The sequence below is a fragment of the Pinus tabuliformis genome, chromosome 4_2 (genome assembly GCF_031772625.1).
Source record: "Pinus tabuliformis cultivar Carrire ecotype Pingquan chromosome 4_2, CPIR1, whole genome shotgun sequence".
Classification (NCBI taxonomy): Eukaryota; Viridiplantae; Streptophyta; class Pinopsida; order Pinales; family Pinaceae; genus Pinus; species Pinus tabuliformis.
Window position 1 is genome coordinate 671,012,056 of NC_142304.1, and position 72,089 is coordinate 671,084,144.

General features: G+C 37.1%; 1 long non-coding RNA gene and 1 pseudogene across 2 annotated transcripts; one reads left to right on the top strand and one right to left on the bottom strand.

Moving 5' to 3' along the window:
- Positions 1-24,693: 24,693 nt before the first annotated feature.
- On the bottom strand, positions 24,694-28,643 carry LOC149171210 (uncharacterized). Of its 2 annotated transcripts, none has more exons than XR_016259550.1 (5): positions 28,157-28,643; positions 27,614-28,018; positions 26,726-27,128; positions 24,982-25,382; positions 24,694-24,843 (listed from the first exon to the last, which is right to left on the bottom strand). It is a non-coding gene; the product is annotated as an uncharacterized LOC149171210 (long non-coding RNA). The 2 variants fall into 2 exon arrangements; XR_016259549.1 differs by having other exon boundaries at positions 26,654-27,128.
- A 7,013-nt stretch (positions 28,644-35,656) lies between these two features.
- Positions 35,657-37,426, top strand: LOC149171211 (mitogen-activated protein kinase kinase kinase 18 pseudogene; annotated as a pseudogene).
- Positions 37,427-72,089: the final 34,663 nt, after the last annotated feature.

The following is a 72,089-nucleotide window of genomic DNA, read 5'->3' on the forward strand; positions in this document are numbered from 1 at the left end:
CATTACGGTTACTCTGTTACAACCGTAATTCCTCTGTTTTCCCCGTGAGCATTCTCCTCAAGCGTCCATATACCACTGTCAGAGCTTCAAGAAAAACTGAGAGCCGAAAATGGGGAAATTGTTAAGAGCAGAACCAGAGGGTTCGAAATTTTTAGAGGGTTACCCACAGATAAAGGAAACACTGCAGAAAGCCAAATGGTTGAAGTTCATCCAGAAATTTAAAGGGTACAATAAAGAGGTGACAAAGGAATTTGCCCGGTCATTTAATGGAAATACCAATACCATGGAGGTAGGAGACCTGCAGTTCACCATAACAGAGAGCACCTTGGCCACAGCAACCGATTTGCCTCAAAAAGGAGAACGCTGGTTCAAAAACAAAACAGTTGAAGATCAAGAGTGGAAAAATATGCTCAAGAATCCAGGTATGGATACCTCCATTTTCACTAAGGGAATCCCTGTACGTGTCATTAAGGAAGAGTGGACTTCATTACTGTTGCTTGTTCAAAAAATTTTAACATGTGAAGGCCGCTTCGGTGTCATGTATGTATACCATGCAAGAATCATGATGCACTTTATGGATGACCATGCTATTAACCTACCTTATTTCTTGTTAGCTAGTCTAAAGAAGATGAGTGCCACTGTTCAGAAACACGTGGGAAACATTGAACCCCACTTGTCTCATCATGGACTCATTAGAATTTTAATTGAGGAGCAGTTGAAAATTAAAAATGATACGTGGGAGAAGTTTCTATTTAGAAACCATTTTCAAGAGGTAGCTGAAGCCTCCAGCAGCTCTCCTAGGATACCAAAGAGAAGTAGGAGAAGAGGGAAATAAATGACTGCCCAAGAGACTGCTGAAGAAACTGCCCAAGAAATTGCTCAAGAAGAAAGGAAAAAGGGAGGCAGAACTAAAAGACAAAAGAGGGATAAAGGGAAAGCCATTGTGCAAGAGTCATACCCTTCACCTGAGCCCTCAATTGAAGAAGACTCCCAAACACTAGCTGATAGACTTGCTCAACTCCATGCTACTGCCCTCTCAAAGAAGAAACAAAAGCAAAAACAGAGTACCTTGCAAAAGCAAAAGAGCACTAGTGCCGTGAGAAGGAGCAGCAGACTAAAAAGGAAAATGAGGGTCACTGAGGACAAACAACCACATTTTATTGACTTGGGAGGAAGTACACCTGAAAAGGTTGCTACCCAGCTTGATTTTGAATCACATTCCCCACGTGTTGAGGTCACTCCTCCACGAGAAGAAAGCCCATTTCAGCAAGACCCTCAAACAGAGTTTGAATATGAACCAAGTCCAAGAAGATCACCTGACATTGACCCTGACCAGCAGAAGGTGTACAATTATTTGGAAACCTTAGAACAATCAGCTGCCGGTCCTAGCACCATCTTGCCTCTTGATCAACAGGTTCAATCTCTAAAACAAGAAGTGTTCGAGCTAGAAGTCCTGAATCGCCATATTAAACAGGAAAATGAAGCATTGAGAGAACAGAGCAAGGTGGAAAAAATTGTCCACGAAAACACAATGCTTCACTTGGGTCTTTGGCAGAAAAAGAATAGGAAATTGAAGAGGAAATGCAAGAAATTGAGCAGGGCCTTGATTAACTTGAAATTTAGGTGTTTGGTTAGAAAACCAAGAACAAATTTGGCAGCAAGAAGAAAAAGGAGAAGGTTGGATGTCTTGGTAGAGGCATCTGAGCATATGGACTGAAAAATCATGACAAAGTTTTGGTTGCATGAGGACATGCAACACCTTCACAGTGGGGGTATGTTGAGCCTCAAACCTGCACTCATTTACCCATCCTCCCAATAGCCTTTTCATACTCATTTCCTTCTTTTGTCATCATTTCCTTCATCAAACTTGTTCAATTCATTGCATTATAGGACTTTTTAACATGATTTGCTAATCATGCTAATGATTGACTGTTGGTTTAGATTTTTGGTTTAAGTGTTGCAATTCCGCAGCTTATACAGGGTTTCCGCAACCGATCTCTGATTCCGCAGCCGATCCCAGATTCCGCAGCCATTTTCTTGTTTGCTATGCTCCAGGTGTCCTCCAGAGGAAAGAGCCACATGGGCAAGTTTGTATGACTGTGTACATGGTGCGTGTGCTGTCAGCTCAGCCAAACTGGCCGTCTACACCCCTGGTCAACGCAGAAGTAACTCTGGTCAAACGACAAGGTTGCAAACGGTGGCACGGCTCTGCGTGTTCAGGTGGAGCACGGAACTCACAGCTGGCCTCTTCTTTAGCCACGAAGACTGCAGGGGACAAGAATCCAACAGCGGATTTATCAACCATGATGACCGTTTCCTAAATCCGTGCACGGTGCTGCTGAACGTGTCTTTTGCACAGCTCTTAGTTAGCTTAGTTTACGCATAGAACAGTTTGTGTTCCTGTTATAAATAAAGCGTTTGCACACGCTGATTAGTTAGCTTTTGGAAGTTAGTCTTTTGCTGTTGTTAAACTCTGTTTCAAGACTCTTTTACATAGCGTTTACGCTCCCCACTGTATTTTATTATGTGCTGATTTAATACCAAGAAGACAGTTCTGTTCTTACCTGCGTAGCTAATCTTTTTAATTGGTTGAAGTGGATGGAGGGCCCCTGTCTGCTACAACCACTGTACAGTAGCTTTTAAATTTATTTTCCTGCATTCCTTTTTTCTAATTTACCGTGTATATTAATGTACAGTTTGATTTCTGCAATTTTGATTTCTTTTAACATGTATATTAATGTACAGTTTGAATTATGCTGCTTTACGTTTCTGTACTTTTCATGACTGATCAGTGTGTGTTTTTGCAGCTTTGTTAGGAGCCCGGGATAGTGTGCTTTTCCTTCTTTTTATCACTAGTGGCATTTGAAGTTGTCTTATCTAAACTGCTGACTTTTGCTTTGATTTTCATTAGTTTCCTTGCTTAGTTAGTTTCCTTGCCTAGTTTACTTTATCAGGTTTTGTCAAGTTGCTAATCTCTTGATGGTTCTTTTTATTATAATTCACTAACTTTTATGGGACCAAAACATCATTCAATTTCAGCTTGGTTTATTTAGTTTTAGACTCATATTGCTAATTCACTCCTAACTCTTTTTCACATGATCAATTTAGCTAAAAGCAGAATGTTAAGGGAGAATTAAGTAGTGTGATTTGTCACTTAATTTTTGCATTGCTTTAGATTCAATAGAGGAGTTAAAATACTGTTCTTGATTTCAATTGAGTTAAGTAGATGTCATTTTCATTCTTATCAGCAGTAGAGGTATTGGACTAGTGCCATTGGTCTTTTCGTTTGATGCTTTACTTTCATTTGAAGCTCTAATTTCATTCCAAGTTATTGTTCAAGTTTTCTCTTTAAATTTCAAGAAGCATTTAGAAATCGCCACATACACACACATTCACTCACTTGTTTATAACTTCATCACATCACATTAGGAAGATAAGTCAAACATGAACTAAAAATGACAAAAAGAACTAGGAAAGGCTGCTTAAGTATATATTGTACACTTCACTTCATCAGCTTACGAGCCCCGGGTTGACAATTTATGATAGCAATTTAGACAACACTAAATTGACCAAACAGCATGGACCACGGCCAGGAATTCTTTCTCAGTTACAGTGTAATTCAGTTCAGCTTTGGATAAGTTTTTGCTAACAAAGTAAATGGCATATGGAAGTTTTTGTTCAACTTGTCCTAAAGCTGCCCCTATGGCTTTGTTCGAGGCATCAGTGTGGATGTGGAAAGGTAGGGCCCAGTTTGGACCTCTCAAGATTGGGGCAGACACCAACTTGTCCTTTAATTCATTTAGAGCCCTCTAACAATCGTCAGTCCATTTAAACTCCACATCTTTTGCCAACAGGCCAAACAATGGCGAGGCTAGCTTGCTGAAGTCTTTAATGAATCTCCTGTAATACCCTGCTAATCCTAAGAAACTCCGAACATCCCTTACCTTTTGAGGAGGTGGAACCTTCTTGATGAGAGCAATTTTGTTAGGATCCACCTGTAACCCTTGGCAAGAAATGGTATGGCCTAGCACGGTCCCTTCAGTCATCAGGAATTCACATTTTTCAGGACTAAGGGACAGGTTCTTCTCAATGCATTTGGTTAGGACTTTTCCCAGGTTGGACAATGCTTCCTGGAAGTTGGACCCATAAGGAGTGAAGTCATCCACATAGATTTCCACTGCCTCATGGACCAGCTTCGAGAAGATGCTCAAGACATCTCTCTGGAAGGTAGCAGGAGCATTGCATAGCCCAAAGGGAAGAACTCGGTAGGCAAAGGTACCCCAAGGACAAGTGAAGGTGGTCTTATCTTGGTCTTCCGGGCTGATTTGGATTTGGTTGTACCCGCTAAACCCATCTAGGAAAGAGAAGAACTTCTTTCCTGCCAGTCCATCCAACACTTGATCTATGAAAGGTAGAGGAAAATGGTCTTTCTTGGTAGCTTTGTTCAGTTCACGGTAGTCCACACAGATTCTCCACTTCCCATTTTTCTTGGGAACCAACACCAGAGGGGACACCCATTCGCTATCCGAGATGGGGTAGATGAATCCGGCATCCAACAGTTTTTGCAGTTCTTCCTTGACAATGTCCTTAAGGGCTGGATTCATTCTCCTCTGGGGTTGCCTAACTGGTTTACAGTCCTCTTTGATGTAGATGTGATGGGTACAGACCGAAGGATGGACTCCTTTCATCTCCTTATAGCTCCAAGCAAAAGCATCTAGATGACTGGCCAACAGGCTACACAGCTCCTTTTCCTGGGAAGGAGATAGGGAGGAGCTGATCTTTAACATTCTCTCAGGGCCGAACTCCACATTTTTTACTCTGGGAGTGACAAGGTTGGTCGCACAAAGATCCACTAAGGCGCTAGCTTGGGCATCCTCCACCAATTTCTCTAAGGATAGTGCATTGGGAGGTGGATTCTGGATCAAGGTCTCAATCAAGCCATCCTCGGTTGGGGGGTCTCTTCTAGTGGTGTCTAGGGTGCACAAAGGTGTTGAGTACACCTCATCTTCTTCTCCTTCCTCCAACCAAAGTGGTAAGTCATGCTCTAATGAGGGTTGGGCAGGAGGGTATAGGACTAGCTGCTTGGACATAGGACCATTTTTGATGGTCATGTTTCCTGCACGACAACTTATGTAAGCATCTGCAGTGGCTAACCAAGGCCTTCCCAAAATAAGAGGATATCCAGTGAGCTTTGCCTTTGGTTGCAGCACCAAGAAATCTGCAGGGTATTTCCAAGAGTCAACAGAGACCAAGACATCCTCCACAATCCCTTCGGGAGTCACGGTGGAGCGATCTGCTAGTTGCAGGACTGTCGAGGTCTTCGTCAAGGAACCCTGAAGGTTGAGCTTGAGCATGGTATCCCTGGTCATCACATTAATGGCAGCCCCCAGATCAATCAATGTGTGAGGTATGATGGTGCCATTGATGTGGACATCTACTACAGGACTCCCAGGATCTAGGTACTTTGGGCAGATGACTTGTCCCAACATAAGGTCAGACAGCTGTCCTAAGACATTGATGGTTGAAGCATCTCTCTTTCGCCTACCTGGGTGTCTGAAACACTTTTCCTTAACCAGTTTGTTGTATATCGGCACATCCTTGATGGCTTGGAGAAGTGGTATTTTCACACACAACTGCTTGAGCTCTCCCAGAAGCTCATCCTCCTCTGGGTTGGGTTGTGTGGTGGCTGTTAGTCTCTCAGGAAAGGGTGGAATAGCCTTTGGTTCACTTTCCTGTTTGTCTTCCTCGTCCTCTGGGGGAGGAGGTTGGCGATCCGGAAGAGTCTTTCCAGATCGCAGATTGATCTCCTGGATCTCCACAGCATAGGTAGGGCATGATGTTTCCCCAGTCTATACCTGCTGGGCCTGTCTATTGTTAGGGTTCGGGTTCGGTTGAGCAGGCATTTGAGGTTGCCTTGGAGGAGCAGGAGGTAATGGTTGAGGTTGAACTGGTGGTGGAGGCAAAATGGCGGGAGGAGTGTTGTACTGGGGCCTCCACCCCGATTGAGGTGCGTTCCACTGAGGCTGTGGCTGGGCCTGTGAGTGATACGAATGAGTAGTGGGTTGAGTATGGTACTGAGGGGGATAAGACCATGGAGGAGGCACAGACCAGGAAGGATGAGCAGGGGGACCCCAGGAAGGCATAGGAGTAGATTTGTTGGGGCTGTAATAAGCTTGGGGTGCCCCTTGCATCCCCTGCTGGTAAGGTCTAGATCCTTGTGGCCTCCTTTGGTTGAGGAAATAGAGAGGTTCAGTGGGGGCTTCTGTCCCTTGATACATGGCTTTAAGCCCAGGTAAGGTTGGACATTGATTTGTGGGATGGTCCTCCTCACAAACGAAACATACCTCAACCGAATGTAATGGACATTCGTTCTTAGGGTGTCTCCTTGTACATCTAGGGAATAAGATAGCCAAGGTCCTCTCAGCTTCTTCCTTCTTCTGCTGGATCCTGAATGTGTCAAGTTGCATGGAAATGGTCTGTCTCACCTCACTCTTGAGATCTTCTAGTTGATTTGCAAACTCATGTTTGGAGAAAGGAATACCAGCTGAGAGGAGGTTTCCTCTACCGCGCTTCCGGGCTGCCCTAGAGTGGTTTCTAAACACGGTCTTTATGTCCTCATAAGGCAGTTGGTAAATATCTCCTCCAGCTAACATGTGAAGGGTATCTAAGAGGTCTTCAGGGACTCCTCGGAGCAGGACCAACTTGAGGGATTTAGGGTCAAGTGTGCACCTAGCCCGTTTATAGCTAAGTTGGAACCTTTCCTCATAATCCTCTAAGGACTCATCATTTCCCATGGTCATCCGAAAGATTTCTCCCTTGGTTTCCTTGGACCTACAATAGTCCCGGTATTTAGTGTTGAAAGCTTGCTGCATCTGAGCCCAAGTGGTGATACTGTTCCCAGGTAAGCCCACGAACCAGCGTAATGTTGCATCCTTAAGGGTTGAAGGGAAGAGTTTCAGCTTCTGCTCATCTTCAGTATAGTCATAGGTTCGACAAAGGACAACAAACTCAAACAGGAAGGTATCAGGACCTTCAGTAGTCAGTCCATGGAAGTGAGGTAAAGCAGAGGGGCTAATGTTCTTCATTTTCATGTCTCCATTGGTCTCTCGGATGGGGAAGGCACCTTCTATTCTCTCATCTTCTCCTCTATTGTCAGCCATAGCTTCAGATGGAATGGTCTCTAATTCTTCTTCTGCTATAGGATCTTCGTATATCTCAGGAGGTTCACCTATAGGTTCTTCTGGATCACTGTCACCGAAGAAGAGAGAAGGGTGACTCAGTGATGTGGTGGGGGTGTTGGGTAAGAATTTGCCTGTTTTATCTCGATTCCTACGAGGCATGAAATGGAAAGACTTTTGATTGCTTTTGTTTTTTCTCTGGTACTTGCAAAAACTGAAACAGATTGATCTACAACTAACTATCTTGCTGAAATGAAAATGCAGAATTGAAATGAAAGCAGGGAAGAACTAATCTACTTTGCTCAAATGAAATTGCAGGAATGGAAATGCTAGTCTACGCTTGCAGAATTGAAATGCTAATCTATGTTTGCAAAAATGAAATTGCGGAATTGAAATGTTAATCTATGAAAGTAGGAAATGTCTATGCTACTTTTGCAGAATGGAAATGAAATAAACTACTTGGCAAAAGGCGAGAGTAGGAAAATAGAAGAAAAGCAACAATTACTAATACTCTAACGCTTCCCCGGCAACGGCGCCAAAAAGATGGTGGGCTCCAGTATTGTAGCAATAATGCTACAACTCCTGGAGCTTCCTTCTCTAATTTTATCAACCCGGTAGTTCGTAACAAACTTGGAAGCGACGGTGCTGTATGCACAAGTACTAGCTCTTGTCGCAGTTGTCACTTGGTCAGCTGGCACAAGTCCGCTAGGGCTCAAGCCAACTTCTATATGTTCTCAGAAGAAGCTTTTTAAGTGATGACCGAAAGCTATCTCAAAGGAAATTAACCTACTTTGCAAGAATGAACTGAAAGCCAACAAAACATGGAAACCCTAGTAAACCCTAATTCTACCAGCTTAATCCTTATGATGCAATGGTGGGAATGCAACTTCTAAAAGTGATGCCATTACTTCTATTGAGATGAGATGCATGTGTCTAAACCACTTTCATCTGAAGAGAACAAGTTTTTGTATTTTTGCTCAAGTGGTTGGAGTTATTATAACTGTGCTTCTTACTGGGTCTTGACTGTGCAGGGGTAGATCAAGGGGAGGAAGGCTTGGAAGAGGTCAGGAGGACTCTGAGAGGGTCCAAGGGATCCCTAACATCATTCCACAGAAGTTCACAAAGTTCAGATGCCTGGCAACCGTGTTTGCAAGCTTCTATAGGATGTCTGCAGGGGGTTCTACAGGAAGTTCAGGATTTCTACAGGAAGTTCAGGATTTCTACAGGAAGTCTCGTAATTTCTACAGGATGTTCTGCAATCGGAGTTTTGGGTGATGGATGAGTGAATGAGCTGTATGGGTGGATAGGGAGGTAGGAGGGGAGCTTGTGATGGCTTATGGACATAGAGGTGAGATGGAGAGGGGTGTGTAAAGCTGGTTGGTCTAGAGGAGGGTAGAGGCAATGAAAGGCGGAAAAGATAAAGCAACGTGGATGATAGAAGAGTTGAGAGGAAAATGATCTAACTGGGAGATAAGTAGATGACCTAGGCATGGCTTAGAAGGATAAGGAAACGATGGAGTGGTGCTGCGCAGTGTAAATGAAACAAATCACCCCTGTCTTGCGTATAATCGAAATGTCATCAACCTACTCTAACTGTTTTATTAGAAACCAAAGAACAACAATGTCGTTTTTAAGGGAAAATCGTGCATGGTGCTGAAACAAAGAGTTATTGCTCAAGATCTAAATGCATGGACACTTCTACAAAGCGGAAATATTACGTTAAAGCTTGCATGAACATGTAAAACTGTGTTTTTGGTAGTTGGCACGGTCTGCACTCCCAATCTCTAAACAGAGGTGGAAGTGAGTGTGCAATCAACCCTTTTTGGAGCTCTGATTAACTCTAATCTCCTTACTCTAATCTAAACTACTGAAAGCAACTTTATCCATAAAACTAACCTACTTAATCACATCAAGAAATTCAACTCAGCAAACTGTGTTTCCAAATGCATGTAAAGGGAAAGAAATACAATGCTGAAAGAAAAGTAACAATACAAAGAAAGGAGGCCTATTGCTCTCAGGTTGGGCCCAATCCTAAGAGCTATAGCTCCTCTAAGAACTCAGAGCTGAACTCGAATCTGCCTGCCTTTTATTAAAAGATCATAGTCATAAGTCTAACAACATGCCAAAAATGGCTTACAAAAAGCAAAACAGAGCTATCAGCTCGTAGTCCAGAATAAACAACAAAGTTTCAAAAGTTCCCATCGAAGGCTACAACCTCAATATTTATACATTATGAGGGCCAAGCTGGCCTCCTAAATTAGTGGGGCTTGGCTGACCAACTAAAAGTAAACTGTTGTTCCCTTAGAATCCGTTGGCTGCCTTCTAGCTCGGTGGTGATAGCTGTTGGAGCTCGGAGTTGTGGGTGGAGATCACGAGGAAGGCCATTCAATGCCATGGACAACCTTCCTACAAAACCTCAATGCCACCTTGGTTGTCTCCTTGCCTTCATCTGCGTGGTTTTGCTCCATTTAATGTCAAAAAACCTGAAATAAACATGTGTTAGCCACCTAGGAATAGTGACTGCCCTCCTTCGTACAAATAACATGAATATACCAAAAAATGATGCATAAGTGATGAAAAATGAAGGGTTGAGCAAGGGTAAGTAGGCCAAATGAGCCCAAAATGTTACCAAATTTGGGGCTCATCACCAGGGTTTGGGATAAGGTCCTGAGCCCCAATTCCTTTGTGCCCATGGACATATAGTGAGTCAGGTGACCGGGGGCTGGGGTTGACCGCCTAGCCCCTCCTCCAAAAAGGTTCTCTACTTAAACTTTAAATAGAGTCGAAGCCCTTATGGGGTAAGAACCACCCCTGTGGCGTAGTGGCAAGGTGCTTGATTGTTGGATGAGAGGTCACAAGTTCAAGTATGATTGAGGTTGTCTAATCCTTAACCTATTTTGGCCAACCATGGGTTCCATGTGGCGGCCTTTGGTTGGGCCACGTGGAATACCCTCATTGTTCCACCAATTCAACTAATAAAAATGAACCAATTCACACCTGTACGAGGCTGCCACTTGGAAGATCCTCATTGTTTCGTACTTGAACATTCACCCTAATGATGTCATCAGCATGGCTTCCCAGTCAGTAGCCCAGTCAACAAACCTGTTAATTTTTTAGGTGTTGATCGAAAACTTCAGAATATCATAACTTTGTCATACAACATGGGATTGAGATGAAACAAGTGTTGTTGGATTCATAACCACAAACAATTCAACTTGATGTTGGGTTTGAAATATTTTGGGAACTTTCGTTTTTGAGCTAAATTTTGATCACCGGATCATTTCATGCTTTTTGGGATACTCACTTGGAGCTCTAAATCAATCTTAAAATCGCAAAACATATCTAAGGAGCAAAGCTTAATGAGCAACAATTTTCTGGCACACAGACTAGAAACCCATTGAACTCATACGCAATGATCATTTGGGTTGTCAAGATGATTTTTGAAAATTTTTGATCATACACAAATCTTGAAAACCCAAGTAGATCTTTGTTTCTGCCATTATTTTTTATGTGAAAGAAATTGCCACACTATTTTATCCCCAAGTGCCAAATTCATAAGGTGAGGGTCTTTTATTGCCAATCCTCCATAAGCCTTAGGAAGTTGAATAATATTCTTGTTCATCAAATGGAATTTATTCTCATTCCTTTCTCCCCCTGCCAAAGAAATTTCCGGATTAGACATCAAATTTATGTAACTACACCCTTGGGAGTAATAAGGCTCGAACACAAATAAATCGGTAAGGAAGAGAGGATCGATTTTATTAGCATTCTTTGCCCTGCTGCATTTAACCATTGGAATTCCCAAGCTTGAATTTTCCTCCTCAATTTTTACAGAATGTCGTCCCAATCTTTTATGTTTGTGGCTCTGATGGAGATTAAAATTCTGAAGTATCTGGAAAACTTCCAACCTATCTCTATAGGGAATTCTAAGATCACAAAAATTTCCCTGAGAGTGTCCTTTGAACAATTCCACCTAAAGAGCTAAATTTTCTTGTATTCACCATCCCTCCCGACAAATCTAAATAAGATTCAAGTATATGTTTAAATCTCACGGTTATAATGTGAGATGCCCCTCCTAACCAAACAGTGGAATTTGTAAACTATGAATGACTTAATTCCTTCATATTCCTTGTTATACTTAAACCCATTATGTGACCTTCCACTCTTTCCAATTCCAAGTTTCTGCTCAAACTTTCAGCTGCTACTATGCAAAAGAAAGAGAAGAGCAAGAAACCTTATTGTAGCCCTTTGGATGCGGTAAATAAGGATGGTAGTCTTCCATTTACCATGGGTGTTATCTAAGGAGCACCTACACATGCTTTTACCCAACTAATGAATTCCTCATTAAATCCCATTTTTGCATGAATTAAATATAAAAAGGAGTTCCTAACTAGGTGAAACACATTAGCCATATCCAACTTTACTACCAAGTTCAGTTCCCCCTTTTCTTTACTAGAATGCAAAGCTTCTTGGATGAGAATAATTTTGTCTTAAATATGGTGATTTTGCATAAATCCTCCTTGATTATAAAAAATTATTGCTGGTAGAATTTTTTTGATCTGATTTGTTATTATCTTAGCGAGGATTTTAAAAGCCATATTGCAAAGAAAAATAGGCTTGAATCACGTAAAATTCACTAGTTGGAACTCTTTTGGAATCAATGCATGGAAGGAGGAGTTTTTACCCCCTCCAAGCTTATTCTTCTTTCAAGTCCAATTTAACATATTCATCAAATCCCTTTTAATGAGAGACCAAAACACATGAAAGAAACCAATGGTTAAACTGTTGGGGCTAGGGGTTTGTCTAGATCTAACAACAAAATTACTTCCATTACCTCAACCTCACTTATTTCTCTTTCCAGTTGAAGATTCTATTGTTATGTGATAATGAAAGGGATGCAAGAGAGGAAGTCCTCTATTTATTCAAATCTAAGAATTTTTCCTCAGTATATAAAGCTTTGAAATGTTGAAAAGCTTCTTGTTTAATTTCAGAAAAGGTGGAGATTTTGGTCTCACCAATTTTCGTTATCTGTTCTAATCTATTCCTCAACTCTCATTCCTGAGCTTGTTTATGAAAAAACATTGTATTCTAATCTCCTGCCTTTAACTAGATGCTCCTTGACTTGAGTCCCCAATATTCCTCCTCTTGTCTACTAGTAGAAAAAATATGATGACTCAATTCCTTTTCTTTTTCAATATGCCACTCTTGAACTATGTTGTTTTATACCTTAGAATAATGTTGTTTTAATGGGATCATTACTTCTCGCCGCTTCAACCCTGGAGACTTAAATTTTTATTTTACCTAGCTTCTCAAATCTTGTTTAACTGCACAAATATTGGACTCCAAAATTGAGGAGGAATATCTAGTGATCGGGGTGTTCCAAGCTTGCTAAATTAGGTCCACCACTCCTTCATTCAACCATAGAGGATTATATCAAAAGGGTATGGGGTCTAGATTTTCTAGAGGATTAATTTCCATCAAAATCGGTCTATGATATGATTTCCCTCGGGCTAAAATGGAAGAGATACAATCCACCCCTTTAATAACCAATTAATGTGGAGGACAAATTAGTCTAGCCGTGCAACTATATGATTCACTCCAGTCCTTCAGTTTGTCCAAGTGCACCTTCCTTTCTTTGGTACCACATCAAATAGGTCCCATTCATTTATTAAGTCATCCATTCATTATTGGAATGGATCGAAAACAATACTACCTCCTTTCTTTACAGAGGAGAAAAGGGTTGTATTGGAGTCCCCACCAATTATACAATCCATATGTAGTTGTGTATCTTTTAAAGATACTAATGATTCAAAAACTCTTCTTTTTCACCATAAACAACTAGTGCATACACATTTATAACTGATATTCACTCTTTCGTATCCTTCCTTTCTAGGACTACATCTATCTAATATTTTGACTTGCAACTTTATATTATGGAAAAAGGTGAATCCTGCCACAGTGTTCCTATGCCTTCCAAGGCCCCTCGTGAGATTTTAGCCTCTCCTTTGCTTCCTTTCTAGAAATTTCGTACTAACTTAAAAAATTCTTCCTCTTCTAGCTTTGTCTCCTCGACAAGGACAATCAATGGTCTTTCCTGCTTTATTAGGTCTGTTACAGTTAGAGATTTTGCAGGGCTCCCTAAACCCATAATATTCCAAGAAACAATCTTCATTCATTATGAGGAGGGTTATTAGCCTTACCTTCTTCTTCTTTTCTTCATCTTTGTTCATTCCTTGTTTCCTTGAAGGAATCTGTAATTTGTGACTACATACCTAAATTATTGCTTTGCTCTATATCAACCTCTCTTGTTTCCTTCTTTGTGGGTCTACCCTGGACATTTTTGTTGCTCTTTGTTTCTTAACTGCTTAACTCATCATTCTGACTAGTTTTTTGGGTTTTGTTTCTTATCGTTGCACCTCCAGATGTTGCCATGTGAGGGTCAAAGCCTCGGGAAGCATTGGGTGATCCTTCTTCCTCATTTCTTCATTCCAACAGTACATTTTCTTCATTTTCAGTGTTTGGCTACATTTCTCATTTCTTCCCCTGTTCCCATACCTCTATCGCTCTTTCTTGAACACAAATATCCCCATGTTAAACCTCTTCGACCAATACTTCCTCTCCACCTACTTATTTTCCATCCTCCTTTCTAGGGATTTCCCCTTTATTTTCATTTTCATCTACCAGCTATAGTACTACAAAGACATTATCCAAGGATGAAGCCACATTCTTCCCTTTTGCAGGTGGATTCTTGATTGCACCTTATTTCCTTTCGTCCCCATATTTCTTTTAGGGTTGTCAATGTTATTCCTGTGCTTTATATCCCACAATTTCTTTCGTTGGAGGTGTCTTGTTGCAGTCCCCAGTGAAGTTCACATAATCATTGTAGATTTTGCGCTTAAATGATAATTGCTCGTAGTCTAGGATTTAAGAGTGACTCCATCCTCTCTCTGTGAGAATGATTTTAGATGTCAAACTATTCTCTTGATATACCTTGACATAAATTTTAGCGCAAGTGAATTGAATCCCTTTCGGTTCGTCCCTATCAAGATAATGACCCACCCGATTTCCAATTTCTATGAGATAATCATCACTTCTGTAGAATGAGGGTAGATGGGGAAGCTTAACCCAAATCAATACTACATTTGGATCAAAATCCATAGTCCATTTATTTAGGTACGTTCTATGGGCTCCAAAAAAATGGACCATTGCAAAAAATCATGTCCTTGTCTTCTTTCAATTCAAATAGAAAGGCAAAATACCCATTACCACAAGTATACAGTCCTATGTCACCTTTCATCAGGGGCCTACTTCCATGGATTTTGGTTAGGGCCACATGCCTGTGAATTTCCCTATCAAAGCTCAATACAAAAAAGCTGAGGTTGTTTGTCGAAAACTAGAAGGAAAAACCACTTTTAGGATAGTCTCCAACTTCTTGACAAAGCAGGAATGATTTGTCTTGGATTATTGCTTCTTGGAGAAGGAAGCTATCAGAGCCTGAAAGGTTATTGCTTCCTCTAGAGGAAGGAGAGAAGCCCCTCCAAGCCAAATGCCATTGTGGTCAAATCAATCAACTAGAATTATTCTTATTTAATAACTTTAATAACTAAGTAAATTATATATAAATAGTTATAATAAATTATGATTATAAGTAATATTTTTTCAATATATTCATACTGCAAATTTTATTATAATTATTAATATTGTTAATAAATTATTACTTTTAATTTTAATCATTTTTATTTTATATTTATAATAAAAAATATTATTAATTAATTTTTATTATATTTAATTTTTTTTGGTTAATAAACTGATTTTTTATTTATATAATATATTATTAAATTATTTTTTATAACACTAAATTATTATTCAATTAATTTTGAAATCTTATTATTAGAATATTTATAAAATTTCAAGTTTAATGATGTAATATGATACAAATTCTTTCATTAGTAACATAATCATTGAGTGTGCATTGTTCCACAACTTAAGAATAATGCAAAATTCTACGTATAGAGATGTAAAAATGACAGAAATAAGTAAAATATGTTTTTAAGTGGTGTGTTTATGTTTTACTACAATATATGAGACAATATAGACACACGAAGGTGTGAGAATAATAGAAATAAGTAAATAATATGCTTTAAAATAGTTTGTTATTTAAATTTAAATAAGTTTCAATTTTTAAATTTAGGCTTTTGTGATCCATAATGAATTAAGAAAAGTATTTTAGTAAAAATTATATAGGAGAATTTTTGCGGACGCGTTTCGAACATCCAGTATGATTCATCATTGAGACTAGATGAAAAGGTAGACCAAGGCTTAGGTTTAAACAAAAAACAATATAAAAATAAAATTTATATACAAATGAAAAAAAAAAAATTCAAAACATACCATAAACTAATAATTAAACTTGAAATCATTATAATAATATTTTTATTAAAAACTGAACTTATTATTTGAGATATTATTTAAAAATTTAATTTAATTAAAATAATAATAATTATTTTTCCAAAATTTAAATTTAATTTAATCAACACATTTCAATTCCGAAGAAGAAACAAAATCATTCTCAGTTCAATTTCAATTTTAAACGATGCAATATATGTTATAACTATTATGTTATAACTATTAGTCTTTCTTATGTGTACAGGTTTATAAACATTAAAACGAAGGTTTTATTATTTAAATTTACATGACATTCTATGGGGTTAATATCTAAATGTCAAATATTTAAAGCTACATTTAAATGTAAATTTTTGAATTTTGCAAAAGTATTATCAGATTTATTTCACTAGTTTCAATTTTATTTCTTCACTTTTGTGAACATTATCTGATGCAATGAGTGCTAAGTAGACTATTAAAAAATCATGAGAAATTAATTAGTGACGACTACCTCTCATGGAAATGATCATAAATAAATGACTTACTTAATGTAGTTGAATCCCAAAAAATAATATTTAATATAATACACTACGAAAATCTCCAATACTTAATTAAAAAAATATATATATTTACAATTAAAACTTACTAAAGAAATGTGCAAATTACACTTCTTTCCCCTTTCTCATCACCACGAAGACAAAGATTAAGAACAACAAAAGCATAAATACGACAAGGAGCATGATGAAGAGATGGAACTGTGAAAAACAAAAAAAATTAAAACATGTCACATGAATATAAACACATGGTATCGGGATTTTTATATAAAAAAGAACATGGGTCACATAGACATGAACACATGGTATACGGATTGTTATATAAATTAAAACATGTGCCACATGGATATGAACACGTGGTATAGGGATTGTTATATGGTTTGAGATAGCTTCAAAGATATGAACACGTGGTATAGGGATTGTTATATAGTTTGAGATAGCTTCAAAACCAGGTCTAGTTGCACAATTTTTTAACTAGCATTTGCACCATATGTTTTAAAGGAAACGTCGTAAAGCAATGATATAGATTTGTAGATAGAAGTGTTTGGGGCCAAGGGAGCCATCATTTTTTTATTGACTAAGAGAAGAATCCTACAATTTGATTTCATAGAATTCAAAGTCTCGCTATTATTGTTTTATGACGAAGTGTATCTTGGAAGCATAAGTCATGCTTATGCAAAATTGCAATGTAAGGCAGGAAAGCCTTAATGAGACATTTCAGTGGACATAGGATTTTTCCCATATCAATGTGACGAATTGACAAAGGTTTGTTTCACAATTTATGATGAACACTGAGAATTCGAGGTGCAATCATGTTCATCTGCAGTTGACCTATGCATACTGCGATGGAGGGCTATCTGACCATAAATTTAGATATTGAAAACTGACCCAAACATAAATAAGCACCCATGTCAACATGGAAATCTTGTTAAGCCTATCTATATGTAAGTTACAAGGAAGCATATACTTAATTGTTTGAAAAATGAGGATCTGATTACAGCGAAATGATGTATATAAACAATAGTTGAAAATCCCCATGAACTACAAACATATAAAATTCAGATTTTTGAATTTTACTTTGAAAGAAAACTCTTCATGAAACTTAGTCCTTAAATTTTGACTATTTAAATAGTCCAAATAATCAATTTAAAAAATATATATATTAAAATAAACTAGATTTAAAAACAGGATTCACCAAAAATAGCACAATCTGAATGCCAAGATAGAAAGAAAATGTATTTCAAGTCATGAGACATGTACAAGGTCTCTCTGTATTCCAATAGCCTTTAATAGACACTGTGCTTGATTGGCAGCTTCTACTTCCTCGGAGTCATCCAATATCAAGTATTTTCTGAATTTAGGCTTCTGTGATCCATAATAAATTAAGAAAATTCTATGATCTATAAGGAATTAAGAAATTTTTTTTCTTAATATCAAATATTTTTTAAATTTCAGAAAAAAAAAATAATGAAATTGTAAATATTGATTGTTAAAATTATATAATTTAAATATAACATGAGTGTGTATATATATGTGAATTGTAGGTATCACTAAATATTACACAAATTTGCCGTGTGTTTTTTTCCTTGATAATTTTCAAAATTTATTCAAAAATTCAAATAAATTATCAATTGAGATTACACAATTTTATTAAATTACGCAATATAAATAGAATGAAAATATGTTAAATTAAACCAATTACATTAAAAGATCAAAAATTAAAACTTGACCAAACAATCATATAAATCAATTCACCTAAAAAAAATCCAATCAAACCAAATTCTTCTAAATGAATCCTCTAAGATCAATTTCTTTGAATTATTTGATAATCCGGGGCCATAGCTTACGTTAGCTCAAAGAAGAAAATGTGAACGAATCCTCCAAGATCAATTGCTATGAATTATTTGATAAGCTGGGGCCGGGGCCACAGCTTATGTTAGCACGGTGAAGAAAATGTGAAACTGCCAGTTTCAAGTCAATTGAGTAATTTGGCAATCAGGGGTCGTGGCTTACGTTAAGCAAGATCAAGAAAGGGGGGAGATTCCACTTTCATGCCAATGGATGGAATTTATATAGCACTACTGCTCTGCAAATTATATGAAAGGCCATCGGTTACGTTCAAGATCATTTTATGTTATTAATGAATAATTAGTAATCTTTATATCACACTAATTGCTCTATAAAACCATAAAACCTGTGATTTTATTATTAAATGACAGTCAACTAAACATTTTTCATCTCTATTATTTTTTTTCACCTGCTTGTCAGGGACCACGGGTTACATTACCAGGAAATTGCGAAGATTGCAGTTTCATGTCAATTGATGAATAATGAATTTTGTGTTAATTAATATCACACAACTGGGTCTACAACATCATAATATTTGGGATCTTCAAGAAGCTAGATCGTCATGGTTTTATGTGGAAATGATCATCAATTATACTATTGTTTTGAATGATAATTGAATATACAATTTTTTCTTTCTAAGATGGGGAAGAGCAGAAATGTTGTGAATGATAATTGACTATACATTTTTTTTCTTTTCTTTTAAGACGGGGAGAAGCAAGAATTCTGCATAGTTAAACTGAGAAATTGTGGGAGAGCACTTTCCCAAGCTACTCAGGAACATAGCTCCCAACTTATAGTTTCCCTTTTTTTTCCCTTTTCCTTCTGTGTCATCATATTTTCATTTGCAATGGCATGTACATCCGATTCCTCTTCCAATTCATATTTTCATTTGCAATGGCATGTACATCTGATTCCTCTTCAGATCTTAGGTGTACGAAGGGTGAAAACGGAGTGTATGTTCAAGCCTCGCGCACACTGGAAGAGAAGAAAACATTGGACCCTCAAACACATCGGTGTGAAGCCTTCAGATCTTAGGTGGACGAAGGGTGAAAACGGAGTGTATGCTCAAGCCCTGTGCACACTGGAAGAGAAGAAAACATTGGACCCTCAAACACATCAAGAAAAGCAACGATATGACTACAACACTGTTGAAAAATGGAGGAAGGCACTTTTTGATGTTGCAGAAATAAGTGGTTTCGAGCTGGAGGCATATGATGGGTGAGTGAGGACCTCAAATTTCTGTCTACAGAATTGACAGTAATTGATATGTTTGCTCGATTCCATTAGACTGTTGACTCAATTGAGAGAGTTGCAAATAATGGAGTGAAATGTACAACACTTACCACATTAACAAAAATAAGTAACAAAATGTCCATTAAAGGAACTTCCATTCAAGAAAGTTGAAGGGGAAATTGAAACATTAACAGATTTGAGAGGGCAAAGAGTGTTGCATAAAACAGACACTTCCATTGAAAAGTGTGTGTTTTCCCTCAAACACCTTGAACTGTTCCAGACAAGGATATCAGAGGTTTCCTTTCATGAAGGTATTTGCCCCAACCTTCAACGTCTCAGCCTGAAATTTTGGCCTGAACTTTTGTCATGATTCGCTGGACGTTGGGGCATTGCCAACAACACTAATAAAGTCAGAGTTGATCAATTGCACTGCGTTGAGGAAAATAGGAGGGTTTTGTGGTCTTTCAGAACTTAAAGATCTGAATATCAGCGGGTGTTATCAAGTAGAGGAGATGTCAGGTCTTGAAACATTGATATATTTGGAGGAGTTGAGGGCATCTCAATGTTTGAAGCTGAAGAGCATAGAAGGGTTGGTGAAGTTGACAAAACTTCAAGTTTTAAGGGTGGCTTACTATGATGAGTTAGAAGAACTTCCAGGTATTGAACATTTTACATCTTTGAGGAAGCTCGACACCAAATTTTGTTCGAAACTACAGTGGGGCAGGGGAATAGTGGAGCAGCTGAGTCAAGAATTGAAAGAAGACCTCAGCATATGAACATCAATTTTTGCAATCATAGCACTTCATACTTAAAGTCTTGGCCACAATACTTCCTGCATGCACACTGCAAACAGAGTTCTCTCAACCAGTATACATATGTCTTAACTCCAGATACATTAAACTTATAGGGATCTTCCCCCACCTCCACCATAGAGTACCCCACTTCTTTCTATACGAACCAGAAAAATTATGACATGATATTTTTTCATAGATGTATTGAATGCTCTAAATCTGTTCAATTTATTTTATAAACAGCTTTAACAAGGAAAACAGTGTCAGACATTAGTTACAATATCTCAAATAGAAGTTGATGATATCTAAATATTTGATTTTATGGTGCACATCTTATCATCAAAATCGCTATATGCAATTCATTCCTTTTTTTCCTGCCTATACTACCAACTTCTGAAATTTATAGTACCATAATGGCATCATAAAAACTTTAAGCCTTCCTTTAGAGTTCCATATTGTTAGAAATGACACACTTGCTGCGAGCCCTGCTAATATCCTTCTTTCTATACATTTGTCTTAATATAAAGGATAGGTAGTATTATTTTCTTGATCTCTTTTCTTGTGATACTGCAACTTGTTGGATGAATCTATGTCCCATTATAAGTAGATATCCGTCTGAGTTGCTTTGTTATATGTCCTTGACGTCCATCCTCTGGTTGGTCATGGAGACTGCATGACTTTCCCTTGACAAAATTTGATACCCAAAATTTCATTGACATTTGTGGTTAGCACATGCATATGAGCTATTTGGTGATGAGGGCTTTGCCTCCGTGTAACATGTGATGTCCTCACTGAGCAAAACTGAATTCTTGAATCTCCAGATCCTAGTGGGGGAATGTGATTGGACTTGCAAACAAAATGCTCTTCTACCTCTTCCCTTTGCTGCGAAGGTGCTTCTAGGCTTACCCTGCCCTGCTCCACAGTCAACAACAACAGGCGTAGGAGCAATACACCGTGGCCATGAACATCACGTGGTCCCAATTCAAAGAGAATAAGCCCAGGAATCAAATAAGGAATTTTGAACGTCAGTGAGCCCACATGAATAAGGAGGAAGGGTTTGGTATAACTTTGTCTTCCGGTTGATTCATGCACGAATAACCTTCAACAACTGTTACTATTCATATTTGAGGGGATTTCTCATAGGATGGAGTTGGATTCTCTGCAAGACTGCATGTGTTTTGTACCTCTTCCAAAGCACTTCTTTAACATTTTCTGTTTCTGAATGAGATAAAATATGATGCTATCAGTCTCTGTTCCCTTACGGGCTTGTGAAGATTGGCCAATCCCATAGTTCCAAGGTTGGAACTGATATAGGAAACCTGCATTGTGTAGCATACAAAGAATAAGATCATATTTATTTGAAATAATAGCCATAGTAATCTGCTGATTCTTTAACTGTATAATCTCCTGATAAATCAACTCAAATCGAACCCTATCAAACTTTCATCTTTACATACTTTAAGACACTTAATAGAACTGGCTGGGTTGGGGTTATATGTAGTGCCCATCAGAATCCCGTTGCGTAGCGATAAACAGAGGTTGCTTGCCTGTTGGGGGCCAGATCAGGAAAGGCGGGCCACATCAAAAAAGGCTTCAGGGCTGGGAGAAAGGCTGCTAGAACCCAGCGGCTTGCTTGATGGCAGGGATTTGAACCCGGGCATCACCACTATACACATCAATGAAATACCAAGCACAACATCACATACGGAGCTCGCAGACGGCGTATTTCTGTTCTCCTTCCGATGATGGCTTGATGGCAGGGATTTGAACCCGGGCATCACCACTATACACATCGATGAAATACCAAGCACAAAATCACATACGGAGCTCGCAGACGGCATCTTTCTGTTCTCCTTCCGATGATGATGATTTCAGCAGATTCACCATCGATTTGGATTTGGTTGGCTCTGGTTGTTTCTTGGCGGCATTTAAAACATTGGACCCTCAAACACGTCAAGAAAAGTAGCGATATGACTACAACACTGTTGAAAAATGGAGGAAGGCACTTTTTGATGTTGCAGAAATAAGTGGTTTCGAGCTGGAGGCATATGATGGGTGAGTGAGGACCTCAAACTCTTCCTGATCTTCTTAGTTTTTAATTTCATGTTGGATAGATTAGATATATGACACTTTTGTAGGGTTTTCTTACATGTTATGCTATATTATTCAGGAGTGAGGGGCAGCTGGTTGATTAGGTCGTGCAACGAGTGTTGAAAAAGGTTAGAAAAACACCACTAATTGTGGACAGATACCTAACTGGTCTAAATGAAAAATTAAAAGATTTTGAAAATACAATGTTATTGCAGCAGCAAAGCAGTGATGCTAGAGTTGTGGGAATTGTGGGTCTTGGTGGAGTTGGCAAGACGACCCTTGCAAAAGAATTCTTCAACCGTAACAGATCATATTACAATTGATCTTGCTTCTTGTCTGATGTCAGAGAAAGTGCTGCTAGGAATTCTTTAAATTCCTTGCAGAGTATACTTACGACGATTTGACCCAATTGAACATGCAAATATACAGCACTGATGAAGGTAAAGAGAAGCTCGGAAGGCATCTCTTATCCGTTCACGCTCTCATAATTTTAGAAATGCATTTGTTAGGTATAGACATAAAAGAATTGCCAAGTGCCATTGGAAATCTATTCAATTTGGGTGTTCTGAAATTAGGAACCCCTTCGCTAGAAAGGCTACCACCTTCCATCGGCTACCTAAGGAGTTTAGAGAATTTCTGTCTACAAAATTGACAGAAATTGATATGTTTTCCCGATTCCATTAGACTGTTGACTCAATTGAGAGAGTTCAAAATAATGGAGTGAAATGTACAACACTTACCACATTAACGAAAATAAGTAACGAAATGTCCATTAAAGGAACTTCCATTCAAGAAATTTGAAGGGGAAATTGAAACATTAACAGATTTGAGAGGGCAAAGAGTGTTGCATAAAACAAACACTTCCATTGAAAAGTGTGTGTTTTCCCTCAAACACCTTGAACTGTTCCAGACAAGGATATCGGAGGTTTCCTTTCATGAAGGTATTTGCCCCAACCTTCAACGTCTCAGCCTAAAATTTTGGCTTGGACTTTTGTCATGATTCAGTGGACGTTGGGGCATTTCCAACAACACTAATAAAGTCAGAGTTGATCAATTACAGTGCATTGAGGAAAATAGGAGGGCTTTGTGGTCTTTCAAAACTTAAAGATCTGAATATCAGCGGGTGTTATCAAGTAGAGGAGCTGTCAGGTCTTGAAACAATGATATATTTGGAGGAGTTGAGGGCATCTCAACGTTTGAAGCTGAAGAGCATAGAAGGGTTGGTGAAGTTGACAAAACTTCAAGTTTTAAAGGTGGCTTACTCTGATAATTTAGAAGAACTAGGTATTGAACGTTTTACATCTTTGAGGAAGCTTAACACCAAATTTTGTTCGAAACTACAGTGGGGTAGGGGAACAGTGGAGCAGCTGAGTCAAGAATTGAAAGAAGACCTCAGCATATGAACATCAATTTTTGCAATCATATCACTTCATACTTAAAGTCCTGGCCACAATACTTCCTGCATGCACACTGCAAACAAGGTTCTCTCTACCAGTATACATATGTCTTAACTCCAGATACATTAAACTTATAGGGATCTTCCCCCACCTCCACCATAGAGTACCCCACTTCTTTCTATACAGTAAGAACCAAAAAAATTATGACATGATATTTTTTCATAGATGTATTGAATGCTCTAAATCTGTTCAATTTGTTTTATAAACAACTTTAACAAGGAAAACAATGTCAGACATTAGTTACAATATCTCAGATAGAAGTTGATGATATCTAAATATTTGATTTTATGGTGCACATCTTATCATCAAAATCGCTATATGCAATTCATTCCTTTTTTCCCTGCCTATACTACCAACTTCTGAAATTTATAGTACCATAATGGCATCATAAAAAATTTAAGCCTTCCTTTAGAGTTCCATATTGTCAGAAATGACACAGTTGCTGCAAGCCCTGCTAATATCCTACTTTCTATACATTTGTCTTAATATAAAGGATAGGTAGTATTATTTTCTTCATCTCTTTTCTTATGATACTACAACTTGTTGGATGAATCTATGTCCCATTATAAGTAGATATCAGTCTGAGTTGCTTTGTTATATGTCCTTGTCGTTGCTTTGTTATATGTCCTTGACGTCCATCCTCTGGTTGGTCATGGAGACTGCATGACTTTCCCCTAACAAAATTTGATACCCAAAATTTCGTTGACATTTGTGGTTAGCACATGCATATGAGGTATTTGGTGATGAGGGCTTTGCCTCCATGTAACATGTGATGTACTCACTGAGCAAAACTAAATTCTTGAATCTCCAGATCCTAGTGGGGGAACGTGATTGGACTTGCAAACAAAATGCTCTTCTACCTCTTCCCTTTGTTGCGAAGGTGCTTCTAGGCTTACCCTGCCCTGCTCCACAGTCCACAACAACAGGCGTAGGAGCAATACACCGTGGCCATGAACATCACGCGGTCCCAATTCAAAGAGAATAAGCCCAGGAATCAAATAAGGAATTTTGAACATCAATGAGCCCACATGAATAAGGAGGAAGGGTTTGGTATAACTTTGTTTTTCGGTTGATTCATGCATGAATAACCTTCAACAACTGTTACTGGTCATATTTGAGGGGATTTCTCATAGGATGGAGTTGGATTCTCTGCAAGACTGCATCTGTTTTGTACCTCTTCCAAAGCACTTCTTTAACATTTTATGTTTCTGAATGAGATAAAATATGATGCTATCAGTCTCTGTTCCCTTACGGGCTTGTGAAGATTGGCCAATCCCATAGTTCCAAGGTTGGAATTGATATAGGAAACCTGCATTGTGCAACATACAAAGAATAAGATCATATTTATTTGAAATAATAGCCATAGTAATCTGCTGATTCTTTAACCGTATAATCTCCTGATAAATCAACTCAAATGGAACCCTATCAAACTTTCATCTTTACATACCTTAAGACACTTAATAGATGAATTCGGTATCCATTGATGGGTTCGAAACTGGCTGGGTTGGGGTTATATGTAGTGCCCATCAGAATCCCGTAGCGTAGCGATAAACAGAGGTTGCTTGCTTGTTGGAGGCCAGATCAGGAAAGGCGGGCCAGATCAAGAAAGGCTTCAGGGCTGGGAGAAAGGCTGCTAGAACCCAGCGGCTTGCTTGATAGCAGGGATTTGAACCCGGGCATCACCACTGTACACATCGATGAAATACCAAGCACAACATCACATACAGAGCTCGCAGACGACATCTTTCTGTTCTCCTTCCGATGATGATGATTTCAGCAGATTCACCATCGATTTGGATTTGGTTGGCTCTGGTTGTTTCTTGGCGGCATTTAAAAGAGTCTTGTCATCTGCAAGGGCATCAAGGATCAGGAAAGCATGAAGATGACTCTTATAGAAAGAACAATAAGCATGCTAAACAATGTCAATTTGCATCAAGAGTTGTGGACATAAAGTAGTCACTACTACTTTTTATCTTGCAAATTCATCACCATCAGTCACAATAAATTGTAAAATCCATGAAGAGATCTTGGAAATTCATCCCAATGATTATTTAAATTTAAATATTTTTGGTTGTGAAGTGTGCACTCTTACTCCTAAGAATCAACATTCTAACTTAGGCCATAGATCAAAGAATGCTATATTTGTTGTGAATCATGATGTTGCTAAGGGATATATATATTTTTGGGCTCCTACTACCAACAACATTATCATCAACAATCTACTCTCATTAAGTCAGAAAGTGTAGAAGATGCTTTGAAATAAGAATATGTGCAAAAACATGGGTCATTAAATCAAGAAATTCAGTTGGAAACCCAACTATCTATAGACACAAGTAAGAAAAAAGAAACTTTTAATGATAAAAAAGTAATAAATGCTAAAGACATTAAGGGAAACTTTGAAATCCCACAACCAAAACTTTGAAGATCTACAAGGGAGAGAAACCCTCCTACCTGGTATATCAATTTTACTTCATATGCTATTTTGGTTACCAATGACTCAGGACCTTCTTGTTATTAGGAAGTAATATATGTTATCAATGGTTCCAAATGGAAGGTGGTAATGAAAGAAAAAATATATGTCTTAGAGAAGAATAAAACTTGACACATGGAAAATGTTTCTAAAGTTAGAAAGGTTGTTGTATGTAATGGGTCTACACATTGAAAAAAGGAGTTGATAACTTGAGACATGTTAGAAGTTTCTAAAATTAGAAAAGTTGTTGTATGTAATGGGTCTACACATTGAGGAAAGCACTTGATAGTAATGTTGAGAGGTATAAAGTTAGAAAAGTCACAAAAAATTACACTCATATGGAATACACAAATTTCTATGAATTTTTTTTTGCAACTATTAAACTTGTATTTATTTGTATTGTGTTAATACTAATTTTTCTATTTAATTAAAATTTAAAGTAATTATATTTGAAAAAAATGCTTTTAGATGGATATTTGCATCAGAAAAAATTGTGGAACATCACAATAAAATATTTATTAATTATAAATTCAAAAAATCATTATATGAACTAAAACAATGATCTAAACAATAATAAATTTCGGTACAATACCATACAATATAAACTGGTCAATTTAAATAAATAAATTTAAATTTCTTGAAACTTCACACTTAAATGGCTTGTATACAGGTCTGCGGAGATGCGGAAAGAGCTGTACGCTGAGATGGATGAACTACTTACGACCTGGCATTAAACAGAGCCCGATTTCCTACGAGGAAGACCAAACGATCAAACACTTGCATTCCCTTATAGGCAACAGGTTTCCATTTTTGTCAATTCCTGATCTTCCCTAATCTTCTTTGTTAATAATTGTTCAAGTGAATCCATGCTCACTTTCCTTTCCTTTGATTTGGAAATGAATGGCATCAGCTATGCAGGTGGCCTCAAATTGCTGCCCATTTGCCTGAGCGTACAGACAATGAGATCAAGAACTATTGGAATTCTTGCATCAAGAGGAAGGGAGGGCTTCTCTCTTCCTCCTCCACGTTACCCAACGGTAACAACAACACAAAATATAATATTCCCTCGCACGCTCCAGATCCTTGTATGTCGCTTCACTGTGCCAAGCCATTGGGGGTTATTCCTGACAGTCACATGCAGTCAATTAATAACATCTTTAATGTAGTTACCTCTGCAGAATATCGTTTTCCGGTTTCTTATAATGTACATCTTTAATGTACATGGATAAGGAGGAAGGGTTTGGTATAACTTCGTTTTCCGGTTGATTCATGCACGAATAACCTTCAACAACTGTTATAGGTTATATTTGAGGGGATTTCTCATAGGATGGAGTTGGATTCTCTGCAAGATTGCATGTGTTTTGTACCTCTTCCAAAGCACTTTTTAACATTTTTTTGTTTCTGAATGAGATAAAATATGATGTTATTAGTCTCTATTCCCTTATGGGCTTGTGAAGATTGGCCAATCCCATAGTTCCAAGGTTGGAACTGATAATAAGATCATATTTATTTGAAATAATAGCCATAATAATCTGCTGATTCTTTAACTGTATAATCTCCTGATAAATCAACTCAAATCAAACCCTATCAAACTTTCATCTTTACATACCTTAAGACAATTAATAGATGAATTCGGTATCCATTGACGGGTTCTAAACTGGCTGGGTTGGGGTTATATGTAGTGCCCATCAGAATCCCGTAGCGTAGCGATAAACAGAGGTTTCTTGCCTGTTGGGGGCCAGATCAGGAAAGGCGGGCCAGATCAAGAAAGGCTTCAGGGCTGGGAGAAAGGCTGCTAGAACCCAGCGGCTTGCTTGATGGTAGGGATTTGAACCCGGGCATCACCACTGTACACATCGATGAAATACCAAGCACAGCATCACATACCGAGCTCGCAGACGGCGTCTTTCTGTTCTCCTTCAGATGATGATGATTTCAGCAGTCTCTGTTCCCTTACGGGCTTGTGAAGATTGGCCAATCCCATAGTTCCAAGGTTGGAACTGATATAGGAAACCTGCATTGTGCAGCATACAAAGAATAAGATCATATTTATTTAAGATAATAGCCGTAGTAATCTGCTGATTCTTTAACCGTATAATCTTTTGATAAATCACCTCAAATCAAACCCTATCAAACTTTCATCTTTACATACCTTAAGACACTTAATAGATGAATTCGGTATCCATTGATGGGTTCTAAACTGCCTGGGTTGGGGTTATATGTAGTGCCCATCAGAATACCCTAGCGTAGCGATAAACAAAGGCTGCTTGCCTGTTGGGGGCTAGATCAGGAAAGGCGGGCCAGATCAAGAAACCCTTCAGGGCTGGGAGAAAGGCTACTAGAACCCAGCGGCTTGCTTGATGGCAGGGATTTGAACCTGGGCATCACCACTGTACACATCGATGAAATACCAAGCACAACATCACATATGGAGCTCGCAGACGGCGTCTTTCTGTTCTCCTTCAGATGATGATGATTTCAGCAGATTCACCATCGATTTGGATTTGGTTGGCTCTGGTTGTTTCTTGGCGGCATTTAAAAGAGTCTTGCCATCTGCAAGGGCATCAAGGATCAGGTTGAGCCATTACTTATGCTTTGGAACCGTATACAACTTGCAACCAACTCGTAACCACTTCCCTAATCGAACAGTTGAGTCTTTTCCAATCGTCTTCCCTAATCGAACGGTTGAATCTTTTCCAATCGTCTAACAGATAATCTCACGGTGCACAATAATGACAGATGGGCAAGAGGGGAGTTGATTTCAAAAGGGAATGCCTTACGGCGTAATTAGTTTTTTTGCGTTGGGCTTTAAAGTTTTTAAAATAAAATTTTCATTATTTCATTGCATTTTCCTATGACATTTTATGATTTTATTTTAGAGTGTTAGAATATGTTTTAAATTCATTAGGATGTTATTTTAAATTATGCTTAAGAAAGCTTTCAGTCTTTTAAAGAAAATATTATTTAAGAATTATTATAATTTGTGCTTTATGTAATATTTTTTAATAGAGATAATTATTGTAAAAGATTAAAATTAAATAGGTATATCATATATAAGAGGGCTATATAATGGTAGTTATATATACAAAATCAATAATAATAATTTTGGGTGTCATGATTTCTTGTGATTTATAGGTTTATATTTTTTGGTTAATTAGTTTCAGTTTTGGTGGTTGGAAGGAATGATTTTATCTTTTTCCCTTGTTCAATTGTTGTAAAGTAAAGTGTTGAGTTCTTAATCAGTAAATTTTTGGAAATGTCAAATCTAATTTAAGATACCATTCTTAGAATTAAGCCATACGTTGAAAATCCTAGAGCTTTTGACAAATCCAACTTAAGGCACCATTTTTAAAACTAAACCCTATCTTGAAAATCTTAGAGCTTTTGACAAATACAATTTAGGATACCATTCTTAGAATTAAGCCCTATGTCATCACATACAAGTATTCAAATTTGTATTGATTCATCTTTAGAATTATCAAACACCATTGCATCTCCAAAAACTAAATTATAAGGAATTTATATTGGTTTTTTATCTCAAAAATGATGAAAGCATTGGTATTTTAAAGGATTCATGTTTAAATTCCCCCAAATGGGGTGACAGGGGATGGCCATGAGGCAGAGAGGACCCCGCCATCCCCTCGCATAGATGAAGTAAGAGACATGTTCGCCACCCTCCTCAAAGATGCACTTACGTGTAGTGGGAGTGAGCTAGAGGTGACGTTACATCTCCAATTTGAGTAAATGCACAATGAAATTGATGCACATGATGGAGTGGGTTATTAATGATATCGAACACCTCGAGAAGCCTAGCAATATGGTTGCAATTACAGGAATTTTATTATAGCTATTACTTTTGCCTCGTCCCACTAATTATCAAAATTCTTTGGTAGAAAGTGAGCTTCGAATTTGTTTATGGGTTTGGGAATTTTCCTTTCCTGTAACTTGTGTTTTTTTGGAGGAAGGACCACACCCTCCTAGCTTGGTTCCTCCTTCTTGTGGGTGTAAGAAATTAAATGATTTTGGAGGAGTGTTTTATGGAAATAAGAGTTATATTGGTATCAATGGGCTCTGTAAATACCTTCTTGATGCTTCTTTTAGTTGGAGATTTCTTGGTTCATAGGAGGAATCTTAGGAATTGGCATCGAAGGTGTTTGTCCCTCCAACATAGTCACAAGCTTTATCTCGACTTTTGGGTCTTCCCATCCTTCACGAAATTGGAATGCTTGGTATAATATATGAAATACATGTAGCGATATACCATAGTGAGCTCACTCTAGGAGGGGTGTTGGTGGTATGGGAGACTATAGTGGCACCCAAGCTCTCTCCAGGGCTTTAGGATGTTGAAAAAGAAATCATACAAGAGCAAGAAAAGAATTGGATTACAAGATTTTTGCTACAATTTTGGATGGGTTAGTTGATCTTGGCAACTCACGTGGCAGAAAAATCAATATCTACACACCATTGACTCTATTGTCACATCAAACACCTATTGTTCAAGCAGAATGACACCTCAGATGAACTACTCCTCAACATGGAGGAATTACAATTACTTTTGCAGGATACAGATGAGTGCATGGAGCATTTGGAGGCTGTAATTCTATGACATTAAGTGTCATCTCCCCTAAGCAACCCAAGACAACCAATTCCCATTGACATCTCTTAATGACATCCTTGTGCATGCATGCTATTAGCTATGATGTCTCATCTAGTTTTGCTCTTTCTTTATATGTTTTTACATGTTTTTAGAAGTTATGCACTTGGATGTTAGACCAAAGTTTTGTACTTATGCTATCTATTGAGTAGAAACTATTCAATAATTTTTAAAACTTTGACATAAAACTCTCAAGTTCTACCTTTGGTCTAGTTTCCATATTGGAAAACCAAAGTGAATTGAGAAGGTTTATATATGTATATGATATGCATATGCTTTCCTAGTTAATAAAAAAGTTTGAATTTAGAAAAAAGTGATTATATATATATATATATAATTAATTAATTAATTGAGTTTTGAATAAGAATAAATTTAGTGATCTTATTTTTGGACTATTTGGATAGCTAGGGTTCAAGACTACAACATGTTCGCTGTTGCAGGGCTTCATGCATTCGATGTGCGTGGTATCCAAATTATCTGTATCTGGTGTTCTTGTTATGCAAATGGGCTGGATTTGATTGGAGAAGTGTTGTGACACATTTGATAAAACCTGATCTGGCTAATGGTTTGTCTTTTAAATGGTTGGAACTAGATTTCCTTCCTCCCTTGTGAGGATTAGTACCTTGATCTGGTCTCTTCTATGTTGTTTTATGGTGGCATGGTTGTTATGCAGCGGTCTAGTGTTTTTTCCTTGCAAATCTGGTTATTGCTTTCACAGTTCAATCAAAGTACTTACGCATTATTTGGTTTTAAGGAGATCACAAGAAGGGTTACAAAGATTTTAGCCCCGTCATTGGAAAGGACCGCACATATGGGGTTTTTAACTATGTAATTATGGACATGCCTATGGACATGAGGCTCTTGTCCTATACATCTCTTACATGACCAGATCCGGGTTAGGTAGTGGTCGTCTCTGGTGTCTAGATGGGCCATTATATCATGTGATGAAGAGCCTCACTCAACATAACCTAGATCGAGATCTGACCAAGTCGTACCCAATTTTTGCAAAAATCTAATAGGGTGATCACATATTTTAGAGGTTTGGGGCTCAATCTGGTAACAAACCTAAAAAAGAAGCTGCAAAAATCCACAAGAATTCCAACAAATATCCATAGCTTGACTTATGAAGGCAAACTCTTACAAGATGACAATCAATTACAGGATGACAACATTAAATGTAACTCATCCATCTTCATGACCCTAAGACTACATGGAGGAAGTCCTGTAATGAGTAGTCGTGATTCTCCAAATCCTGCACATGGGTCCTCTTCTTCTGCTGGAATTCGTAAGGCCTCAGTTTCGTTCAAGGATGTCGTGAAAGGGAAAGATGTCAGTCTAAACAAAAAAAGCCCCAATCTGACAACCCTAGGTCCTTACCTAGTTGAGCAGATGGAGAGAGCACTAGGTCTGTCAGTAAAATTGCCATAAGTAAGTAGCCTTTTCACTGTTCTCCAAGCTAGATCTCTTATTTGTCGCTTTAATGGCTATTGGCCCAAGTCAAGGATCTTCATCAACTGGACCAGCAAATGTGATATCTACTTGTGCATGAAGGGTTTTTTTGTGGTTCAATTTGACAATCAGGAAGATCTAGAATACATCATCAACGAGGGCCCATGTTTTTGGGGAAGGGCGGGTCTCTTCTTAACTCCATGGTTTTCTGCTTTTGATGTCACAAAAATGGTGGTCTCGAAGATGCCGGTATGGGTAAGGCTTCATAATCTCCCTCTTCCTTTCTAGCACCACAAGGTTTTAGAAGGAACTGGAAATACATTGGGGAGATTTTTGAAGATGGATAAAGAAAGAGTTGAAAAAGGTATCTTCACTTTTGCTTGCATTTGTGTGGAGATGGACTGAAGCAAAGGTTTACCAGATCACATCCATCTAGTTCATCAGGATTTCAAGTGGACACAATTGTTAGATTTTGAAAACACTGCTTTCCGGTGTTGAATCTGCCATCAGATAGGGCACCTGTAGAACTCTTGCCTTCAAGCGAACAAAAGGGCAAAGAAGAGATCCCAATTTAAGCCAAAGGGATGGCAATTCCCAGATCCGCTCTCTTCAGATGATAAAGATGAAGAATTGGACAAGGATCATCAACAGCTAGAAGGACAAAATAAGCAAGCCTCTCAAGTAGAGGAGGGAGAAAAGAAGCAAAAGGATTTAGTCAATCATGTTGAGAAAGCTAATGCTCTAGTAATAATTCGGGTTCCTAAAAAGTAGCATAAGGAAAGTGACATCAACCAAGGAGCAGTTGAAATAAAATATACACATGTATTTGAGAGTTCAGACTCAGATAAATATGTGCCAACAAAAGAAAAATTGAAATAAAATATACACATGTATTTGAGAGTTCAGACTCACATAAATATGTGCCAACAAAAGAAAAATTGATAATTACAATGACAAGTCCAAATTCCGGAGTTTAACAAAAATTACAAAAAAAAAGGTAAAAAAGAGAAACCCAATTTACATAGATAAATAACATTATTTGATAACTAAGATACGTTGATTGCATTAAGCACATTCATTTATCTTTTGGAAAATAGTCCAAAGAACTTGTGCATGTACAAATATAACTTTCTATATTTTTTTTCATATAAAATTGTAATTTTCCTGGGAAAAAAAAATAAGTTTTAAATGCATATGGAAAAAAAATTATTTATAATTTTTAAAGAAATTTTATTTTTGTAATTTAGTTTATAATTTTGTAAGATTTTTTTTTTTTTTTTTTTTAATATATATATTTTAGCATTGGAGCGTATCATGATTATCGTATGAGTTAAGTCTACCATTTTTGTTACATTTTCCAATAAGAAAAGAAAAAGATTAATGAGAATAATGGTTGCTAGCGTAGAAATTTGACCGCTTGACCGCTTATGACGGTAAGGATGTCAAATTACTACCTTCTAAGCTTTCAAAAATCTTTAAATTTTTTCCATCTAATTAACCCTACCACACCGCAATATGATTTTCGACCTAATGGGAGGCAATGAAATTATTTGCATTCTAGACCATGCACTCCACTTTTGAAATTATTCGCATTCTAGACCATGCAACCCACTTTCAAATATTCATGAGTAATTCTGATTTGGATTTAACCATGTGACCACATTATCTCATATTCAATAATATGATTTTAATATCAAATTAACTAATAATAATGTCATATCCAAATCATCTCACTGCTGTACCTTTTCAAATTTTACGAATCCTACGGATTCATTAAAATGGCGTTGTCTACGTCAGTTACAATTTTGCTATTAAAGTGAACTTTTTTTGGGTTAAAATTTGATTTTTGTGTTTTTTTTTTTCAAAAATTTTAATTATAAAAGTGTTTAAATTATTTTTTATGGCAGAAATAGATTTAGTATCATCAAAAGTTCGCAAGCTAAATAACAGTAATCTAGATTTCAATTTCCCAAAATTTCTAGCTAATTTTTATCAAAATCTTCCTAAATTTTCTACTATTTTTCAAACAAAAGTATAACTTTTTTGAGGGGGGAAGTGCATCTCCGCTGAAAAAACATCATATTACACATATTAGCTAAAAGCGAACAGATACAACACATATCGCCGAAGCAAACAAATATACAGGCTGCAGAGCAGCGTTACATACGGCGTGAGTCCAAACCGGGCGAGGAGGCTATGAACGAACGGCCATCCCTAACCACTCGGGACAACGACCACGTGTAAAACAAAATTATAACCTTATTAAACTACTCTATTTAAAATAAGTGATAATTATGAATTGGTTCAAGAACACCGCAATATAATAAATGATAAAAGTTTCGTACCACACGACAACGACGGTATGACGCTATTGTCGAGTCCACAATACGAAATTTTCTGTTAATGGTGCTATGTCTATGTGGGCAAGTGCTATTTCATGGACTATAGCATCATTAATGTGGCCTGACATGGGGCCGATTTAAGACATTACAACACGCCGCGCGGTGATGAGAGAGAAAAAAAAAAGAGCGGCGTGTTGTAATGTCTTAAATCAGCGCCATGTCAGACCACATTAATGATGCTATAGTCCATGAAATAGCACTTGCCTGTCTTATGTGTGCTCCACCTTTTCTAGAAAGTTTGTCCATCCAATCACATGGAAACGACCTTCCGCCGCGTCCACAGTGAAAGACTCTATCAAAGCATTTGGTCACAATTTAACACGAACACTTTTACTCCAACTTTTAGTTTTGAGTGTTTGACCCCTCTTTAACGAGGGGTCAGCCTTTAGTTTTGACCCTCCGCTCGTTTTCTAGAAAGTCCATGGAACCAACCTCCCACCGTGTCCCCACATGGAACAGGCTATCAAGGCATTTGGTCACAATCTTTTTTCAGTTTTGATCGTACTTTCATCTAGAAATGGAATTTCATGGATATTCCTTATCCTCGAAGTTATTTTGAAAAATATTTAACAAATATGTTTTAAAAGAAATAAATTGATTTTAAATTCAAGCACTACTGGTACCCATCTTTATCTAAAGTGGTAGGGTGGTGACAGTTATCCTAAAACATATTTAGGAATGATGGCAACCAAAAGAAATAATATCAAGATATAATAAAGCTACAACCCAATCTTCACACACCAAAACCAGATGGTTTACTTATTTATAATTAAAAAAAATAATGTAATTTAATTTATATATTTTAATTTTTTTTATTGAATTTGGTGATAAATTTGGTATAAAATGTAATTTTAAATTATATTTTAAAATATAAATAAATTCAATACTTAAAAAAAATTAAATTATATAAATTAGCGTCATCCGCGCATACGATTTCGATTGCGCTTACGTATCTTTGACTCGGGACACGGGACACCATGTCGCCGCCACGGAAATACGAAGTAACCAAAATCATCGGCCGTGACTTAGCCGGGAACGAAAGAACAAAGAAAAACATCGCCGGCTCGTCACCGCGGAGTTTCCTCACCTGCTCTCTACTCCTTTATAACCTCACCACATCAACAAGCACCCGTAGAATCCGCGCGATTTCAAAAAAAAGTAGACAATTCTTCTTCACTGTGTATTGAATTGGCTGCGAATGGGGATTGAACTCGAGATGGGGAGAACACAGGAAAGGGGATGGGTGAGAGGCGCCATTATTGGGGCCGGAGCTTCTGGGACAGTTAGCCTCGCTATGAGCAGCTCTAATGGCGAACTCTTTGCAGTCAAATCCGCAGCCGGTTCTAATGTCGCTTTGGATAATGAATACCAGATCTTGCGGCTTCTGGATTCTCCATACGTTGTTCGGTGCCTGGGGTGCGCTTACAGCGTTGAGAACGGTGTGGAGGTGCACAATTTGTTCATGGAGTACATGCCAGGTGGCAGTTTAGCGGATCTGCTCACTAAATTTGGAGGGCGCCTGGACGAATCCGTGATTAGGGCTTACACTCGTGGCATCCTACATGGAATTGATTACCTCCACAGGCAAGGGATTGTGCACTGTGATATCAAGGGGAAAAATGTTCTTGTGGGTGCCAATGGTGTGAAGCTTGCGGATTTTGGTTCTGCCAAGAGGATTGGTGATGACGATGAGGGCCAGGAGGCCCTGCAATTGAGGGGGACACCTCAGTGGATGGCTCCAGAGGTGGTGAATCAGGTGGAGCAGGGGCCTGCTTCCGATATCTGGTCTCTTGGCTGCACTGTGCTTGAGATGGCCACTGGCAAGCATCCATGGAGTCATGTTTCCAGTCCCCTCGCTGCAATGTATCGAATTGGATGCACAGAGGAGCTGCCTGAGTTGCCTGCATCGCTTTCACTTCAACTCCGGGATTTCCTAGAGAAATGCTTTCGTAGGGATCCCAAGAAGAGGTGGACCAGTGCAGAGCTGTTGAACCATCCTTTCCTGAATGAGCACTGCTCTGTCATAGAGGCAGAGGAAGCCCTTAAATGTCCGAAATCCCCAACGAGTCATTTGGATTTCAGGAATCAAGTATGGGATTCCTACTCTTCTGAGACTACTAACATTCTTTCACTCAACATTTCCAGCCCAATTGGAGAATGCAATGGGGAGTTGAATAGACCAGTTAAGAAATGCCCAAGGCCTTCTCCCAGGGACAGAATGATGGCACTGGCCGCAGCTTGTAAATTTGAAGATGTTGCTAACGGTCCTAATTGGATCACAAGCCCTCATGGTCAGTGGATTATTGTGAAATCTTCCCGAGGAAACTCTACAGCTTCAGTTTCCTCTGCATCTCCAGGCAAATCTCTGTCAAAATCAGACATCAGTGATGACTCTTCCATCCAAGTGCTTCCGTCCACAAAAGAAAAGTGTAGTGCCAGCTTGGAAGCTGTCAACTGGGAAGAGTTGCAGCCCAGATGTGAACTAAAAGAATGCTTGGAGGCTGTGTTCTCTGCAGCACAGCCTGAACATCAATCATTTTCCAGTTCTTCTGCTGAGACTCTGCATCATGACTTGTCTTCAATGACGGCAGCATCCAATTTGATTGATGAAGGCGCTGACAAGTATGAAAATTCATCGCAGAGCATTGCTGGTGGCGATCTTGGAAATCTTAACATATCAGTAATAAGAAAAAGATTTCATATCTTTGATGGTAAGTGGACATTTGGTACTCAGGGAACAGCAAATTGCTGCCCCTGTTGTAATAATATGTGCGCTACACAATTTTGCTATGTAAATATGATAAAGGGGAAATTGCTCCTTGTGTGCAGAGCAGATACTTGTTCTTGTATATTCTATTCAAAATTAATTTCAATTGACTTCATTCGGCTACAAATCTTGACTGGTGATTTTGCATGAATTTTATTGAATTTTTTTTCCTGCCATGTGAATAGATCATATATCAAGTAAGAGAGGTGAAAAAGAAAAGAGAAAAACATAATTTCCAGATGCCCAGCAACCAACCTTTCCCCTCCCTTATTGAAACTTTTTCCTTTAATAAATCATCATTATGTGTCAACCATAATTGTTTATGCCCTTTTATCTTGATATGTCACTTATAAGAGCTCCAAGATATTACTAAAAGGGCCTATATTAACCAAAAACAAGACATTGTTTCACAAACTAATACTCAATGCCTATTGTTGAGTTTTAATTCTTTCAACTGGATGGCTTTTTCTGCGTCATATCCAAGCCCCTGCAGTTACTTACCTGTTCCTCTTTAAAACATAATACAATCAAAGTCTGATTTTACAAAATCCGTTTCTCACTTTTCTGTTTTGGTTTTGTTTATGTGGTTTTTATGATTGTGTAAAAGACGAAAGGTTCTCTTTGAAAATACTGTTATAATCCATTTTATAGTTAGATTATTTAAAATAATATATTTTAAAATAAATTCATGATTTTACTGTATAATCATTATTTTGTAAATTGCCTTTGGCAAAACCTTACCAATAAATAGTTTCTTCTGGAAATATTTTGGAAGTTGTGATTTACCAAGAGGATAGTTGACATAAATTTCATATATAAATTTTTATATTTAAAATAAAAGAGTAAATTACGAAAGTTCGAATTTTCTTGTTTTAAAATCCAATGAGTGTGAACACAACTGTCCATGGAAAGTCTTCTAAGTTATGCTTTATAACAAGTTTGATTTCTACCTTGAATTTCTGATTTTTAAGAAATTTTTTTTAAAGATAGATTTTATAAATAAAATGATAAGCAATTAAATTATTATGATGGTTAAATTTTATATCTTTCAAAAACATATCTCTAATAAAATTTAGAACAATTAAAATGCAAAGTTATTACAATGTTTATAGATAAAATAATAAATAAGTAAATTTTGATAATTAAAATTAATATATTTTTAATAATATTTTTTTTTTTTAAATTATTTTAGTTCATAAAAATGTCTCTTGATATGTTACTAATTAAAATAAAATATAAAATATACTAATAGTAGTTTATTTATATTAAATATATATATATATATATATATATATATATATATAATAAAATAAAATATATATATTTGTTTATGGAAACTTCATGGAAATTTGTGATAATTTTAATTTTCCATCAACTTTAAAACTATCTACTTAGTGCTATAATTTTACAATATGTATAGTTCTTTCTTATACATGAAAATCAAAATTACTATGTTGACTTACCTGAGAAAATTATTTCTATTTTCAAAATCATAAAGAGTTAGATTGATATACGTAATACGAAAAAAAAGACATGTTTTGGATCTCTGTGTCATCCATGAATTTAACAACCGAGAAAGAGTCGTCCATACATTCCAAAGCCTCCTTTGATAACTTATTATCTTTTTGATTGAGAGCCCTTAGAATATGGGAGAAGGAATTTTATTTCAAAGCCTTGATATATTGGTGAATTTGGGCAAGCATATGGTGCAATTTAATTAACTCCATTTTTTATTTCCATTTGTCTAATCAATGACAATTTGAGAATTTTCAAATAATTGAAGCTTGTGGACATAGGAGGAAAAGTACAACAAAGTAAAGAGAACATAAAACTTTACCTTAGTATTAGAATTAATTTCTAGAGTATGGGTGAATGTATGAAGATGAATTACACTTTTGGGCCAAATGTGGTGATGAAAATTCAAAATTTCAAATGTGGCGATGAAAATTCAAAATTTTACTCTTTTTATCGAATTGAAGCCTTCAAACTTCATATAAGCGTTGTGAATTTTGATTCGAAGTAAAAAAATAATTTGTGGAGAATTATATTGTTGTCTTAGTGATTTTTTTTGCAAAAAAAATTACTGTTGTATAATCTGTCAATTTTCCATTAAATGAAATGCTTGTCCTTGCAAATTTTAGCATAACTTAAGAGGTATGCATGTGTTCAGGTAGCATAACTTAGTCATATATATATATATATATATGAATGATGTACACGGAGATAACTAAGTAAAAAATGTTCACGTAAGATTTTTTTAATTATTTAAATAAATTGAAAAACCAAGAGTAACATTTTGAAGAGGACTCATAAACAAAGATACTGGTATTTTTGGAAATTTTTTAGTTCTATATATTTTATGTTATTGATTTTTTATTCAGCCCTTTTGAAATTGTCCAAAAAAATTTCAAGTATTATGTTTAAAAGAAATTAGATGAAAAATATCATATGAATTTGAAAGTGTCAAACTTATATGCCATTGGACAAAAGATTCTTTCACGAATCCAACATAATCAACTCTGTGATTTAAGGTAAAATTATGCCCTAAATCCCTCAGGGTACAAAATGGTCTTGCTAAATATATAGAAGTGGTCCTAAAACTATGATTTTTTAAGATCTTGAGTTCTAAATTCATAAAAAAATCCTTACTCATTTAAAAGCCTTGAACTTTTATTTATGACATTGATGTTAAATGCTATGAACTAGGAGCTCAAAAACAATACAAATTCAAATGTGCATGCATGAAAAAATAACAACAGACATTTATTAGTAGAAAAATATAAGAATGTGGAAATTACACATGCCCACAAACTTTTATTTATGACATTGATGTTAAATGCTACAGACTAGGAGTTCCATCGTGCCACCACAAAAAAAACAATACAAATTCAAATATGCATGCATGAAAAAATAACAACAAACATTTATTGATAGAAAAATATAAGAACGTGGAAATTACACAAGAATTCACAACAAACAAGGGAAATTGGAGATTTCATTTCGAAAGTGGACATTGAGAGAACAACAAGAGCATGCAATTCAATAAATTTATGCAAATACAAGTAAAAGTTGTCTCACTTCTCATATTAGGTGCTCCATATTATATGCATTAGTAATATGGTCGAAAAAGGGTAATGAAATAATAGAACTAAGATAAAATAAACATTAAAAGTAATACCATGTAGTTAGTTGTGATACTTAGTGAAAACGTAAAAACGTTCTCCTAAAAATGGGTTGTGATACTTACCTTGAAACACAAATAGGTTGTGCTACTTAGCTTGAAACGTCAATTAAAAAATTTCACACGGGACTCCAAACTCTCTTTAATACCACGTAATCAAAAATTGAAATGTAACAACAATTAAAGAAAGCCACTTAACTGTTTAATTTTTTTAAATAGAAAAATCTAGATTGATCATTACACCATCGACCATGGGAGTATTCCCAAAGACATACTTTGACAGGACTCTCAGATCATCTACTTGTAGATGTAGTGTGGTGATAATTTTGGACCATTTACATCTTTTTAAACTACATTTGGGGTGTGGAGGGGGCTCTAATACTAAAGTTAAAATATTTTTATGGGGAGTTTTATTTTTTTTTAGAATACCTTGGCTTGACTCTCTACACATATTTGGAAACTTTGAAGTGGTAGTTCAATGGATTAACTATAGATGAAAGGCAATATTTACATTATGCAAATTTTGTTAATGTAAACACTTCTCTGCTAAACGATGACGACTTTAATTCGCAGGTTCGATTGCGATTATGTATCGTTGACTCGAAACCAGATTGCAGGATCGCCGCCACAAATATTCGAACTTTCCGAAATCAACGGCAGTTAACTTGGGTGGATATGGAAGAAGAAAGGAAGACACCGCCAGCGTGTCACTGGCCTCACGTTCCCACGCGGACCGCGGCCTTTATAAACTCACCATAATGACAAGCCCCGCAGCATCCGCGAGATTAAAAAAAAGAGAATTCTTATTTATTGTGTCTTTAATTGGGTGGGAACGGGGATTGAACTCGAGACGGAGAGAGAACAGTAAGGAGGGTGATTGAGAAGCACCATTACTTGATGTATTATAATCCAAATAATGAATTATGAAGTTTTATTATTATTATTATTATAGGATTAGGTAATATGAATTTTAAGATGACTAATTGGTTTGAGTAATCATAATTTATGGGTATTTGAGCCTTTAAAATCATCTAGGATCACATTCTGTTTGGGCACTCCAATCCTTAGCATCATTGGATTTTTGCCCACTTAATTTCTAACGGGTGACCTTTTCACCATGAAGTGTTTTAAGAGAGCACTCTTAATATTTTTCTTATATATAGTGTTGTAGGCTATTATGGTTCGAAAATTTATGCGTATAGAATGTAGGCCAATATTCAACAAAAAAACATGTAATTTACTATTAAAATTGGTAATCTTTTGGTGAATATCATCTATTTAATCATATATATGTAAAAAGTAAAAGAAATTTTAACCAAATTGGTCAATCCTTTTTTCAGAAAATGTCCAAAAAATAGCCCATTTGCTAAATTTCTCCCCTAAATTAAAGTGATTAATTAAAAAAAATTATCACTATCAACAATTGTCATATGAAATGACACATGATCTTTTGAGCATGTGATATTGATAAGCAATGGTATTGTAACAAAGAATTTCTAGGGTAAAATGAGCATAAATGTCAAAGGTTAAGTATCTTGATAAATGATTTTTTAAGAGTATATATGTTTAATCTATATATAATTGTTTCAATAATAATAATAATGGTGATGATGTTATGATGTCAAATGTATCATAAATTATCATGGATCGATGCTTATAGGTGTCTACCAACCATGTAATTTATATGATTGCACTAATTGTGTAGATCACATTGCATAGGGAGATCAACCTAAATATATATGTTGCATTTTCCTTAGATTCATTGGGAATGGGGCACAAAGTGTAGAGTTGAAATCTTGTCGTATTTCCCCCAAGGATTGAGCTTCCTCCACAACTTTCTAGACCTCCTTTCTGATCACTGCGCAACATGTTTGGAAGAAACTTTCTATGAAGTTGCCTAATCTAGGAGTTTTCCTAGCGATCATATATTGAATAGTTTGATAACTGCCTCAAATGTTATTTCTCCAATTAGAATGAGGTTTTCTTGATGGGAGGTTAGAGATGGGACACAACTTGTGATGGTCTGAGTAACTTCTCATTTGTCTTCTTGAGGCTCTATTAATAGTTGTTTAAAGTGATTCCTCAATTCCATTTTGGTATTCTCATGCTTTAAAATCATTTCCATATGGCTAATTTTAGGGACTTGATTTTGTAATGGTGTTTTTTTATTAATCATAATTGTGAAAGAATCATGTGTTTTCATCCCTCTTTTAGCTAGTGGATCTTGGATTTTGTCTCCAAAGTGTTTCCTTTTTCTTCTTTTTGCCTAAATTAATAATTGGTTTGAAGATGTTTCTCTTAAGCTATTCAACCCTCTGTTCCTCCTTCTTTGAAGATGATCCCTTGCAGATCTTCCACTTCCAATTTTAACTAATTCTAAGGTTAAAAAATGTTTCCAAATACCTCTTTGTTCCATTCTCTACTTTTTTACCTAACCAAATTTAATATTTGTTTGAATTTATACATTCCTAGTATCTCAAACCCAATTGGCCTCCTCCCAAAGTTTTTATATTATTTAGGAAGTTTGGGTGATCCATGTAGGAATTCTCAAACCTAAGGGGTTTGGGCTTAGGAATCTAGGTGTTTTTCTAGGAGAGGCACATTGGCCAATGGTCAGAGCCTAAACATGGCATGATTTTCACTTCCACAAATGTCTTAGTATAAAAAATAGACTTTGCTACCAAAAATTGATCAAATATTTCAACTATTTGTTGTGCTCCCCTTACTTTGTTATTCTAGCTATGACAACAATTAGTTATTTGTATATCTACAACCCGAAGCATGTTGATGGTTTCCTTGAAGGCTAAGTTGTTATCTTCTAACCTTATGTCCCCTCCTCTTTTCTCATGTAATGAGATAATTATATTGAAGTCACCCCACAAAATCCATGGGATCGCATTAATGACACATTTGAGCACTTGAATTGAGTCCAATAAGGGATGTTTTAGGCTTCAAATCCTCTCTAGCATTCTCTTTCTATGGTCACCATTATGTTGCTATCACGTTTAGTTCCCTGTAACATTAAGATCATAGATTGATACTTACTTATTTTGTTCTTCGACATGCGATGTTTGCTTGTTGCATTCATTCCTTGGATGTCCATGAGATGAATTGAATTTTAGGTCTTGAATTGGGAGGAGAACTACGTTTTGTGTCCTTTTGCTTCTCTTGAGTCCATTAGAATTTCTCCTACCTCTTCAAGTTTTTGTTTTATTAATTTCCTGCCTCTTTTATTTTCCTTTACAACCATTTTTTTGTGTGATTTCCTTTGTCTCTTTTCTTTTCTTGTGTAACCAGACATCTTAAAATTGAATAATTGTAGTTTTAGAGAAAAAATTGCATTATTGCTTATGCTCCAAATGATGCATAACACATCCTAGATTTCTTAGATTTCCTTGGATGATTTCTTTAGATGCACTTGATGTAAATTTGAATCTGTAAGAGCAAGGCCAATGATGTTTTGGATTTATCATCTCCACTTTGTTATTCGAATAATTTAGTTGAATCTATTAGCATTAGCTCAATCCCTTTCACTATTCCCCACAGATTTTTGTTAATCAACCACATTAAGCTTTTTACTTTTCGAATGTGGAGATTGAAACTAACATATTTTCTAATGGAATTTCCACGATGAATGTGTAAACAACACAAAGTAATAAATAATTGTAAACACAGAGAAATTTCACACTCTAAAATATGAAACAAGAAATAGAATTCCTTCTTCGAGATGTTCATTGAGAATAGTATATACTATTGGCTCCTTCCACATGTTAAAGCTCAAATTAATGGCTATAAGGTTATATCATCATGATTGTTCCCTTAAATTGGAGATGAAAGCACTCTTATTTACAACATTCTTAAACTTATTTCCGCTTAAATCTTGGTATGGAAAAACAAAATCCTTCAATTTGTAATGATAGGTCTTGGGATCTAAGGAACTCCTATCCCCAACCAAGTTCAAGCCAATATGGGTAGGCAAATAGTGGATGATGGCTCAAATCTAATCTATGTCCCTGCAGAGTTTCGGTAGCGTGCTCAAATCCCGCAATTATACAACATGCAATGTGCTCATATCTTGTGCGCTTGGTTGTCTCAATTGGCTATTTGGCTATTAAACTCTATCAATCGGTCATTTCACTTATCGATCCTTTACACTGTATGCCCAAACTCTCATGAACCAATTATGGAGTTCTTATAGTATACCTTGCATCTATATAATTTCTATGCAAACAAGAATTAGAACAAGAAACAAAAAAATACCCATGGTACAATGCTTCTCTTTTGATACGACAACAATGTGGCAACTTCTTTCATTATAAGAGGCATAATATCTTCTTTCACTAGTTAGGTCTTTAAATCTGGCTACTCTTTGGTTGTTTTCACTTTGATTCCATATTTAAAAAAACATATAGCTGAATAGAAGGCACATTGATAATGCCATGAAGAAGAACTCGAAGAAAGAAATTCAATATTTTCTTTGGTTCATATTTATATAATATAGTGTTTATTATTTTTATAGACTTTGTAGTTTTTTTAAAGATTTAACTTATTATTTTTAGATCTAATTGGTTGTATGATTATCTCAACAATTCATCTAACAAATTCTATTGATAAATTAATGTCTAATGCAATAATGAGATTATTACATATGTAAGCTTTATAATCTAATAAAAAATTCAAATAAAATGAGATTAATAAAAAAAAGACATGCTTATAAAGATTGCACAATCCACATAATGAATATAATATATATAATTTTGAAGCATAACAAGAAGGTGAGGGTTATGTTTTGTTCTTTTCTTCTCAAATATCAAATACAAATTCAAAGAAAGATGGACTCACTGTGGGGTTTCCTAACACATTACTTGCATGGATTTTACATGTTCTTCTACTTACTCTATTTTTCTCATAATATCTCGCTCCTTTTTCTCATAAACTGAACATCAAATCAATGCAAGTCTTAAAGGAACTCCTACCTTTCTTAGTAATTATTCAATACTTAACATGGCTTTATCACTCTTTAGGGTTAGGGTTAGGGTTTTTGTATGTCTCAACTCTTGACTAGGTTGGGATTTTGGACCCTCTAGAATTTTCTTTAAAATCCACATGTGACTAGCTCCACATGTGTGAGTGATGGGAGATAATAGGGCATTCACTTGATATGGTGGTGGTGAAAGCATAAGCTAACTTGCAAAAGGTAAAACTTTCTCATATAAATGTCTCTACACTATTGGAAAGCTCCCAACAAGTAGAATGGTGTTGAAGAGTTGAAATTTTCCTTTGCAAAGTTTTGACTTAAAAATGCTCATTTAATACTTAACACATGTACTTGAACTTTTAGAGACTTAAATCACCAAAATAGGAATTGTTGTAAAATGGGACCACAAGTCCATGGATCTGGTTTTTCCACTCCTAAAGTTCCGAAACATATCACAAACTATATATTCATCCATTTCAAATCAAATCCTTGTATTCCACTACCTTAAGTACTATATGTTGATAACTTGCAAAGTATCTAAATACATAGATGAAGGACCACATTTATAATTTGTGATGTCCCAAAATTAAATTGTACCAGATGCATTGAATATAGGAATTAGATATGAAAGAATTGTGCGTGATGCGCCATGAGGTTAATAACATAGATTAAAATTAAACTTATGCATGTATTGTTACAAGTTTAGAAATAATTATTGATTTTTATGTGGAATCTTTGTCTCTACAATGTAGGCATATGATCATAATTTTAGAGTGGATAATGTGGTCATGGACAAACAAACATGTTATTTTTGAGTGTTCGTTGATTTGATTAAATAATTCATGAAAGTTCAAGAGATATAAACCTAATAGAAGGGGAACTTGTTTATGTTGACACCATTTAGGAGCTAATTAATTTGGAATATTGGTTCTTCATATATGTGGTTTTTGAATGTAAATGGTTTTTCTTTTCAATAAGATATTTACTAGACATGCTAGACATGACGTAGTTTTCTTCTTTCTTGATGTCTCTAATGAAAATTGATAATTTGTGTTTCTTGTACACTAGAGGGAGAAAGATTGTTTTTAAACATACTTATTGTAATTATTGCACTTAGTCAAGAATAGAACAATGTAGATGTAGATGATAAAATAAAGTTAGGATTACAGTGCTGCCAAATATTCATGGTATTTTTAATCTTTTTTAAAAATAACAAATATATTGTGATTTCAAAATGTTATTTTGTGAATTTTAAAAATCAAAGTTACTAATTCATAAGGCATATTTTCATAAATAGAAATGGCCCGATATTTTATGTAAGCAATGAGAAAACAAATATATGAGCACCAAACATAAAAAGAGTAACAATCTAAAAAATACAAAAATTGATTTTTTTAAAATAAATTAATATATTATCATTATTATCTTCAATATTTCTATTTTATAAATTTGATGACTAATAAGTTGTAATTAATGATCATAATTAGTAATTTATTTGCATTTCTAAATAAAATGATTTTTTTTTGTAAACTTGGCAGTACTTCCTCTATTTATATTACTTTTCCAAAATTAGAGACTTACATTTGTTCCAGGTGGCTTACTTGCCTGAAGGAAACCAGATAGCCACCTGTCTGCATTAAAACCTGTCCAAATTTTGAAAAGGTTTTTTGCTATCCATCTAACGACATTGTCTTTACTGTCTATACTACTGCTCAGATAAAACAAATTAAACAAGTAAAAGCATCTCATTAAAATTTTATCAAATTTGTACTGGTCCGCTGCTTCAATCCTCGTTCAAGGATATTACTGGGGTTGGCGCTTTGGCACTGGAGCTAAGCGTCTCGCTTCTCTTCATATCTTGTATTGTCTGCTCAATTCTTCCCAAGGCCAAGTTGTTTCTGTAGGTCTGTATCTGAACTGCTGCTATTTCCCCGAGTAGTTCAACCCTCACTAGATCCTTTTCCTTGGTATTCTCCTTTGCCTCTGCTCTGCCACCCGCTGCTTGTTCTCGATTCAGGGTCACGGCCTGTGCCACCACCTTCTTCATTACCCAATGCTGTTGTATTGTTTGCCCGAAGAGGGAGTGGCTGCCTCGAGAATTCCCTGGATCGGGAACCATACTTTCCCACTCCTCCATGGGGATGTCTTGGTTCTTAATGCTGTCATTAAGTTCTCTCTCCAAACCAACAATTTGGGCTCTGATGTCCGGCGGGTTCCCTGCCATATAGGCATCAATGAGGGTTTTCATGTGTTCACTGCCCGACTTCCTCCCTCTTTTCTTTTTTTCATTACTCGAACCACTTGTTCCTTCTTCCATCTTTTTATCTCGCTTGCCTCTCCTGGGCACCATGTTACTCCCTGCCTGCCTGTGACTATCTTCTTCTCGTTGTTCTTTGTCTTCCTCACTGTGTTGGGCGTAGTGTGAGGTGAGACCTATCACATAGCCATTACATTTATCATAATTATAATAGTAAAACAAAACAATTTCCCATTTACCTATTTCCTTTTTGTTATCCCTTCCGTTTCCAGAGTTTGTTTCCTTCGAAATTTCTGTCGTAATGTCGCCAGTCCTCTCCATGTTATGGGTTCTATCCTTTCTTGATTCTCTTACCATTTTTCTCTCACGACAACAGTCGGAACAAGGTCTGCCTGTCCTGGGCATCCTCATGGTTTCTTCCCCAAGTAAGGTCGGTTTTCTGCTCCTCTCCTCCCAGGGTCTCTCTGATTTGGCTACGTCTTCCCTCAAGGTGCTGGCCCTAGATTCCTCCCCGAGAGGTTTCTTATTTCCATGGTTCTCTTTTTCTCTATTTTTTTCTTCCCCAAGGTGCTTCCTTGATACCTTCTGGTTCCCTCCCGTAGTTTCCTACAGGGGTGACTATATTCGTGCTTTGTCTGATTTTATTTCGAGCTTTTTCCATGGTATTGACCTCTCCCATCCTGGTTTCTAATCGCTCCCACCTTAGCTTCCTACCCTGGGTTTTCTTAAGCATTTCTACTATATTGTCCAAACCAGGGTCGCAGGGGGGTCTGGGTACCTCCTTGTTTGACTCATTCTTTTTCCATATCATATTTCCTATATTCCTACAGATATTCATCCTAAGCCTTACAAGGTTGGGGGACAAAGGAACTACATAACAACTTGCAGGTCTGATGCCGCTTTCATCCGCAGGCCGGATCGTCATTCTTCGGCCACCTTTCCTCTCTCCAGCTCTCGTCTTCGTCTTCTGCATGCATCTAACTATGCCCTGATTTCCTTTATGGTTTATGCCCCTCCTCTTCCTGTCACTTGTCTTTACTGCCACCTGTCTGTCATTATTACCTGTGTTAATCCCTACGTTGTCACCTCGGAATGCTGACCCCCTGTCTTGGCTGCCAGCTCCTCGCATTAATCCTCACTTGCTCCCTGTTGCTCTTGTTGTATACGTGTTTTCCTTGTCCTGCCACTTGCTGACATCCTTCAGCCCGCCCCTTGCTTACTTCCCTGCCCTCTTTGTTGTCATGCTCATTCGTCACCGCCCTCATTCTCTCGGGGGTTGTACCTTCTCTGCTCTGCTCAGCCACTTGCCTTCTTCCCTGTCTGCTCACTTCATTTCCCTCATCTGTCCATTCCCCCACTTGTCCTCTTCCTCTCCCTTCCCGGTCCCATCGCCCCGGTCCCTCTGGATTTCCTGTGTTACACCCCGATCGGGGGTAAATAAAATGATTTTTTTTTAATTATTAATAAATTATTCTTATTAAATTATATATGTATATGCAAAATAAAATAATTTTTATTAATCTTAAATTATTTTAATTTTTTTATATTTTATTATTAAATTATTTATAATAATAATAAATATTACTAATTAATTTTAAATAAATATAATATTTTTTATTAATATTTTTTTATATAATATATAATTAAATTACTTGCGGGGTGTAGAATAAATGGTGATGTGGTGTACTGTTAAGTCATTCCGTGATGTGAATGTCGCCGGTTTAAAACTCTATGGGCAAAAATCTAGTCATGTTAAGGGTTGGTGTGGCCCAGGTCGGGTGTGATCCTCAAGTGATTTTGATGGCTTAGATGCCCCTGGGTCGCGATTTCTCAAGCCAAGAGTCAAGCATGATGTAAACTCTGATCATTGTAAACTAGTGGACTCATCAGTTACAATGATCGAAGCATGATGTAAACTTTGATCATTGTAAACCAATGGACTCGTCAGTTAGAGGTGTTAGATCATTGTACACCTGCAAAATTTTGTGCTTTCCTCAAATCATGTACTTGATGAGGATAATCGGAGTACAAAGTGATATAATTGAAAGTAACAGCATTAACAAGTATTTATATACAACAATCAATAAATGAATGTTGAATCATATACAATGTTTGAAATTTTACATATGGTGTAGTAGTTCAATGAAATGGGACCTATATACATAGAGATTTTTTGGCAGTTAATAACTAAACATATATACAATAAACGTATTTTATGTCATATAGATTTAATTGACAGTGAGAAACTAATCATATATACATGATGAGGCATGGTATCGATAACACCAATTGATGTTTATTGTGGTGCCAAGATGTGAAAATTGTTCCTGCAAGTGAGCCCGTGTTTTCCTGTGTGTGTCTCCTTCATGGATGTGAATTGTTTTTTCATTATTTCTTTATCTTCCGTAACAATTCAATAGTTGGACACAAATGATAAATAGGAAATGATTGTCGGGGCAGGATCCTTGTTTGTATATCTCGCAAGGTAAGTTCCTACTGCTAAATTTCTCGACAATATTCATATAGCATGTGTAAGTAGTCTGAATCCATACCTGTTGGTCATTAAAAAGGAGAAATAGTAAGTGATAATGGACGTGTTTGATGAAAGCATTTTTTTTTAAATAAAGTAAATATAAACATCTTTTTAAAATAAGAATAAAACAATATGAGGCTAAATGTAATAAAAAACAAGTGTATGTGAAATCTGGTTAAGTAGCAAGTGGTGTTTACCATGGATAAATTTGGAAGACAAAGTGTATGGTTGGCTAGAGTGCATTCTCTTGCACACACTTTGATGCGAGCAATGATTCCTCTTGTTGTCTGTGTTTTAGATATGGATTCTCGTGTATGTGTTCGATGCATGAGAATGGAAATGCTGGATTGATTCGAATGTCTGCCAATGACCGTACTCTTGAAATTGTAGTGAATGTTAAGCCTTGGCATTCTTTGGTGATAATGTTTACCATTGCTTTATCTAATGTCATTCATTGTGACTTGTGCATCGTTAAAGCCCATGCCATTCGAAGTGGTATATACCGGCGTGCACCCCTTGTGATGGGGGAAATGGGTACACATGTTGGGTGTGAAATGTCCCATGGTATCCCTTTGTATTGGTTAAATTTGACGACCACAGAGGATGGAAATTCTAGGGGCTTTGAGTCAAGTGAATAAAATATTGAAACAACTTTGCCAAGTGTGCCATTAACAAGACCTGCATTTACCCAAAAGTTGCTGGTGAGTATAATTTTTTGTTGATTGTATAAGAGTACCTTTGCGTCCAAATGTTCATCTTCCATTGTAAAAGAAGTCTGTTGGCTTTTTTGCTCCGCAGAGAAAAGTGCTACTAGCATGTTCAATTTTTTAAGCATTGTTTTATTATGCTAGGCAACTGAGTTGTTCGTTGCATATAGGTGCATGGAGTATTAAAATGTTTGTTGATATTCGTGCATAAGAGAGGAATTTGTCCTTGACATTCAGAGTTTCCAATATTCAGGAGTATGTGTTCCAATTCTGAGGTTTGTGAGGAGCTGGCAGAAAGCAACCCGGGAAGGGTTAGCCCCTTGTTGGCAAAAAATGTATTGAAAGTGTTATGAATGTGTCAAAGTTGTGCCAACGTGCAGTGCCAACATATAGAGGAGTGTCTTTCACCAGCTGGATTAAATCTCTGACAAGGATAATGGATCGATTGTCAAATGGTGCATTTCGATGAAGGGGGAATGCCTCTCTGTTGATGGTGTTGGACCCACCAACATGTCAAGGGGATCTCCCCGGTAAGAAATCCAAATTATACCTCAGAGCGTTTGGTGTAGGAGTCCCAGCAGTGGGTTGTAAGGTAATGCCTTGATCGTAATGTCGCACAAAGGCAAGTAAGATAACTTTGTCAGTAGCAAGGGTGTGACTGATGCAGTGAGTCAAGGAATGAGTATGAGAGGTTCCAAGACTTCAAAGGGAGAGGAAGGTGAAGGTGAATTCTAGGTTGAAAGGGATCAGTCCCAACTCGGCTAGGAAGACATAACACAAAGGACATGGAAAGCTTCCGGCAGAGCAGTTGACACGGATGCAGCAATCCCAACATACAAGGTAAGATAACACGAAAAAAAATCACAGATCAGTCCGAGACGAGTGTGATTGTTGATATAACAAGGTTCAAAGAAAGGTATGTCTGGTGTTCGGCAGAGCAGTCGACATGGATAGTGACATCATTAACAACATATGCAACACATTAACAACAAGATTCATATAATTGCATGTGAATCAGTTCATACACAAGTACGTAAGTTAAACAACATATATCATTAAAGAAACCGGAGCAGTCCAACTACAATAACAACATATGCATGAAAATGTGTTGCCTTTATTATATAAAGAAGTGTAAGTCACAATCATACAATACACCATGTAAACCTGCTAGCCCTATCAGTAGAACGTTACAGCCACATCCGCCTGCTCCTCCAAAGAGATGTACTAGCTCCATGCAGTGGAGAAGCCAAGGCGCGTTACAATATTGTCCAAGTCTTCTTCAAGATAGTCTTAGTAGAAGCTTGGCTGACCAAAAGCCTATACAATGAGTTATGAGGGACTATTTATAGCAAAGGGTGGGGTGACCCTTGACATTCCCCTTTGTGACAGTTCAACTACCCTCATGACTCTTCACCTACTCTATGACTGTTACATCCAACTATTGACACTCGACTTACACTTGACATGACTCAACATTACAATGCACATGTACTCATGTGAGACAACATGGCTTGAGCAAGCCTTGCAAGACATCACTGACACTCAGTCCACTGTGGTGAGACCAACTCTTTGACATGCTTGTGATGGTGAAGTTGGTGAGCTGATGCCAAGCTTGGTCATCCATGATGGTGTGCATGCACCTCATGGTGACATCTTTCTGAAGCGAACTCTTGCCTCCATTGCAACCAGTGCATTGGTTCGGCCCCTTCATCCAACTCGTCTGCTAACATGCGCATGGTCTTCTTCGGACGGTTGAACCGGCAACAAATTGATGCATAGTGTCCATGTTGATCTTCAAGTGTGTGTTGGTGTTCAAGCGCATCAACTTGTCGAAGTGCATGTTCAACCCCATTTGGAATTGCTTCTTGTCTTCGCCTTGGTGAGTGTGTTGAATGGGTTGGATTGCATGCGTGCGCTCAACGACATGCATGCTACTGGATCCTTTGCATGCGATAAAAAACACTGCTCACCATGTTTTCTCTGTGTTAGCTGCTGGGATGGATCCTTAACTTGTACTAGTGCAGTTTCATCCATGAGTGCATGTTGCACCCATTGTTGTTCATGTTCCTACTGCAACTCATTGGTCTGTTTGTGCAGCTTCATGTTCTTCCTGAGTTACTGCTTCGACACATGCAACTCCTTCTTTGTTCCATATTTTGCCTTCGCGCGATCTTCATGTCGCGCCGTCACTTCATAGCCTAAGTCTCCAAAGTTGATTTCATTATCAGTGGATCTACTTGATCTTGCAACTTTGCTCCGCCTTTATGTTTTCAACAACCTTCCTCTTGCATTCATTGCGTTCGCTTCATTCGGTATGTTTCCTTCAGCTGTTGTTCATGATGCTGCTCACTGTGATGCTGCTGCTTGATGTCCTTGTCCACGAACAACTTGATGTCTTCGTGAGTAGGTAAGCCCATGGACACTTGATCGACTGCATCCCCAAGCGTGCTCTGAATGGTGTCTTCGTCTCTGCTCTCTTGGAAACCATTGTAGCTATACTGATGAGAGGCAGATGAACACTTGTGATATCTGGAGATATGGCAACACTCATAGCTAGCAATCTATCTGTCGAAAACCAGAATGAACATGAGAACTAAATTGCAACATACTTGGGTGAATGATCATGAAGGTTTCACAATTTCGGCCAGGAGGTTAGGAGACCGACTGCCAAGACTGCACAAGGCATAGTCTAGGTTGCTGGGAGACTACCTGACTACTGGAACTGCAAAATGTGCAATCCAGTTGGGCAGTTGGCTGTTGGGATTGCAGAATGCGCGATTACAGCTGGGAAAGACTGCTGGCCCAGGGACAGATTTGCGCAAATTTTTGGGCCAAGCAGCCATTGACTTCCAGAAATGCGCAATTCAGTCCAGGAGGTCAATGTTGGGCGAAAACGCGCAAATCTGGAGAGGAAGGTGAACCTTCCTTCTCCAGATTGCGCAAAGGAGCCTTGGTGAAGGCAAAGGACGGGCCAAGGTTGGCCCGACTCGCCGACGGGAAACTGAAAGCAAGTAAGTCGATGAAATGCATGGCGACAATAAGTGATAGCAGAAGTGATAAACAATGCATGCAAAACACGAATGGAAGATTCAACAAATAGATCAACATGCATGTGGGTGAGGCAGTTCACCGATTGGGTGAAAGTCCGTGCAAAACAGTTTCATGCATGCAACAACAACGAGATAGCAACGAAAACTAAAACAGAGCTAGGACAAGCTAGAACATATGTAAACGACAACAGGCATTTAAAGAAATCAAGCAAACAACACTCACATAAGCGAATACACAAAAAGTGACAGAAATGCAGCACAAGGCATGGGAAGCGAGCTTACCCCAAAACAGCTAGGCTGAATGTGCCAACTACTCCTAGATGTCATGTGGGATCTCAGAGCTACAAGGTTGATGTGAGGAATGAGCTCTGCAATGTCCCATTGATGAGTTTTGATAACATCGAGGTTATGACTCACATGCCAAAAATCTAGGGGAAGCGACACTTGGAGGGAGGTTTCAGAATTACTCCTTGCATGTAACCTCCAACTAATAAACATAGATCCCTGAAACAAGGGATTCCTTTGCATGCTACCTTGGGAGAAGCAGCCTATGCATGCAAGTCTATTTTGCTCAGTCCCGGAACTGGTCAAATCAGTTGTACATGCAAGAGTCTGCTTGACTGCTGGAGAAAAATGCACATTCCTGACTGTAAGATGGGCTGAATTCCAAAGGGGATTACGCAATTTCTGGGCCCAATAGCTGAACGCTGCCCAGATTTGCGCAAATCATGGGTTGAACTGCCTATTGGTCGAAAAAATTGTGCAAATCTTGCTGGGAGGGTTGGCTGGCAGGATTGCGCAATCCTGGAGCCCAAGAGGCTGTCAGAGGGAATTGCGTAATTCCTGGAGAGAAAGGCTAGTTTCCCTCTAGGTATGATCAAATTTCACTGGGAAGCTACGCAGCCTGCAGCTAGACCAAGTCCGAGTGAGCAATCTGTGAAGGGAAAAGATCAAATTGTGATCGACAGGCTGCCTTTAAGCAAGAAAGACATGAAAGCTTGACGACTTGACGAAGCAAGGCAAGTTGCTGTGGGTTGGTAGGGAGGCTCCAAAACAAGCTAAGGAAAAATTTTGGAGGGTGGTTGTAGATGCTACAACACTCTCTTAGGTGATCGTTATTGCGGGAAATAATTTTTGGACCGATGAAGCTCATTTCATCAATGAGGATGTACTCTACATGACGAAGTTTCTCTTGAAAGTGTAAGAGTGATTGTCCTTCAAGAGGATGCATTGATTGGATAGGGGTACGACGGGCAGAGTGGATTGTAAGGGAATTTATGTTGAAAGATGCAACACTGGTGGGTGCAAGTAAAAACAAATGGTTTATGTTTGTTGGTGAGTTTTCCATAAAAGCACGTTGCTGACATTTAATTAATAGAGATTTTCCTGTCCCAGTTGTCCCTTATATGATGATTCTGCGTGGGGTTTTTGGTGAATGGGTTTTGAAGTGAGAAAGAATAATGGTAAAAGTTGTGTTTTGAGTGGGAGGGAATGTGTGATCTTGGGGGAGGTTTGAAAAAGGATGATGTTGGTTGTGAACATTTGAGCAGTTGAATTCAATGAAATTAGTGATAGTTTCTTGCAATTGGAGAAGGATAGAAGTATGCGACCAATTGTGGTTAGCATCAAAGTCACGATGGCCAATCATTTCGAGGTCATTAATTTCAATATTGTAGCCTAAGTGGAGTTGAGAGAGGATTTTCCATTCATTAATTTGCATGGGGTGAGGAGGGGGATCAGAAGGGGTAGTCACAGAAGTATATTGATCTTCGGGTTGTGGGGTTTGTGGGTTTTTAATTTCTCGATGGACATGCCATGGTGTAAATGTCTCTTTATTTTCTTCCCAGTGTGCAATTATTTCTTCATCAGTGGAACTAATGTCACTGGGGAGTGTGCAGAAAGTGAAATACAATAGTAGTTCACTCCAACAGAAAGTGGCATAACAAGGATCATTAAAGGAAGGGATGGAAATGTATCATGGAAAGACATGTACAATCACTGGAGGGAATATGTGTTTCCATTGGTTTTGTTTTCAACACGCAGAAAATGACCAAGAGCATGCAACTTCAAGGAGGGGTAATAATTCCAATGAAACATGTTTATTCATGTATGCAAGGATAAAGGTTGGTGTTGAAAGGGGATTCTCAGTATCTTGAGGAAAGTGTCTAAAAACAGTTATGTTAACATTCAAAGAAACAAATGTACGACTACACAGAGAGGAGTAGTTTTTGTAATAGATGGAATATTTCTTATGCCCCAATCTCTATCTGCAATGGTTTTTATAAGGAGTTTTCGGATGACAGTAACAGTAGGTACTTCTGGAGTGGAATTTTGCGAGAGATGTGATAACATTTGGCAATAGCTCTCTAATCTTGTTTCTTCTTTTTCTGCATACTTTGAAATATAGCTTAACACTACATGGTGTGATAGAACATGTTGACAATCAACATTTTCTCTCCAGATAGAAAGTATATCGACATTGTGGATATTCAATCTATCATCATTGCGAGCAGGGGTGTAGATTTTTCGACCTTTATCATCAATGAACATTGAATATATGGAGTTTAACTCCCACGGTACTCCATATCGGAAACTAAGAACATTGTCTTTTTTACGAAGGCATGTAGATTCATGACATTTTGTGTGACATTAAACATAGTAGACAAGCTCTTCATAGTCTTCAAAATGGGTTGACATGAAGATTGATGTTGTTTCAAGAAGGCATGGGTTGTGAATTGTTGATTGATGTAGCACATGATTGCGATGTTAGAGGTGTCATGGATTCCAGGCAGTTATGTAGTGATCAAAATATTTCTTAACATCAAGAAATTTTGTTTCAGTGTTCCAATCAATATTGTCCATATTTCGTGCATCTTGCAACCAAATGAAGCCATGTATGTGTGAAAATCCTTTATGTTGCAATTCGTATCTGAATAAAATATGAAAGTTAAAAATTGCATTGGATAAAATTGCAATGTATAAATAAATGGAGAGAAGAATGACATGAAAAAAAAATACTTGCACCAATATTCAACCGTGTGAAGGCCTTTTTGTAGGACTGCTTCGAGGGAAATTGTAAATCTGCAATGCATATATTGTGCTATTAAATGTCGTTTTTAAATTATGTTTTGAATTCTCCATTGGTATTGATTGTTCGAACTGGAGGGAACAATAGTAGGCATGATCATGTGCAAGTCATGGCATTTGGTATCGGCTACACTGAGAGTGAAGAACAATGTTGGGATTCCTATCTGCGTGATCATGTCAGTTAGTTCACACCGTCGCTTTTTCCAGAAAGAGCATGTTTCTCGTAAACCTGAACCGAAGTACATGACTTGTTTTGGAAATTTGGAATCTAGGAAGTCGTGAAGACATTGTCGAATATCTGAAACAATTGTTGGAAAGTTGTTCTCAATGTATTTCTTCAAAAAAACAGTTGCAATTGCTTGGCTACGGTGGTGCATTAGAATGTTGTATAGGTAGTAGCAAAATCTTAGATGTTGGACGAATCGGTTACCATGGTAGTGCAACAATTGTAAAGCATATTCAAGCATTTCAAATTATGTAATTCTTGGTTGTGTAATCATGGCACTGCCTGTAGGAAAAAGGGTGGGGAATGCCATAACGAAGAGGCCCTCTTTGTATTCATTCATAGGGGATAGAGAGATTTCAGGCCAGTCAATCGAGCTGGTTGAATTTGGATTGGTTGAGTGCAAATAAGCACAAATGTGCTCAAGTTTAGTACATGAATTTGGGAAAATTGGCATGAAAGAAGAAGGTTGGATATCTAATGGAGTTAGCATGACATTAGAATCATATGTAGAATAAACTATGGTATGATGGAGTTCAAAAGAGGAGGTTGTTACATTATGAAGAAGAGAAGAAATATATGTAGGTTGATATGGTAAAGCATAAATTGCAGATGGACTGAGTTGGACATCCTTGTAGTAGGGATCACGATTTAGTTTGTATTCAAGTGCCGCCAGTACACGTGACTTGCAAATGAAGAATTCATTAGCCTTTTCAGAAGGATCATGCCTTTTGACAACGAGGATGTCCAATTCAGAAACCACCCGAGGTAACTATTTGTAAATAGCAGTCATGTCTTGGGGGAAGTTGATTATATAGCTGCTATATTTGTATTGACCACCACGGGCATGAGTGACTTGTAGAATGGGGTTCACACGTGCAATGAGCATTTCCTCAACTTGTGTTAAATTTTGAAGGACATACGGTTGTTCAATGGGGTCCATGTTGTCAAGATGAGAAAAATGATTGGAAATTTTAGATTATGCACAACGAAAGCAAGAAAGATTGTCATGTAAAAGCCTTGTTTTCATACATGGGTATGATTTTTTGCATATTGTGCAAACATGCATGTTAGAAAGTTTATCTGTCCTTTGTCGAAAGCGACGATGTTCATCATTGGGGGGGTGGGGGGTTATATTGGTTTTGATGAAGGTGAGATGAACTGGTTTGCACAGTTGAGAGAGAACTTGAGGTGGGAAGGGATGTAGTAGAGGCCGTAGTTTTTTTGCGGTTTTTATAAAGAAGTCATCGACGTGCATTTATTCTATCTTTGTTTTGTGCATAAAGAAGACGCCTTTGTGTGTTTTTAGCTACATTTTCATTTTTGCATGGCATATCTAAGCAAGTAGAAAATAATTTATCGTTAGTTTGGAGACAAGCAATTTAGAATGAATCAAAATTGAGTTATTATGCATAGAAAATGTGTTACAAGTTTTAGAATTTTAGTTTTTAATTTGAACATCATAAAATGATAACATGAATAGGTAAACGGATAAAAGTTGATTTTATAGACATATAAACAATGAAGTAAGATTCAATTGACATTGACACAGATGTTGATATATAGGTTATTTAAATTTTGAAGGGGTAAGCATACATATGTTGGAAGTATTGAACAAGAGTGTTGTTAAAATATACATTATTGTAGCATCAAACATTGATAGAAATAGAGCAAGATAAGCAAATTTCTAGTTTTTTTCTTTTTTGAACAACATTGAACGATTGCATAAATATATAAACAAGCAAACATTCAGTTTATAGACATGTAAATGACAAAGGGGAAAAATATGTATTGAATACCCTACAGATGTTGATATGGACATTATGCAGAGTGTGAAGGGGTAAACATACACATGTTGGAATTATTGAAAAAGAGTATTGCCAAGGAAAGTGTATTGAACAATGATCTATACAAAGATGATACTTAATGTACAAACAATAGAGTTCCTTGCAATCATGAAGCAAGTTCAAAGGCAGAGAATAACATGTTGTTGTGCAATGGAAATTGCATGAATGTCCTTGAGGACCTCCTTGCATGTAGATTCGTATTGAATTTCTTCTGAATTAACCAGTATTGTTTGCAAGTGCTCAACACCATTGAAGAAGTTTGTTTTGATGGAAAGTGTTAGTGGGAAGCGGTGGCCTAAAATCCATCCACAAATTTCTTGGAGATCAGCTGGTTCGATATAAAGAAGGAACATGTATTTTGCTGGGATGCCCATGAGCTCATTTCCTGCATCATTGAAAGTTGTGATGTTTTCTAGGTGCCTGGTGTGGTCATGTAACTCAATTTTAAGTTTTTAACGATAGTAACATTCTGAGAAGTCGTTGTACAAGTCAAAGATTGTTACAATGTTGTATCACTTTTTTCATGCATTGCTTTCCGTTGAAGTCTAATGGACATGCAAGAAAATAGAAGTCATCCATGAGAAGAGTAGTCACAGTTGTATGAATCGAAACCCAGATTGCTTTCTCAGAGACTTGCATGCAAGTAGTTTCATAAAGTGTCTTTTGTGGTAGGGCTTGTTTGGAATCAACACTGTAGTTTCTACTCAAAGATGGGGAGGAAGAGTTATATCATGTTTCAGGGAACCATGTATGGAGTTGTTGAGTTTATTCAATCTTTAGATTTATGACAAGAGTGCTAGTGGAGATTGTACCTATGGTGATTCCATTGAATTCAGATACACAACCTCCTTCGATTGCAAGGATTAGCGGGTTGTCAGAAGAGCACAATTCAGCAAGGTTTTGTCCTATAGAGTCACAATGATATCCCCATAGTGTTACATCAATGCTAAAACCCGACTTGTCCTTTAATGTAAGTGTTTTCCTTAGTGTTTCAACCCATATCTTCGTCGAATTGTCGAGGCAAGTGAGGTGGAGCTAACAACACCAATAACATCTACATTGGTATTTGGGCTTGCAAACTTGATTTCAGCGATAGTTTTGAAATGAAAGCATTAATAAGGAAAGGTTGGATCATCTACCAAACATGGCTTGATAGTGGATGCAACAAACAAGTAAATCTCCCATTTTTTCTTTAGGTGGTTGTAGTTTGGGTTTGCTTCTTTAACTATGTCATTCGAAACAATGTATAACTTCCCAACTTGGATTAGATCATAAAGAGATTTAGCCAATTCAGTAAATGCAGAAAGGTGGATCTCATCTTTATCATGATTAACGAGGTCAAATCCATAGACTTTTCCTGAGCCACACGCATTGTTGTAAGTCTTCAATGTTGTCTTTGCATATGCTCTAACTTGGATTGACCAATACTTTCGGTAGGGATTGAGCGCCTTGAATGAGATAGTTGTAGTTGTGGACGTATTCATTGGAGTTACTATAGCGGGCAAGAACTCTATTGATGAAGAGGAAGATTGGGATGTGCCCGCCTTTGCATGTAGTAGTGTTGATGAGTCTTTCGTCAACGCTGCTCTACGCCTCACAACCTCAAGTTAAACAATGTGGATGGACCTTATGTAAATGAAAAAAAAAATTAATGTAGAGTCCATTTGTTTTTTTACATAATGCAGGAATAGTGTAAAAGACAAAAAAACGAAATATGGTGTAGACAAATATCGGGCCTTATGAAGACTATTGAAGCACCTTGCAAGGTACTTTTTTAAGTGGAATGATTGAGCCGACTTGGATATCTTCGTATGCAATTTGTGCACTATATGCAGCTGGTAGCAGAGTCTTGTGTTGATGTGTTCCATCAGAGAGAGTAATGTGGAAGTGTGGGATGTAGTTTTTTATGACGTAACAGAGTAGATGTCGATTATTTGGAGTGGTGATTGAATCTTAGTGGAACCATTTAGCAACAAAGGAATGGCGTTCTTATTTAAGGTTGGCTCCATGTTATTAGCACAATACATTTTTTTTTTTGTGATGGAAATACTTGTAAGTCATTTTAATGCATTGGAAAATATATTTAAACATGATATGATAAAGTACGTAAGGTAAGCATGAATTAGAATTGCACATTTAATTTTATAGAATGACTTGCACAATATGTTATGCAAGCAAGACCCCAACCATATAAATAGGTAGGTCAACAATCTAGTTTCTAACACCCTTCATCATGCATATGGATTTTCAAACATGGACACATAAGTCTTGACTTTCTATGTCATCTATCCACCCTTTTTTGAATATAGGATCACTTCACAGGTTTATAGAATGACTTGATCAATATGTTATGGGAGCAAGACCCCAACTATATAAACAGGTAGATCAACAATCTAGTTTCTAACACCCTTCATCATGCATATGAATTTTCAAACATGGATACATGAGTGTTGACTTTCTATGTCAGCCATCCACTCCTTCCTGAATATAGGAGCATTGCACAGGTTTGAAACAGGCACCCTACAAGAATCATTCCCTGGTAGTCAATTTTCTAAACTCCATAACCTATAGGATTAAAGGAACTTAATTTTGATATTTAAATTTGTTGGGTTTTGTATTTCTACGCACAAATCTACATTTTTAAGGGCAATTTTTCATGTTCTAACAATGGATTTACAGGTTTCCTAAGGCAAAAATAATCCTTAGGTGTAAATCTGCATTTTGGCTTGCTGTTTAGTGTGTTTTAATGCAAATTACAGGCCTGATATTTTAAATTACAACAAGCATTTATAGCATTTTGACAGCATTCATTAATCTTTAGGTTAACGATTTTCTTGTAGGTTGCATAGGGACTTCCCCTTGTGATTAAAAAGCATTAATCCGAAATGTAAAAGCACTGTAAGCAATGAATGTACATTCTCTAGTTACAATATTTGGTAAGCTGCAATATAATGCAAGATAGTCTCCTCTCCAAGAAAGTAATGTGAGCAATGTTTCAAATATTGATCCAATGCATAAAATTCTTTGTCAACGATGTTGTGATTCAGTCTAGATTGTGACAAAATTCTAAGAACTACAAGCTACGTGATGTCTTCCCTGCATACGATATGTACCTATGGTATATTGTGAAGTTTATGTCTCGAAATCAAAAAGCTTTTGCAGGTTGAGAACAACCAAAATTGGCACTGAAGAGCATCGAACTTCTAAAAGACAATTTCATATCATGGTGCCAATGTGAAATTCTTCTTAGTAAACTGATGTAGAGGGCAGGTTATATGATAGAAATTACGGATTAATTTCCTGAAGAAATTTTTACTACCCAGGAAGCTCTTCAACTATGTAAATGTAGTAGGACATGGCCAATCATTGAGCACCTTAATTTAACTTAGATTTGCATAAAATCCATGCTCATTTATGGTGAAACCTACATACTAAATACAAAGTTTGGCAGCTGGCCAAAGAAGAATTCCTTCATCTTAACTTGCAACTTGTTTTGACAAAGAGAAATCCAACATTACTCGTACATGTTGCATATGGTCTTCCCAAGTTTTGTTGTAAATCAAAATGTCAAGTAGATAGATTTCCACCAAGTTTACCCCAATGAGTCCTAAAAACATCAATGATAATTCTCTAAAAGTAGCATAGGCATTGGTAAGCCCAAAGACATCACCAACCACTTAAAAATCCCAAACCTAGGTTTGAAAGTAGCCTTCCATGTGTCTTGAGGTTCAACATGAATCCAATGATAACCCAATGCCAAGTCAATCTTTGTAATGTAGCAATCCCCCTAAGTTTAATCTAGTAGGAGTTTGATCATGTGAAGTGGAAAATAATTATTCATTGTTACCATATTCAGTGCCCCGTAGTCTATGCTCAACAACCATTCACCCTATTCCTTCTTCGGTATAATAAACACGGGAGAAGAGTTGGGGAAAATCTTACCTTCTTCAAGTAATTGCTCAATCTGCTTTTTAGCTTTTGCACTCCCAATAATAATAGCATTATAAGGATGTTATTTGGATAGATCATGGAACAAAATATAATGATGAAATGCCAAGGTGGGTAGAAGCCCCTTAGATTCTTCAAAAACATCTACATGTACATCTACGAGTTATTTCATAGAAAATTGATGGTAATGTTTTCTTTCACTTTTCAAACCACAAAGCACCAAAAGCTTATACAAATTAACCTTCTTAACAATGGTTCTTCTTGAAAGATCTAAATTTGCAGACGAATTTGAACTAACCAAAGAAATCAATTTCCATATGTTGACATCTATCTTTATAAATCTTATTGATTTTTTGAAAACCATAATTATATGTGTTTTCTGGCCCTGTGGATCGGGATGAATGCCATCAGAATGGTGGGTTACCAGGTTCTTTAGGGGATCCTGATGCCTCTAAGGCCACTAAGTCAATTGTGATAAAGATAAGTGAAGTTGGTTTGGGTGGAGCAAGAAGATGACAAAAACTGATGGACTGAAGAGAACATAATAAGCTTGATAAACAGCTAGAGAAATCCATGCTTGAATGTAATGGAAGTGGCACTTTAGTTAATGAGGATTCTTCAAGGATATTGAGGAAGTTCCCTAAGTTAGCTCTAGAGAGCAGTTAGAAATCAGTCGACAACCAACTATTGAATTTCAGAAGGATGATTCTTCAGAGAAATTGTGAGCTCCATGGCCAACTCAAAAAAATTACTTCAAATAGAGACATTCAATCTGCATTCAAGAATCACTTAGCTCAAGGTAAAATAAATTCCATTAGACTATTATTTTCTGGGATCGATGTTAGGTAGATTTCACTCCTCTTAACAAACCAAGTCATGTAGTCTGGCTAATTCTGTGTACAGTAGTCGTGTTTGTCTTTGGGACTAAATTGTTATAGCTTGGGTGACTAGGAATTTGGGATTAATAAATGGCTAGTCACAAACTTGAAGCCTACATAACAGATGATCGTATGGGTAGGGTCAGCCTTTTCTTGGGCTGCACAGAGGTTTGATTGATAAATTTTCCCACTCATGTGATACTCTAGAGCCCAGGGACACATATACCAAACGTAGAAAGCATTTAGAGGTGATTTGGAGTATACATTGGAAGATGCATTGAAGATATTAGAAGCATTACACCTATATGGTCTTCTTAGGCACCTTGTATATACCTATTCATGCTTAGACACAAGCATCTAACAAGTACAGGGGCTTGCATTAAGAATTGGATATCTCTGACTAACCATCAACAACTAAGACAATTTCTACCATTTTTTTTACTTTCTACCATGGTATTATTCCCATGACCTTACAACTATATTGGTAATCTTACACCTAGGCTATGCATTTTCTCAAGGTCACATGAAATTTTATAGGGCTACATGCTAACAAAAAAATTGAGAGTAGGAGCATCCACGGAGAGTCAAGAATAATGTAGACACTATGGAACGGTTGGCTTGTTGTCTCCAAATACTGAAGCAAAAATAGTTGATCATGTTTCAGGAACTCCTCTGCCCCAAAACCAATCAGGAGAACTGTGGCTTTGTGGTCCATATGTCCTGAAAGGTACTTTCTCTTTCTTAGACTTTCTTTTGTTCATAATGGTTATATCATGAAATGAACTATAAAGATATTGAACAAGATACAACCTTAAATACAATGCAGAGTTCAAAACCTGCTCTAAAAAAGAAAGATGTCATCGAATTTGTATACCAACAAACATAACATTAAGATGGTGAAATAAAGTTATGCAAGGGGAAAGAAGTTCAGCTAATAAGAAGGAAAAATTTTTTCCTTAAAATTTGAGCCAAGTAGTCACTAATTCCATGCCACTAATTTTATGTTGGTAAACATCAATGGAATACCTACCAACAAATTTTGGGTGCAAAAAGATAGTACAAACTATTATTAGCATTATTTAACGATTTCCCAAAAGGCAAACTAATTTTAGCTATATATTATCTTTAGGAAAGAAAATTTGCTTAAAGAAAATATGAATGTGGAATGTAATCTAACAAGGCTAACTTTTGATGGTGAAACAATAATAAGGGCATAGGACATGAGAGTGACATTGTCATTCACACAACTATTAAAGGCGGGTTGACCTTTTCATTAGGGGAATTTTGAGGTCTAAAATGGGCCTCCTAAGAAAAATTTACAACCAAAATAAAAGTTATAAGAACCAATAGGATTCAAGTTGATGATGTCAACCATGGGGGATGATTCACCATTTTTGGAGTCAAAAAGAAAAAAGATTAAGAAATAATAAAATAATAAAACTATTTTTTCAAGTTGTATTTTCAACTTATCTCCCAAACGTTTTACTCAAATTTTGAGCGGGAGTACTCGTTGGATGCAAAATTTAATTCCGCATCCAAGGAGAACCCATGGTGCATACTTTCAATGGGCCCTGCTACACGAAAAGTGAGAAATACATGAAAAAATGTGATTGCAATCACATTTTTCATGTATTTCTAATTTTTTGTGTAGCAGGGTCCATCGAAAGTACGCAACATGGGTACACCTTGGATTATGAATCAAATTTTTCATCCAACGAGTGTTTTCGCTCGAAATTTGAGTAAACCCATAGGGAGATAAGTTGAAAATACTAGTTGAAAAATTAGTTTTTTCTTTTTTTCCTCTAAACTTTGATGATGTAATCTAATCTTATTTTATTATTTCCACTATTATTTTATAATTTTCTTAGGAGGCCCATTTTAGACCGCAAAATTCCCCTAATGAGCATAGAATTTTTTAACATGTTTTTGCATAAATTAAAAATTCTTTATGTAAATTCAATAGAATCTGAAGGATAATGCATTGGAGGGGAGACAAAATTTTCATGGGGGTAGCCACCTGAGACTTTCTTACTTGCCTAACCACCACCATTGAATCTCCAATAACAGTAATCTTTCAAATTCACCTTGCTACTTTCAAAACTCTCCAATTGATACATTCTTCTTGATAGTGATTCTCCTTTGATAAGACAATGATGTGGCATCTTCTTTCATTATATGCTTCTACCAATTCATAGTTTTCTTCCCATAGGAATAAAAACATATAGATAAGGGGTGTGGTATATTATTTCACTAGGTAGGTCTTTAAATATGGTCACTCTTTCCTTGTTTTCACTTTGATATCATATTAAAAAAAGATTTATCTGAATGGAAGGCACAATGATATTGCCATGAAGAGGAACTCATAGAAAGAGGTTCAATATTTTTTTTGGTTCATCTTTATATAATATAGTGTTTGGTACTTTTATAGAGAGTGTAGTTTGTAGTTTTTTTTTACATCTAACTATTTATTTTTAGAGTTAACGTGGTTGCATGAGTATTTCAACCATTAATCCAAAAAATTCGATTAATAGATTAATGTCTAATGATATTATTACATAGATAAGATTTATAATCAAGAAAAACGCTTGAATAAAATGAGATTAATAAAAATAAGATACAACTATAAAGATCACATCATCCACACAATGAATATAAAATGTAACCTTGAAAACCCAACATGAAGGTGAGGACCATGCCTTGCTTTTTCTTCTTAGATATCAAATAAAAATTCAAAAGAATATGGACTCATTATGGGGTTTCCATAGACCCTACCACTTGCATGGATTTTACAAGTTCTTTGAATTACTCTATTTTTCTCATAATATCCCACTCCTTTTCTCATAAATGGAACATCAAATCAACACAAGTCATAAGGGAACTCCTACCTTCCTTAGTAATTCAATATTTAACAAGTCTGTATCACTCTTGAAGGTTAGGGTTAGGGTTTTCGTATGTCTCAATGCTCAATTAGGTTAGGGATTTGGACCATCCAGAATATTCTTGAAAGTCCACATGTGATTAGCTCCACATGTGTGGGTAATGGGAGATAACAATGCATCCACTTCATATGGTGATGGTCAAAGCATAATTTAACTTGCAAAAGGTTAAAATTTCTCATATATTAGACTCTAATTGATGTGATCTCTACACTATTGGAAAGCTATGAACTACTGGAATAGGGTTGGTGAGTTGAAAACTCCCTTTGCAAAGTTTTGAGTTAAAAATGCTCATACAATACTTGAAACATGTACTCAAACTTTCAAGGACCCAAATCAAAAAAATATGAATTGTCGTAAAATGGGGCCACAAGTCCATGGATCTAATTTTTCCAATCATAACATTCCAAAACAATCCATTTGAAATTAAACCATTATATTCGACTCTCTTAAGAATTATATGATTGATAGTTTGCAAAGTGAAAAAACTCATAGGTGAAGGAGCACATTTATAAATTTTGATGGCCCAAGAAGGAAATTGAACGTGATGTGTTGAACATAGAAATCAAATGTGGAAGAATAGTATGTGATGCACCATTAGGTTAATTGCATACATTTAAATCAAACATCTACATGTATTGTTACAAATTTAAAAATAATTATTGATTTTGAAGTGAAAATTGTGTTTATGCATGAAGCTACAATGTGGGCATATGGTCATTATTTTAGAGTGGAGAATGTGGTCCTTGGAAAACAAACATATTATTTTTTAGTGTGTTATTGCTCAAACTAGCAGGGGTCCTAGGAGGGGATCTTAAAAGTACAACTACCAGGTCAAGGCCAACAATGGAGAGATAGCCCATTGTCACCTCAGCTAAGGCTCCCTACTCTTTACGGACTTTCATTGATGGTATGAGACCTGGTATAAAAGGGAATCACTAGATGGATGGATCAATGAATAGCTAAGGAGTGATTCCTAAGGCCTATTCACAAGAGAGACTCAATTGTATGGTTTGTTTGCTTGAGAAGCAACGTGTAAGGATCTTTAAGAAGGGTCAAGGTAGTTGTTTGGTCAATTTAGTGATGTCTAAATTGAAACTTTTAAATGTCAACCCGGGGCTCGTAAGATGATGAAGTGAGGTGTACTATATGTACTTAGGTAACTGTTTTCTTAATCTTTTGTCGTTTTTATCTTTTTAGTTTGTTTTTTATTGTATCTTTCCTAGATGTGATGTGATGGAGATGTAATAAAGCGAGTGAATGTGTGTGATTGTGATGATTTCTAAGTGACTTCTTGAAACTTAAAGGGTATTCTAAAAGAAAGCTTGAACAATAACTGAAATAAAATTAAAGCTTGAAATCAAATAAAAGACTAATGGCATCGGCCCAGTATCTCTGTTGTTGATGAAAACGAAAATGAAATCTATATTAACTCAATTAAAAACAAGAACAACTATTTTACACTACTTTACAAAATCTAATCAATGTGAAATCTAAGTGAGACAAATCACACTATTTAACCTCTTCTTAATGATGTGAGAACAATTATGAACAGGTCAGTAATGTGAGTCTTAAAGCAAAATAAACCAAGCTGCACTTAAATGATATTTTGGCTCCAATAAAGTTAGTTGATTATAGAAAAAGAACCATCAATAGATGAACAACTTGATAACTACTGAGCAGAAAGTAAAGAGAAAGTTGAAGGAATAAAACTAATGAAAATCAAACTGCAGAAAAGTAAAGGTCAACAACCTAGACAAGATGATCACATATGCCACTAGTTGTAAAAAGAAAAGCAAGAAAACTATCCCGGGCTCGCCTAAGAAACCTGCATAACACACTGATCAGTCATGAACAAAAGTGCAGAAATGTAAATCAGCAGAATTCAAAGTTTATGTACAGCTATTATACATGTTGAAAAAGAAATAAAAATGCAGCAAATAAAGAGACATATGTACAGCTATTATACATGAAATCAGAAAACGAAATACAAGAAATTAAACTACTGTACAGAGGCTGCAGCAAACAGGGGCCCTCTGCCTACTTCAGCCAATCCAAAGAGCAGTTACACGCTTAGAAACAGAACAGTCTTCTCATGTATTGATAACAAGTTTAAAAGTACAGTGGGGAGCTCAAAACAGTTACAAAACACGACTAAAGAACGACTAACTATCCAGCGTTCAAAGACGCTTTATTTATACAGAGGAAAGCAAACTAACTTAACGAAACTTCAGCTATTCAAGCAGCTGTGTAAAAACACGTAATCTGGCTGCGTCCTCAGATTTAGGCAACGGTCGTTGTGGGCATTCAATCCGCTGTTGGATTCTTGTTTCCCACTGTCTTCGTGGCTGAAGAAGGTGCCACCTGTTCTTCACGTGCTCCAAAACAGAACACGCAGAGCCGTGCCACCGCCAATGACCTCTGTTGACCGGATTTGCCTCTGCGTTGACTTCGGGTTTTTATGACCAGTTTGGGTGAGCTGGAGGGACACACACCATGTCCTTGGTTCCACGAACTTGCCCATGTGGCTCTTCTTCCCGGAGGACACCTGGAACATACCATTTAAGAAAACAGCTGCGGAATCCGGGGTTGGCTGCGGAAACCGGGATCAGCTGTGGAAACCCTGTGTGAGCTGCGGAAACGCAGCATTTTGAACCAAAATTCTAAACCAACAACAGTAATTAGCATAATTAGCAAACCATGTAAAAAGTCCTAAAATACAATGATTTGAGCAATTTGATGGAGGGAATGAGTGGCAAAAGAAGGAAATGAATAGGAAAAGGAGGCTGAGAGGATGTGTAAAGGAGTGCAGGTTTGAGGCTCAACATACCCCCACTGTGAAGGTGTTGCATTTCCTCATGCAACCAAAACTTTGTCATTATTTTCAATTCATGTGCTCAGATGCTTCTGCCAAAACATCCAGCCTTCTTCTCTTTCTCCTTGATGCCAAAATGGTCCTCGGTTTTTTGACTAAACACCTGAATTTCAAATTGATCAGTGCCCTGCTCAGCTTCTTACACTTTTTGTTCAACTTTCTATTCTTCTTCTGCCACAGTCCTAAGTGAAGCATGGTGTTGTCATGGACAATCTTGTCCACTTTGCTTTGTTCTTTCAATGCTTCGTTTTCTTGTTTAATATGCCGGTTCAGGACTTCTAGCTCAAACACCTCCTGTTTTAAAGATTGGACCTGTTCATCAAGAGGCAATATAGTGCTTGGACCTGCAACTGATTGCTCCAAGGTCTCCAAATAATTGTATACCTCCTGCTGGTCAGGGTCAGTTTCAGGTGTCCTTCTAGGCCTGAACTCAAATTCTTGAGGACTGTTTTCTCTTTCTTGTTGAAAGGGACTTTCCTCTCGTGGAGGACTTGGCTCAATGATTAGCTGAGTTGGAGTCTTTTCAGGTGTGCCTTCTCCCAAATCAATGAAATGTGATTGTTTTTCTTTAGTCACACTCATTTTTTCTTTAAGTCTACCGCTTCTTCTCACTTGTACACTAGTGCTCTTTTGCTGACTACTCTGTTTTTCTTTCTGTTTCTTCTTTGAGAGGGCAGTAGCTTGGAGTTGTACTAGTCTATCAGCCAAGGTTTGAGAGTCTTCTTCTACTGACGGTTCAGGTGATGGATATGATTCTTGAACAATTGTTTTCCCTTTATCCTTTTTCTGTTTCTTAGTTTTATCTCCCTTTTCTTCTTCTTGAGCAGTTTCCTCAGTTTCTTCTGTAGGAAGATCTTGGGCTGCAGCACCTCTTTCTCTTCTCCTACTTCTTTTTGGGACTCTAGGGGAACTGCTAGAGGCTTCAGTCACCTCTTGGAAATGGTTTCTGATTAGAAACTTTTCCCATGTATCCTTGTTATTTTTCAATTGCTCTTCTATGAGAATTTTAATGAACCCGTGATGATACAAGTGGGATTCAATATGGCCTACATTCTTTTGGACAGTGAAACTCATTTTCTTTAGGCTTGCTAACAGAAAGTAGGGTAAATTGAGGGCATGGCCTTCCATGAAATTCATCATAATTCTTGCATGGTACATATACATGGTGCCAAAGTGGCCCTCACATGTGATAAACTTTTGAACAAGTAACAACAATGCAGTCCATTCTTCCTTAATTATATGCACAGGAATCCCTTTAGTGAATATTGAAGTGTCCATACCTGGGTTCTTAAGCATGTCTTTCCATCCTTGGTCTTCCAGCCCTCTGTTCTTAAACCATCTGTCTCCCTTTTGAGGTAGACTGGTTGCTGTTGCTATGGTGTTCTCTGTTATTGTGAATTTCAGGTCCCCTACTTCCACGGTATTTCCATTGAAGGATCGAGCAAATGCCTTCGTTACCTCCTTATTATAACCTCTGAATTTCTGAATAAACTTCAGCCACTGTGCTTTCTTTAATGCTTCCTTCGTCTGTGGATACCCTTCTAAATACTTCGGACCCTCAGGTTCAACTCTAAGCAGCTTCCCCATCTTCGGCTGAAGCTTTGACTGCGTGTGGATGGTCAAGGAGGATACTCACGGGAAAAACTGGTGGATTACGGCTATAAGTGGAGTAGACGTAACGTAATGCAAGGCATATTGCAGAACAGTAATCGGGGTTTGAAACGGAGAACAGAGCTGTGGAGTTTACAGCGTAAATGAAAGTGGAAATGGTGCGAGTACGAGAGAGTAGAAGACAATATGAGAAATGAGTTCAATGCATGCGGAAATGGAGTGATAAGTGGACGGAATAACGGCCGAATCCTTTAGAGTCGGGTGGCTTACGCACACGTCTCAGCATTGGCTGCGGAAATGACGGTAAGGAGAGCCGTGGTACATTGGGTCACGTCACAGAGGTACGGCCAGTAATGGAGGAGCAGCCTCATTTCGAATTTTGAATTAATGATGATGAGGGAACCGTTAGAAAGGTATGAGGTGGATGAAGCATTATCGTGGAGGAGGAGTGGGATGATCTTGCTGAATCATTGCATTTAGTGGCTCTGTCCACGATTTAATAACTATGCATAACATGACATTAAATTGTTGTTTGGAAAAGATTTTGATCATACCTTCATAAGTTTGCCATTTGTTGATTAAGGTTGCTGATCCATTATTGCTTTCTTATCTTGCAGATGCCTCGTATCCTTGCTGCCCTTGGTGATGATGATACCTCTGACTGTGATTTTTGAAAACAGAGTGCTGCTGTAGAGACAGAGT